Here is a 72,089-nt window from a genome sequence, read left to right on the forward strand (position 1 = left end):
CATTCTTGCAAACTGAGTCTATAAAAAGACGATGGGTTTAAAGGAATGAATCAACATTTTGGAAAATACTCTTAATCACTTTAGAGGAGAAGATTGATACCACTCTCATATCTGTATTCTCAATATGGAGCAACAACCAGCAGCCAGTTAGCGTAGCATTTACTGAGCTTTGGAGGAGAATGCTTTGGTTCCTTAGTGTGCACGGTTATCTCCCTTTGTACTGTTCATTTCTGTTAAACAGACCAAGGTTGGGATTAGTTTCCTTTGTACCAACTTCATACTTTCTGTGGGATAATGTTGTATTTGCATCTTTACTACAAAATGCATTGGGCTTAACTGTTAATAAAGAAGCTGGTTTTCCTTTCATATAGCGGCCCTTAAGAAAAAACATGCAAACAGACAAAACACAAGCAAATTCAGAAAATATCTTCATTCAACTTCAATTCTGACAACACACGTGCTGCAGAAACTCACAACACAACGCACTGGCATGGGTGTATTATTAACCTTCCACGCACATTTGTTGTTTACTGCTTTTATCTTCATAAGTCACAAAGCGCTGAACAACAAGCGCGTGTGTCAGCCGGGTTCGTCATTCTTTAGTGTCCCCTGGAAACTATCGAGAATCTAGCTTTTCTCTGATATGTGCTCATGATGCACCACAACACACACTCACAACTTCCGCTCAGGACGGCAGCTGTGGGTCATGCCCACACGCACGAGAGGTGGTGGGTCTAGCACCCATAGCGTGTTGTCGTATGAAGTAGACACACGAGGGGGGACTGCTCCGGCACATACCTGTCACACCTGAGAGAGGTGCCAGAGCCTCAGTTCGCCTCTAACACATTCACACATTCAGATTCAAAAAGCTGGGACAGCGTGAATGAGACCTGGTTTGGCCGCCCTGTGCCTCACTGACAAACCCCGAGCAGCGTGTCCCAGGTTCGTCTCCGGGCCGGACAGATCATTAACTGCATGTCCTTCCCCTGCACTCTCTCTCTCTCTCTCTCTCTCTCTCTCTCTCTCTCTCTCTGTTTCCTCTGTCTCTACAAAACGCCCCGAAAAACCAACTTAAACTGTCAAGTAGGAGCAGAGTATGTAAACTACTCACTCACCACGACACGCCCGCAGAACCACAGATTCATGAGAGGCCGGACACTGCCAACCCCTTTGTATCCGTATGCATGAACGCACTGTAACACCAAAGCGACTTGGTCGGGGAGAGTTTTCAAATCGACTTAATATGTGACAGCGGATGAAAAAGGACGGCGATGTGAAGTAGTGAAAACATCGTGTTGAGAGAAAACATTGGGAGCGGGAAATGCCTTTTTGTTGTGAAGAAATATGTTTCAGTAAAAGTGAGAAAGTAAACACAGTAAACTCTGAAGTGTTATGGTCCTCTGCTGCTAAAAGACAATGTGGGAAAGTAGAAATTAGCAATATGTTAGATATCTGTGTATCTTATGGGCTAAATGTTCTGTTGAAATCTATTAAAATAAACATCCAGCTGATTGGATGAGGGTGACATCATGACGTGGTGCAGAGTGGCGTGTAATGATTTCTAAAACGGATAGTTCCAGTGCGTTATTACGGCTGGCTGAGCTGCTTTCGAAAGCCATTGTCGCATACTTTAAAAAACACACACCTGTGTCCGTATCACTGCCCCAAACATACAGTTTCAAAATGTCAGATTCTGTTGAGCCCATGCAGGTGAACCTCTTGGCTCCACGTTGCCACATATTTGTAAAGCCGCTGGCACCGAGACAATCTGGCTCCGCTGTAGAGGCCAGAGAACTCGTGTCATGTCATACATGTGAATCATCGCCCGGCCTATGACGAGGGAAGTAAGAGTAAAACACCGCTGTACCACTAAGTCTGTGTGTTGCTTGGCAACGGTCCTGCTAAATGTACATTGTTGACGGAAGAATTATTACTTGTTATTAATAAATTATTGCATTTTTTGATGCCTTGTGTTTATTTTATGAAACATTCTCAGGTATGTTTTGTAATTAGCCACATGAGGCCAGGGTTTAGGTTTTTGGAGCAACTAAGTGGGTTTTAACAACTCTGTCGTGTCGTGCCTAACAACATCTCTTGGGCCTTTTTGCTTTAATAAAGGCCTCATGACTTTCTATCATTACACATCACAGAGACCCCAGAGGAAAAGAATGAAAGTTGGCTGCTTCCTTCAGTATGGTTTAACATCACTGAACAACAAAGTTTCATTTTATTCTACATTATTCTCCACAATTTTTCCACAATTTCATCACTGTTAAACATTTTATATTATCAGTTAATGTGTTTAAACTGCCAGAGATGTTTGGTGTATGACTGAGATTCTCTCCGATGGGCGTTCCAGATCTTTTCAGTGATATTCATGAACCTGCAATGAAAATGAAGGTTTACCAAAAATCTCAAAACATGATTTTATTTTGCTCACAGTTCCTAAAACTGTTTGCAGGCTTGGGACTTGTTGCTCTTTCAACATCTTCATATTTATTTTAAACCAGATTCAAAGAACCAAAAAAAATCCAGACTAATGTCAAATTGTCAACATGCGGCTCAATCCGGACTAAAACATAACAAAGTTACAAACTTAAAGCAACGTAAAGGTGCAGAGATCTGCAGAGTGAACTGTTGATTCACAGTGGGATCTGTAGTACTAACAACCAAGCATTACAGCTGTGATAACATCAATAATATCTATAATAAAATAGATATAATTTAATAATTGAATGCCTGTTCAGTATGTGTCTGCACAGAGATTCTGTTAAGCACTGCTCTAGGAAAACCATCAGGACCATTCGTTAGTAAGATTTATGGATTCAATTTAAAAAAAAATGTTTTTTTAAAAAGATGTGATATTTTCAGATAGTACTGTATGTGCAGGTAGTTTGCCCGTCTTTCTCTGTGGCAGTTAGTGATCCACATTATTCCACTGCTGTGTGGCAGCAGCTGCATGTGGAAGTGGGTCAGTACAGTAATTCCTTATGAGAGGAGAGAGCAGAGAGCTGCCAAACATGTCACTGTCTGTTACACAGCAATGAAGAAAGGAGAATGGAGAGGAGAGAGAGAGAGGAGGAGATGAGGCAAAAACAGAGAGACTCCGACAAGGAGAAGGAGAAAGAAAGATGGAAAGAGAAAGAAAAAGGAAGAAGAAATTGGGAGAAAACAATGATGGAGCAGAAGGGTGGAGATTAGGAGGCAAGAGAGCAGGCGAGAGAGGGAGTGGGAGGAGAAAGAAAGGGATCAGAGTGAAAGACGAAACAGTGGGAGAATGAGACTTTAAGAGGACGGAGAGGAATAAACAGTGCGAAAGACTGATAGATTAAGAAAGCAAGAATAAATGGAGCAGTGGAGGAGAGCACGGGCCAAAACGGTGCAGCACGACATCGGGATTAATGGAGACGTGCCGGGGAAAAGAGGCGGCAGATAGACAGCTGTGCTGACTGGACTGATTCTTTTGTCAGAGCAAGAGGGAGATGAAAGATCCTTTTTCAAACCTTGCCAGCACACACACACACACACACACACACACACACACACACATATACACACACAGTGGGCAAGCCATCTGGAAGAGTGTCATCAGCCAGCCTTCGCAGAGATAGGGAGGGAGACGGGGAGTAGATAAGAAGTGAGACAGAGAGGTGAAGCCTCAATTATACTCCCCAGTGAACACACACACAGACAGACAACTGCGGACACCACGGACATGTAGTTGCTCTTATCACACTACTCTCAAGTCTTTTTGGAGTCCACTTGGAGGCCGCATGCAGTTGGTGCCCCTGCAGAAAGTATTAGGGACGGGAGAGCAGCTTCTGTGTGTGTGTGTGTGTGTGTGTGTGTGTGTGTGTGTGTGTGTGTGTGTGTGTGTGTGTGTGTGCACATGAATGATGCCCAACAACAAGACAAAACATCATATGTTTGTTTCTAATGGATATGGAGATATTATTGCATGAGTTTAACATACATACAACTTGCAGAATTTAGTTTTAAATGACAAGTAATTAAGTAATGGCATTGAAGCATTTCAGGGGCAGAGATGTTTCTTTTGAAGAGGGAGATCTGGTGTTCTGCTCAGAAATATCATATAATGGTGCTACCTGAAAATCATGTGGGGTTAGAGGAGAAGTCAGTGGATTACCAAAGTCATTAGGTTTCATCCTCTGGTGACAATGAATGTCTAAATTTAATGGCAATACATCCAGTATTTTTGTGGACCACCATACACCCAACATGCCGCATGGCCAAAAGCAATTTAAGTACAAACACACATACACACACTGCGGTTTATTTTGAGTCAATCCCACATTCAGCGTTCTGCTGTTGGAAGTAAAGTAATCTGTGCATTTCCTGCAAACAGGAGACTTTTGTTCCCTGACTTCAGCCTCCCCAAAGGCAACATAAGTCCCCTGTTAAATCTGCACCAAGCCCGAGGACAAGCGCTGCCTGAAGGACAAACTCCGGGAAAAGATGACTCACTTGAATTTCATACTACTACTAATCAGGGGTTGAGGGTACGAGGACACGTTCCACACATGCACACTAGAAAATATGAAGTGGACCTCCTGACAACAAGAAGCACTGCTTTGTTTATCTGTACATCTGCCTGAACAAGAGAACAGTGTGTAGACACAGAGTCCTTGCAGACCCTCTTGAACTTGGGCAGATGACAATATGTTACATCACACCTATATGTGGACATGTGGACGGGAAAAACCGAGAGTTTGTCTTAAGGAGCTGGAAGGACAAGCATCTCCAGAACGAAACAATGAGACGGACGTAACATTGGATAGCAATGTAAACACTGATCAGAGCTGGAAGATGCCTTTAGATCCAGGAAGTTGCAGCAACATACAACAACATATAGATATACACCGTTACAAGCAAAAGCTGTGCACTGAAAATGTTAGCACCATGTAAATTTATCAAACATAGAAACAGGCTACTCATAATTCAGACAAGTGCCTCCTGTGACTGTAACACTGCTATATATTATATTATTGAATTATAATTACTGATACATGATTAATCAGCAGCATTTTATCATTATAGTTGGTCAGGTTGGAGCAGAGCTAATTTAAATATCTTATATAGTCGTGTGCATTGTAATCTGTAGCAGTGCATCGTGTTTTATTTGCTCATCATTTCTTTTGCTTATAAAATGTTAATCTGTAAATTATATTGTGAAAGGTATACAGCTGGCCAAATAGAAACACCACCAATAAAGTACCTTTATTTATACTATATATAATAAAGGTGCTAACTGTAAGTTTTGCTATTGCTACATAGCTAATGTTAGCATTAAAAGCTGTTTACAAGTTCAGCATCAAACTTCAATCCTTCACTCACAGGTAGCTGTCTCCAGTGATGAAAAGCAACGCCAATGTTTGACTTTATCAAGTCTTTTCTTCTGTTGAAGTTAGCATGCTAACCAGCTAGCCCACGATAGTGACTCACTGTAGACTCCAATCTGCCCTGTAGATGTAGCGCCGCTCAGAGGGCGTATTATAACCTCTTGTCTTGTAAATGCAACGATGGCCAACGCTCTTGTCAAGCGACAATCATCTGCTCCCGGCAAGAAACAACAGTAAATGTACATCAGTACACACAGTCCACATTACATGACCGTTATTAAATAACTTATGTAGTTAAATCTTTGTTAAGGACTAATGAGCTTGGAGCTAAGTGTCAGATAAGTAAGAAAGATGAGAGAAATATAGAATAACATCAGCTTTATTATTTAATTCGTGGTAAATAACAGAATTTTGGCTCAGCTCAGTGACGTATGGCTTAAAATTCTATCCTTATTTTTGTTTGTTAACCAAGATAGATGTTAAAACGAAGCTAAAACATGTACTTTTGGTTTAATCCATCACTAAATCTCTGGATGGAGCCAAAAGAAAAGAAAGATAGCTGCAAAGCTATAGAAGAGAAAAGACTAAGGGGAAAGAACAGAGGGAGGAGCGACAGAGAGAGGAAGACAAGCAGACAGCGCTGATGATGACTGCCTGATGAATGCCTTCACTTCTCTCCGCACAGCCATCTGAAGCTGTTTACAGCCACTCTACCCACAGCAGATGGCCATTTATTTTGTATGGCAAGCTTCCAGTCGAAGCGTTTGTTAACAATGGCCCGATGCCATTAGATCAAAGCTAATAGTGATCAGATGGCATTTTTATGGAGGGGCCGTCATTAGCGGTGTCTCCCAAAAGCTTGACTGTCAATAAACGGCCGCTGTAAGAGGGATGGATGCACCAAGTGCTTATTGATGACAAGACTTGAGCTAAAGTGGATTCAATGGGCCCATATTATAGGGTCTATAGGAACTCCCAGCACTTCTCTCTTTTTAAAATCAATTCTTATTTGTAAAGAAAGAACATTGACATTTGGCTTCTCTCTTTAAACAGACAACAGCATTACGTCTTTCAACTGCAGCTGCAACTGAAAGCCTTCAAGGTTTCTCAGCCTGCTGTTAAAAGTGTTTCTGTGATGAGGTTTCTATTGGACAGATGTAGACTGTAATGATGCTCATGCAAGTGTGGCCATTCCCAGCACCTATTCCTCCCTGCGCCGGCTTTACCGGCCGAGTCAAATCAACCATTGTCTATTTCAAGGAAGGCTTCGATTGTTCCCTGCAGGCTAATGGCTCATCCCCACGTCAGGCCCCCCGATGCTCTGTCTCCTCCCAGGTTAACCGTGGTAATACTGAGACTGCAGGGGCGCCATGGTAATAGTTTTTCTGCATGGCCATTTTAGCACAACCACTGACAGATGGTATCAGAGAGGGTATTTTGATTACCAACCATGTCTCTTAGAAATTATGTTTGTAAACAACTTAAGGGCAACAGCAAATACATTTCGAAGGAAACGCCAGAGAAAGAAGGTGGTTTTTGTTAAATGTAAATAAACACATTGTGACTGACAGTTAACTTTTTCTGTATTAAACCAGACTACAATCTTTCCCCAACCTTGAAGAAGCTATTTGTAAGTTTTTCTATTGCTAACATTAGCATTAACAGCTGTTTATTTACCAGTCCAGAAGAAAAGTCGTGAGTTCAGCATCAAACTTCATTCCTTTACTTACCAATAGCTGTCCCCAGAAGTGGAAAGAAACCCTCTTGTTTTGCTTTCTTTTCTACCACTGTTTTTCTTCTATTGAAGTTAGCATGCTAACCAGCTTGCCCCGGCCCGGTCGGCCCATCTCGTCACTTTCCGATACCGAGTCACTGTAGCCTCCAGTCTGCCCTGAAGAAGTAGCACTGCTCAGAGGACGTATTATCACTTCTTGTATTATAAACACAATGTTGTCTGAAGCTCTTGGCAAGAAAATGACTTTACGCTAACGTTGGCTATATAGCAATCGCAAAACTTATAAATGGCTCCTTTTAAAACAAGCTTAACTTAATCTGGTTTATCTTTACTTAACGCTTATTCCTAGAAGAGAGGAGGCTCTGAGCCTCTCTTCTGATTGGCTGACTGTTTTCTGAGTGATCAAATAAAAATATAACAGATTTCAGAAACCAAATCCTGTAAGTTTGAATGGTGGGTCCAGGTGGGCGGGGCTTGGGGCATGGCTGAGAGTGGTGACTGCTTTGTTGTGACATCACAAAGTTACAGAAGTCCTGATGGTTCGTTTTAAGGCTCAGTTTCTTTCAAAGTATCAATGTAGAACCTAGATTTGCTTTATAATCGAAAAAGTCACAGAAATCTCACTTTATATATTATACATAAACATTTTCCGCCTATTACTTTTGCAATTCATGCACTTTAAGACACCTTCACAAAGTGATCGCATCACAAGCTCTAAGTGTTGTTTGTGTTTTATTTTCTCTGTGAAAATTAAGTTTTCCAGCAGAGATCAGTACAGATCAAAATATTATTATTACTCCCTGATCTCCATCATAGAGAGTTTCCATGTGTTAGTTTCTTGCTTACACAGCTGTTAGTTCAGATCCCTGCATAAAAAACAGGAACATCAGGTCACATCGAAGGTGCTTCTGCATCTTGTGTAAAGAATGTGTCGATCAAACACCTCATTATTTTACGAATCATTCCTGTGAAATTATTCAGTGCGATCCGCCACACTGACACCTTATATATCCAGCCATCAAAAGGCACAAGTGACGAGCAGGCTGATTGTGCCTGACTGAGTCTGCTGTGTGGGCAAGTGCATGTGAGTGAGGTGAACCTGTGTGTATACTGGTGTGTGTGCAGTTGTACACAGTACACTGTACCTGCTGTCACTGCGTTGCAGTATACACACATCTTTGAGATGAACGCTGAGCTGGCCTCCTTCTGCCTCCTGACTCATCTCACTGCCGAACAAATGGAAAAGATCATCTGTTTTTCATTTTGTGCAGAGACTCTGATGAGATTGTTTCCTTTTTGACTGACAACAGACAAATGTGCAACATGTGCTTTCAATAAGAGAAAGTGAAGAGAAAAATATGTTGAATGTGAAATCAACTGCTAATTAGAGAAAACTGCAGGTATACTTTTGCTGCCGCTGTTTACCTCACTCTTCTCTTGTCTTTACTTCTCAAAATGTTTTTTTTCATTAGTTAGTATAGTGGAGAGAAAGAAGTGAGACAAGCGCACAACATGCATGGAGGTTCCTAGTCATATCTGAGCCCAGGATGCTGCAATTACAAGGTACATATCAGCAGGACATTGAATACACATTCAATTAGTCCTAGATATCTTTTGCAAAGGAAACAACAGGGTTTGTGTTTGAGTTTTTAATTTTATTTATTTCCAGAGGCTAAAATTAATCAAATTATACACAAATAATAATGATAATTAATATGCATTTTTTTGTTCATTGTGCTCTTTAGGACATAAAGGAAGATGTAATTATTTGTTCTTTATTTGATCAAAAACTGACCTCTTGCAAGATGTGTGGGAGGATGAAGGTCAGATGAATGTCTGCTTGAGTAGGAGTGAATCTATGAATGTGAAACAAAGACAAAAAAAGAGGGATTTAATATAATAATGATACAAACAATTTCCTTGATTTATATTTGGCATAAACCAAGATTTACAGATCTGTGGTTCATTATGAATGTTTTGCCAAACTGGATTACAATGTTCACATGTTCAGATTAATATGTATATGACCTGCTGTATCATTAAAGAGTTTATTAGGGTTATTTTCCCATGTAAAACTATTTTTCCAGTCTCCCTCCCTCTCTCTCTCTCTCTCTCTCTGTATATTCACAGACCTAAAACCTGAATGTTTTTGATAAAGCACAAACACAGTCAGAGGAAAACCTCAGCAGCAGCGGCAGCAGCAGTGGTAGCGTAGCGTCTCTTTGATGTCTGACTGAAGTGATTATTGTGCTGCATAATGAGACTTGCGCTGACCTTTGTGGAATAAATTGGCTTTATTAATTCAACAACAAAGTTATCTCAGAGTTTGTGCAGCAAAGACTAGTTTATCAGTCGTTTCCCCTCTGTGTGTGTGTGTGTGTGTGTGTGTGTTCTATGTGATGTGATGTGCACAGATGTGTATTGCCATGGGAACAAATGGACAGTTCACTGAGGGCAGCTCCCTTGTCCTCAGAGGGTAATGGGATATGATTCAATTTTTTTGGCAGAGCCGCCTCAACACGTCCCGTTCACTTGGTCTATCTGGAGCGTGTGTGATGACAGAGGTCGATTTATACTGTACTTTATGTAAACAAAAAAAAAAAAAACACTTGACAGGGTTTGTCCTCTGAATTTTTCCCGCCACTCAGTCATTGTGAGTTCTTGTATGTTTTTAAAGCTGCACTAGTCAATATCTTAATAACAAAGGATGAAATGACGTGTGTAATGTGAAAGGTGTCACTCATAGTGACGAACCCACCGACAATCATCACCAACTCTGCAGCTGAGACACGCTGCAGAGCCTTTTAGCCTCTTTTAGCTCATTGATTTCACTCCCATTACCTTGTTTTCAACTGTCATCCAAACTCCAAACTAAAATGAAATGTTTGTAAGTGCCATAGGAAATGACCCATGCAAGTGTTATCTACGGTGGCCCAGACGGATCAACTCAAGGCAGAAGCCACAACACGAATGCAAAAGCACTGAATGCATATTAAGTCACAATGGAAAGCAGCAGCGGCCCGTCTCTACTATTACTACAACAATAAATATGAAAATGAAAACAGTATGACAAAAGTGCATAAAATTCGACACACTTCAGCCTGATTTTCAGGATGGTATTGATACTTCATTAGTCCGAGTGTTACATCTCAGCTCTCCGTTTGTTCATCCTCCGGTTCGTTTGATCATGTTATTGCATTCGATCCCAAAAGACTGAGGGAGTGCAGCTCCTCGTGTCCGGTAGAGCTTTCTAATTTCTTCACAGGCCCTTGATTATTTTTTCATTTTAAAAGTAAGCATGTTGCATTACATTGTTACATTATATATTTTTTATATAATTATAATAATACATTACCATGGTAGTGATATGAATTATTGAACATACACAAGGGAATCTTGTGACTGAATTTATTGATCTTAAACTTCAAGAAAGAGAAAAGTTAGAGCAACGCTGAAGGAGCCATTGTAGTTACACGTGTGTGTTGTTGCAGCCAAAGACATGAAAGGATATGAGAGTCTCAACATGGTCACACATTGTACAGTACAGCTCACCATCACAACGACAAAGCCAAGACAGTTTGTCAGACTGTCTTGGCTTCTTTAGGTCCTGAGTCTACAACATCTGCTGTCGCTCAAATCCTTGACACAAAATCAGCAGCTGTGACTGAATCCCATTTAAAACATCTCATCTGATGCGAGCGAAGTGAAACAAGAGCCGGATCCATCCCCATCGTTTAGACACGAGGTCCTGCAGCCAGAAGATGGAGCTGTTTTCTGATAAATAACTCAGACCCCTTCTGCCAGGTGAGAGAACTCTACCACCTCCGGTCACCATCACATATACTGTGAGAGCTGCTACATCCTGATTTACCCTGTTTGATTCAGTATGCAATGGTGTTTTCTTATAACATCTGTGGATGAGAATGTCAGAGTGAAGCAGCTTCACTTTAAAGTGATGAACATTAGCCTGTCTGCTCTCGGCGCTCTACAGGCAGCTCCTTCCACCTCATTGGCTTGGTTTTTGCTCTGATGTGCGTTTTCAGCTGTGAGATCTTACAGTCTATAGACGAGGGTGTGTCTTTCCAAATCACGTCCAGTCATGTTGAATTCACCACAGGAGTAGAAACATCTCAAAGACGATCAAGAGAATTAGGAGGAAATTTCAAGTAAGTGAGATTAAGAGTTTTTCCTTTTCAAATGAATTTGCTAAAACTTCTAAGATTCTGTTTTTGTTTTTGTGTCTTTTCTCTGTCATTATGGGATACTGAGTGTGAATTGATGTTGGAAAAAATCTGTGCAAAAGGTTGAAGCATGCATGGTGGATCAGTGGTGAGCATTGTCGCCTCACAGCAAGAAGCTTCTGGGTTTGAACCTGCCGGCCCATATGGAGTTTGCATGTTCCTCTCCGTCCTCCGTCGTCCAAAGACTGTTGTTCGTCTCTATATGTCAGCCCTGTGATAGACTGGCGAGCTGTCCGGAGTGTAGCCCGCCCTCGCCCAACGTGAGCTGGGATTGTATGTGTTGTAGCAGGTTTGTTTTTATGATGACCTAACTCTCCAGTGACATGTGAGAGCGAACAGGTGGATTTCTCTCTGCTGCTCAGAGGGTCTGAGTTATTTGGTGGAGAACGGCTCCACCTTCTGGCAGCAGCAGGACCTCGTGTCTAAGTGATGAGATGTACTCGGCACATGTGGATTCAGTCACAGCTGCTGTGTCATTGATTTGAATTGACATTTGATTCAGCACCTGTATTAAAATAACACCAGTTAAAACTAAGACGAAGGATGCAGAGGGATGAACAGACTCTGATCTCTGATGATGGCGCCGTGCCTCTCAGTGACTTTCTGGACTCTATATATTGTTTCCTGCTTTATTTTGAAACCATTTTTCTCAGGTGTCTGCTGTAATTATCATTACACAACATCATCATATCTGATCTGTTCCTGTAGAACAAACTCTGTGACACTCTGACACTTGATAACTAATCCTGTATCTATATTCAGGAAGACAAACACAGGCAGATGTAACGAACTCACACAGGACTGTATTAACATCTTTACAAGAAGTAGTAATTGCACAAGGAGAGTGGGGGTGGGGAGGGGAGGGGTAGGGATGTTCTTTCTCTTTCTTCCTCTCCTCCTCCACCTTCTCATCGTCTTTGTTCTTGTTCTTTTCTTGTTTTCTCCTCCCTTTTCTTCTGAGCCAGTGTCTCCTCCAGCTCCGCCTCCTCCACTCTCCTGCTCCAGTCCTCCTCTCTCTGAACCAGCTCCTGCAGGTTCACCTCCAGTGCTCCACACCTGGCCTCTCTGCTCTCCAGCTCAGCCTCTTTCTGAGCGAGCGGGGCCAGGATGTCAATGTGGGCTTCGGTGCATTCCTTTGTCCTTCAGAGACTTGTTCTCCTCCTTGAGAGACTTGATCTGGTTGATCGCAGAGAGCAGGGCGTCTCTGAGGCCCTGTACCACTGCATGGTGCTGCTCAAACTGCTGTGGCTCGAAGGACTGAGACATACAAACATACTAACACTGTCTAACACAATCTGTACAATTATTGAAACAGTTGAAATCTACTTTAATCTAAGAACAGGACTCCACAGAGAGCAACATGTGACCACAGATAACAACTCAAATTCATACAAATCCTATGAAAACCAAATACCTTTTGACACCACAGTGTAATAGAAGTGTTGGACTTATATTTTCATAAAACCTTATATTATTAGAAAAGCTTCCTCATATTTTGTTTGTAGTTAAGTTTGTTTTACTGGGGATTATTTTGTTGAAAATGTTTGGGTCAAGGTTTTAAATCAGGTCTTTCACAGGAGTGAAACTGAAACTGAGTGAAATGGACTATGGAAGCCTACAGGGGACTATATTCAAATGCTAAATGAAAATGTAATTCCACATTAATATTATCATTTTCCACATGTGTGCATTTTATTCGAGGAAAATTTCAAATGAAAATGCAATAATTCAATGAGGCTCTATGACGGTATTAAAATGAAAATGGAAAAGCTGTTTTGATGTTTAATTTCCACACTCATACCCTGCTGTACAGTGGACAATATTCAAATGTTTCAAATTCAAATTTGAAAATTAAAATGCAATATAAACAACTGAACCTAATTTTCCATGTGTGCTTGGTTAGTTATTTATCTTTTCTCCATCTTTAATCCATTGATTGGAGACACAGGTGTATCTGTCTGTCTAATGTGTTTTGGCATTTAAGAAGAGAAAAAGTTGCACATTTCTGCCCAAGAAACTGACTGTAATCATCAAATCATCATTTCTATTTGTTTTTCCAATCAAAAAATATTCAAAATACTGTACTTCTTAATGTGGTTTACTGGATATGAGAAATTGTTCAAATTGTGATGCATGGGCTGGACAAGAGAGGCACAGTCCTAGATATAAGTGTTTCTCCAGGTGAAAAGAGAAAATCTTACCTGGTGTCTTTGTCGGTTCATCTTAACTCTAAGAAGAGCCTTAACAGTGACAAAGAGCAGTTTGTATTTCACAGCTGAGGTTGAACAATAGACGTTGCTGTAGAGCCGAAGACACGTCGGATACAATTGTTCACGTTATAATGAGGAGACAAAGATATACAGGAGATATGTTAACATATAATAGCAAATGGTTGGGAAATGAAGAGTTTCTGAAAGTACAGGTTCCAGTGACGTTATGATGTCAGAGGTCAACAGTGATGATGTCACAACTGAACGTTCTCATGGTGAATTCTAGATCATCGAAGTTCTAACAAAAGCTCTTACGTGTTAAGAGCTTGATATTGTTTATAGGGGACAATATTATTTTTATACTTTTTTATGAGTTTGTCGTATACTATTATTTCATTTTGCTAACACGTCAATTTGCAATGCTCATCCTTATTTTATTAAGTATATATTTCTTTATATTCCGAATGTGCCGCTGTAATATGATTTCTAGACTTCCGCCTTCGGCTACCGCCACCAGATGGTGCCATTTAGTCGCCCACGTTGAGCGCCGGTGGCAACCTGAAACCGCCCACAACACGAGGACCCGTGACGTCATATCTCAGCGACGACACGTCTTCAGATTGCACCATGGCGGAGGCTGAGTATGTATTTGTTTATAAACCTTTATCTAAGTCCATCCGTGCTTTCTTCACGTACATCTGTATTGTTTCGACTCTGAACAATAAATATAAGTTTAATTTATTCGGTCTCGACCGCTATTGAGATGATTAGAGGTAGAAACATGAGATTGTACAGAGCCTAATTTCACATGGGACAGAGTGTACCTTCACCGACACACCGCTAGCGTGATATTTTGAAAAATATTTGAAACTATTAATGTGGAAATTAAAATGGCAGTCCTGTAGCAGACGGCTTATGTGCTGTATGTTTTTATGTGTTATGATTAAATGACATTTTCACGCAGTACGAACTCAAATCTGTCAGCGTCAAAGTTAGTAAACTGGATAGCTGAAGCTGAATGCAGCTAATTAGTTCTGGACAGAGATGGCAGCTTTCTTTAACGTGTTTCATGGGAGCAAGAAGTCGTAACGCTTATTTTAGGATAGTAAGTTGAACTTGATGAACAGCAGCCACTTGCTGATTATTTCATGTGTTTGTCAAAAGCTGACCGTGTTCTTGTATGCTCGTGTTACCAGGTCAAAAAAGGTGATCAAGTTAGTTCCTGAGTATCTACTGAAGAAGAGGAAAGCTTACCAGGCCATTAAAGCCACACAAGCCAAGCTTGCACTTCTTGAGAAGAGAAAGGTGAGTGACGATGTTTTCCCTTTGGTTTATTAAAAAAAAAAAAAAAGTCAAGTATAGAAGAATGCATTTGGTCTGGATGTAGACTTGATGCCAAACATAGACAATCCAGCATCTTGGTGAGGCGTTTCAAGCAAAGCTACAACCAGAGTTTGATAGTTTTGCACAGCAAGGAGCTTCTGTAATGGTTCAACCACTCACATGTGAAAATCTAGTGTTGTAGAGCATTTTGTAGCTGCCACATCTGTTGTGTGTGTCAATACTAATGTTATTATAGTAATATGCAGGTAAATGTATGAGGGGAAGTGATCCATTTTCATTTCAGACAAAAATAAAAGAATTGCTAAATCACGCATATCCTCTGAACGGACAAGACTGGACTTGAGTCTACCCATCTGAACAAACTGTGTGTTTATGTTTGTATTTTAATATCATTCCAGGTATCGAAAGGCAAACCATTGAAATTCAAACGTTTGGAAGACTTCTTGAAAGCCAGCCACAAGAAGCATCGTGATGAAACTCGCATCCGCAGAACACAGCACAGGCCGCCTGCCCCTCTGCCTCCTGCTAAGAATAAGCTAGCCTTTGTTGTCCGCATCAGAGAGTGAGTATTTGACACAGGCTTTGAAATAAAAATTCCCCCTCCATATTAATGGTCATGTAAAAAGGTATGCTAGCAATTGCTGGAAGTGGTTGTAAATGATACTTCCATCTGTGCAGAGGAGTTCAGTAACTCTTAAGAACATTAATGGTAAACTTGGTATCTTTTTAGGCAGCGTAGATCATCTACATCTCCCTTTAACTTATCCATAATGTATGTAAAGTCAGTACAGGTGGAATGAGTAAATAGGAAGCAACCTTTGGGCGACACCTTGCTGTTTTTTTGTATGTATGTGCTTAAGGAAACTTGCGCATAGCTTCTTTATTTCAAACTGAATGAAGAAGAACCATCTTTCTGCTTCACGGTCTAAAACTTGTCAGGGTCCAATTCATAAGTCTGAGATGAAATGTTTTTGCTTTATTACACCAATGACATGCTTAAAAACACACAGTCACAGTTGGATAAACATTGCTTATCCTTTCCTGTAAGGATTAAAGGTGTCAGCCCCAAAGTGATGAAGGTGATCCAGATGTTGAGGCTGAGGAAGATCTTCAGCGGGGCCTTCGTCAAAATCAACAAGACCTCCGTAGCGATGATGAAGGTGGTGGAGCCCTATGTGGCCTGGGGGTGAGTGATACTGACTGTTGTGCTTGAGTAAATCAAACTTTAGATTAAATTTGTGTTGTTGCATATTAAAAAGGTTTTGTAATCTTGCCAACAGGTTTCCCAACTTGAAGTCTGTTCGTGAGCTCATTCTGAAGAGAGGACAGACCAGGATAGGCAGGAGGAGAGTCCCACTCACAGACAACGCCTTCATTGAGCAGCACATGGGTAAGTGTCTACAGCAGTGTGATGGAGCAGCGGCACAATGATAGCAGGGAACACCACCAACGTGTGCATGTAAAATTTCTGCAGTTGGTTAATTGCAGAAAGTTTGAGGAACAGCAAAGGCAGTTGTAGCGTTAAAATGCAAAATTTAACTGCACAACAGCTGCTAGCCAAGACTACAAGGAAAGTAATGCTTGTAAATCATTATCCGTGTTGTATTCACCACTGGTTCTCGAGGCTGATAAGAGCCAATCAGGAAGCAAGCGTGTGTCTACAAGTCTAAAGTGTCTGTTTCTGCCGTCCAGACTACAACACAACCCTGTTTTCAAACTAAAAGGGGCACCATGTGTGTTTTAGAACTAAAATGTATTAGTGTGGATGTAGCCAAAATGTGTGCTCACATAGTTGAAGGTATGGGCGTAAAGGTATAAAATACCACAGCATATTATAATGCCGAGATTGAAAAGTTGGAAACAATGTAATGTAATACTGTTAATCTCTCATTAAAGCACCTAAACAAAGAGAGGATTTCAGGGGAGACCACCAGTAAAATCGGCTTCTGTATCATTTCACTCGCTGTGGTTTCTGTGCCATGGTGGAAAGTAGAAAAGGTTGAACCATCATGAACTCGGCGGCAGCAAAGGGCTCGCAGCAGTCGTTTTTACACTGAAAACAACGGAGGAAGCAGCAGAAAGCTCTCATTGTCTGAAGCATCTTTAGGGCCACTTGGATGCTCCACGCATTACTATTAATGTGGTGGATTTATATAACGCTGAGTAAACTGTGAAACCAGCATGCCAAAGTGATAGTCATTTACTGCGGAAATTGAAGAGACTATAGTATATATATATATATATATATATATATAGTAGTAGTATATTTCCGCCTGTTGTGTTGGCACTTGGACACCTGGACATTTCAGAGTGAGCACATTGAAGGCTCAGTTCAACAGTGTTGGATTTTTTTGTCACACAACGATCCAAAAAATCTTTCCACGCCGCCATCCATCCCATCACTTACCTCCCTCCCTCTTGTTCCTCAGGTAAACACGGCATCATCTGTCTGGAGGACCTGATCCACGAGATCTACTCAGTCGGTAAGGGCTTCAGGGCAACCAACAACTTCCTGCTGCCTTTCAAGCTGTCAGTGGCTCGTCACGCCGCCAGGGATAAAGCTGGGCTCCTGAAGGACCTGGGAAACCCTGGATTTCGTGGTACGGACATTAACACTATCATCAGACAGCTGAACTGAGGAGAAACGCTTGCAAGATGGACACCCAGCGGCATCTTACAGGATGCTGTACTTCCTGAGGAGCAAACGCCACTGACAACAAAATATTTAAAATTTGTTTCATTGGCAGAGAAGCTCGTGGGCTTCACCCTGTACACACATTCTCTGGTTACATTCTCTGGACACTGGGAGATATCAGAAAAGTGGAATCTTTTCTTTAACCATGTTGTTTTTGTTTTGTGCTCATGTTTTATAAAAATATATATATAACGTGGTGCCCCTGACAGTGGACAGATGGAAGCAGCTCTATGGTGAAAATGCTGTATGTTTAATTAGTACATGTAATATTCCTCAGGTTGTCAGAGGAACGGATCAATACTTTCTACATATCCAAGGACAGGAAATTGATTAATTAGGATGAGTTGTCCTACGTGCAGGAGCCACCAGCCCATCTACAGCAAATTCATTTGCTGCAGTCAATAGGTTTCAATGTGAAAAGGGGCAAAAAATCTGTTTAACACTGATTCACTGATTGATTGATTGACTGTTGTACACTTTGTTTTTACAATAAACAATAATATTCAGTACTTTTGCAGTGATACCTACAATATTTGATACACAATGAGAGGAAGACCATTCTCCTTTTTAAAAGTGAGTGAGGATACTTAAAAAATAAAAATGCCATGATGAGTTTTTGTTACTTATTTCATACGAAGTGCAGTGAAAAGTAAAAACCTGAATCAAATCAATATTTGGCGACCAGCCTGTTAAAACAGCACCAAGTGGAGTCTGGCCCATATACTTTCACATTTGGGCAGATTCTGGCTGTTATCCTCCTGTATTGTCTGACAGCCAGAACATTTTCTTTATGTGCAACAGAATTGATCCAGATGTGGAGCTATCATGCTGTATATGGGCCAGATTCGGGCCGCGGAACCAGGTGTCTATTATACAGCAGGAAACAAGAATCGTAGATCTTGTAAATATCTCCCTAAATATGTGCCTCAAACTTTTGCACTGCTCTGCATATTCAGTTGAAGCTGATGGGGTTACATTGATGAGTAGATATTGTGGTACACTGTTGTCACTATTCATTCAATGAGACACGAGTCATCAGCTGGAGGAGGGGGAAGAGATGTGGCGACCTATGCGGCTGCGCTCACACGAATGCGCACTGGGAGAAATGGAGGATGGCGTCGGGGATGCTCCATGAAAGTCACCGATGTATTTTCTGAACAGGATGAGAATGTTTGCCGCTGGACAGATGTGCGCGCCGGAGAATATCCCCGTCAGAAAATGCGCTCTCACTTGCTCTGGACGTAGAGGAGAAGAGGTAAGAAACAGACGGTGTTTCTGTGTGACGCGGGGGCGAAGGAGCTACACTGTCACTGTATCTATTAAATCAATCAGCAGCTGTTGTGCTAATTTAGTACACGATGACGATTTCCTCAGTTCCAGCGCAGCCGTGGACAGGCGTCACCGGATGAACCCGGTCCCTGTTTTCACTGCACACACATTACAATGGCACCGCTGACATAATCTCGAGTGACTCAGCTGCAGCGTTTTAATATCACCTTCAATAACTTTAGGATAACTTGCGCTCACAAATCCTTGTTCCAATTAAATATGATTGGGAGTGCCAAAGCACGTGTTGTGCTGCCTTCAGTGACGTAGGAAAGGTCGTAATTATGATGCAAGAGGTCAACTAATGTCAAAACCTACAGTCCTACCTACAGTATTAGGACAGTGACTCGTTTTAATTCTTCAGTATATTACATTTTAAATGAAAATAATAGATGCTACATTAAAGTGCAAAGTCTCAGCTTTCATAGATTTATGTCAGTAGATACATGTGAAATCAAACAAAATCATCATATTTAATATTTTGTGAAAATTCCTTTGCTGTCAATGACTGAGTGAGGTCTTTGACCCATAAACATCACCGGATGCTTTGTTTCTTCTCTGGTGCTGCCCTCCCAGGCCTTCACTGCAGCAACCTTCACTTCATGCATGTTGTGGGGCCTCCCTGCCTTTAATCTGGTCTTCAACATATTCAGTTCAATGTCTGATCACTCAGCCAGTCAATATTTAACCTCCATGAAATCTCATTGACATCTTAGGTTAATGATGAAATGTTGTCTAATGAGTTTTAATGCATTGAATGGCTGAATCTGAGCTCACATAATGCTCCTGTAAATCTCGGCATTGATCCTGTTGTTTCCATCAGCAGTGAAATCATCAATAAATGCCAGTGAGTCAGTTCCATTGGCAGCCATACATACCCAAGCCGTGACAGAACCAGTCATAAAGAGGTTTTTCTTCATCATGCAATTGAGTCAGTCTACCAGGTCTTTTCTAGTTTTCCCCTGCGCACCTTCTTTTTTACCCAGCTGTTGATTTTGGCAAAGCTTGATATTTCTCTAACATAATTTTGCTTTTTTTGAGCCTCATTATTATCGACTACACGTGCATGGTCACTTCTTTACTCCTCATACTGACAGACAGTTCCACCTCAATCTAATGGCAACTCTCACTCTTGTGCATGAACTAACATTGGAAAAACAGTTGCACAAGAGTGGCCAAGTGTCCAGAACATTTACAATTTGGTCACTGTGTGTTGAAACAGTTGGATCCCACACACAGTTCTTTCAATATTGATGTAAACGTACTTAAATGAATGCTAAAACTATCATTTTAATGTAGTATCCATTATTGTAACTCATACTGAATAGCCTAAAGAACAACAAATATGTAACTGTCCAAATACTGGTGTGGACTATGTAATTACAATGACAGGAAAACGTACAGTGACTTGACTGTTCAGTGGGAATCCTCTGTTTTCTGTCTCACATAATGACAGGGTTAAAGCAAAAACCATCGTAAATAAGAAAATCAACCATTATTACATGGCCTAAGTAAGTGCTTTTAATCAAAACAATTCAACTCATAGGTGGGGCGATGCTTTTTACAACTGAACGCACGAAATTTCGTTTATACAGAAGTGAATGCGAACATCTAGTTTACGCGGGGTGCCTGAAGGCAGCATCCAATCTAGCGTCAAGGAGAATGGGCGGTCCGTTTACGCCTGACCACGAGAAAATACAAATGATGGACCATAGCAGTAGTATTTGGACAGCGAAGGGTGATCCAAGGTAAGACACGTTAGCTACTTACTGAATTCAAACGATATTCTCACGATAGGGACTAAAATGTTTGTGTTTCCTTGTCACCACGAGCGCGTAGGTTTACCTGTTATCAGTTTAACGTTGCTCCACGCGGTAGCTGAGAAAGTTCGGGTGGTTGGGCAACAGTGACATGTGGATGAACGGTTAAATATCAAGTAGGTTTTTATGCTTGTGTTCTCTATAGTTACCGTTTATCCATATTGTGAGAGTATGTAACCTTGCTGTGTTAATAACAAAGTAGTTAGGTAATGTCACGTCGTGTTACGTTAACGGTCAAATGTGTAAACGTAAGCCGGTTGGGCTAGCTCAAACGGCGGTTGAAATGAATGACTGGTCGTAGCGTGTGGGGACTAATTAGCCAACTGTGCAGCAGGTCTGTCGATGTTCACATTGCCTGTTAGAAAATGAATAAGTTTCTTAACCTTAAACCAATTTTTTTTTTTTTTTATCATTCACGTAGATTTTGACAGTTTAATTTGTGTTTACGCTAAAGAGACATTCTGTTTGAATTCACTATCAGGCAACATCCTTAACCCTTTCCTGTATAAAGCCAATATTTACCTCTTGGTTTTAACGAACCTGTTAAATCCTAATACCATCAGAGGTGCTGCAGTGAACCTTAGGCCTTTTTAATAAGCCTGTCCCACAAGTACAGTATATGGGCTAATAACTGAATGGTTTAATATAATTATTTCAGTTTGTCTGTGAAACATTAATTATCACTGTGTGAAACATTTACTACACAACTGTATATAAAACATTGCATTTAGAATGGTACAAATAGATGGTTTAAAAATCTTAATATGGTCAGTATCAGCACCAAAACTAACCCATTATATCAGTCTGCTGCATGACCATAAGCACATGTAGTTATGTCCAAAATATCACTCTATGATTGGGTGAGATGTCATGAGACCATAGAAATGTATCACCCGTCAGAGGTTTTACTGTACTGTTAATACAGTTATAATAATTTAGCTTATATTGCATGAAATATTGTACATCAATGATCAACACCTCTCAGACATTATTGACTGCTTTTCCGCAGCTATGAACCAAATTTAGTTGTCTAATATGAAGAATCTACTTCAGGGCACCGATTGCAACCTATAGATGTGAGCATTTCTGGTAAAGATCCACTGAGCAAATTCACTGAGAGTCATATCCACACAACAGTCCACCTCACCCAGAGGTAACCCTGAAGACTTGTGTGAATTTTCTCAGCTCATCTGGAGAAGGCCACGCTAACCTTATCTGCTGTGAGAAACTATCACATCTCCTGCAGGCTAATGATTACACAAGCCTCAAGCAGACACCATTCTCCTTTGGTATTATCTGATGTCTTGTAAACAATTGTCACAAAACACTGACGCACTGTGAAAACACCCGTGCATTACACTGTCTTTAAGAGCAGATAACAGCCCATTAATCAGAAATTATGATTTCATATTCCACTAAACAGCAGCTTTTTATCTTTTGTGCTTGTGAAAACAAATTGTGATGCTTCCAGTTTTTCTACCTCACAGATCACAGTCTGTGATGTAGGTCGTTGTTTCACAGAAGAGGCCATGGTTCAGCTGAAAGTTTAATGATTACTCAAATTATTGGCCTTTTGGGTCACTTAGATACAAGCAAAGCAATCTGCTGTGGGTGCAGAAACTCCAGTAATTGACAACAGTAAACCATTTGTGCCTGTGTTTAAGCATGCAGGTTGCACACACGTGTATTTTAGTTAGTGGATAGTATGGCATTCCCCGCACTGCCTTTTGTGTGTGATGATTGATTGAAACTAATTTTTGTATTGATTAAAATATAAGTCTGGACACATTTCTTTGTATTCCCAAATGTCTTATTGTACTATCCTGTAAATGTAAGTGGCATTCAAATTGATGTTTATAGCCTACTAGCAATAGAAAGTGATTAGGGATGGTGTTCAATAGCATTTTATGAAATCCAAATCCATTTCCAAATCCACTTATCAAATCTGAACTCTTTTGCATCACTCATTGAACCTTTTTAGTTGTTTGTTTGGTTTTCATTTCACTCAGTGTTGTAACAAATCAACTTGAACTGCTTTGTGTAATAAAAGATATAACTTTATATTTAAGAATCTAGCTTCTTCTGATCATGTTAATGGAGTGTGATAACTACTCTGTGCTGTCCATTAATGCCATCCTCATTCAAAATAGTGTTAAAAAAATGCTAGAATAATAAATTCTCCACTTCCAAACCCAGCACAGCCGTGTTTATATTGGCTGACCAAAGGTGAACTCTGACCTGCTTACCTGCTGGTGCAGCTGGAGATCACAGAAAAACAGAAACACACATTTGAATTAGTCATTTAGGCTTCAATGTAAGTGAGTGAGAAAGATCGTACGGCACGTGACCATGACTTAAGTCTTGAACCATGAATTATTTTCTCTTGTAAAGCTGAAAAATACTGTTTTAAAACACCTCTGATGAAGTATACATTTCACCTTTGTGTCACTTGTCCAAGTTTTTTCTTGTGCGACATGGTCTTCACCTCGTTGTCTTGTGCTCAGCTGTAATGGGCTCATTACAGTCCAGTGAGGTTGGAGGGTCAGTGTTATGTGACTGTTGGTAAGAAACCACAGGTGTAGTGGGGTTTTTTTTTCAGCCAACAATGAGCTCATTCCACATTTGAAAACAAACTTCGACAAGTTAGATTTATGTTTTCTGATCACAACCACTTCCCTGAGTTTTTCTATAAAACCGTCCAGGACTGTCTCATCCACAGTGTGGGAAGTAGTCCAGAACAGAACCAGCAGCCTGCTATGTTTATACGAAGAACATCTTTTCAGCCAAGCTGCTTCTATTGATGGCACTGTTAGTCAGTCAGCCACTTTGGTTCAGATTCAAATATCTCAACATCTACCAGATGGATTGTCACAAAATTTTTCACAGACATTAATGTTTCCCAGACAATGTCTCAAAATGTGGTTTCAAGTGAAATGTCTTAGTAATGTAGCATAAATATCCATGTAAATGGTAAATGGACTGCACTTTTACAGTGCTTTTCTAGTCTTATCGCCCTAAGCTCTTTACAATGGAAGCCACATTTCCACACACATTTTCCCCTACACATATGTGCTTTTCTACCATACACGCACATTCAGACACTGATGATACATCAAGGGCAATTTGGGGTTCAGTATCTTGCCTAAGGACACTTTGAAATATGGACTGGATGAGCCAGGAATCGAACCACCGACCTTCCGATAGTGGATTAGGATAAATCGTTATAACTTTGAGGATCAACTGTGTTTTTCCTTTTGTGCCATCATTTTGTTCAGCACTTTGGTTTATGACCAGATAGCGTGCTAACATGCTAAACTAAGATGGAGAACACTGGAAACATTATTACAGCATTGTCATTGTTAGCATTAGCATTTAGCTCTAAACCCAGCTATACCTAATGCAGCCTCAGTAGCTGTTTTATCAAACTGTGATTGTGTGCAACTCTGAAATGAGATTAACCTGCTGCTTTTTAGTACTTCTCTGGTTCGCCCATTTAATACCCGTTAATCCTGTTTGAGGGTGGTTGGTTATCTGAGAATGAACAGATATGGTTTACTTTGAACTACATTGACATGCTTTATACAGCACTAGCCTCATTCAGAAATCATATGTCAGCTGCAAACCTTCCCATGCTCTGCCAGCTCTCACACCATCAAACAGCAGGTTTTTTGTAATTACCACCATTTACACACAAGACGGGGGTGTGGGGATAAACGCACCGACTGCTTCATGTGATGTACAGTCACTGTTCCTGTGTTGCCAGGCAACCATGGCCTCAGTGACCTCCTTGTGTGATGTTTTGTGATGCTTGTGACACAACCATCACCTATTATTCATACAGAGAGCCGGGCCAAATATTAAACACAGGCAGTATCACACCTTGACTTAAATATTTTTGTCTTTCTTTTGTGGGAAACAGTGATGAAGAGCAGGTGGCAGCATGAGTGAAAAGAATCTGCATCTACCTGCTTTAATTGAAGATGCTTAAGCATTGATTAAATGTGGGAGACTGGGTGTTTTGATGTCGCTAGATGAAAGTGATAAATGTGGGTATTGATTGTAGATTTCTTGTGTTGCCCTCTGTGTGGGGTTTAGTGGTGAAATAATCAGTGGCTTAATCAATCAGTCGGCTGACAGAAAATTGACAGCTGATTCTGACAGTTGATTAGTAGCTTAAGTTTTGGGCATTTGCCATGTCTAGCTTCTTAAATGTGATGACTGGTTTCTTTTCTATTTCATCCAGGAAGAGAAAGTGACATGACATGATTTAAACCAGGGATAGTGCTTTTTCTTGATCTATGGTGTCTTAACCACTTGACTGCTGCACACAAGAGTTGTTCCAATACTGATACTGCAGAAGTAGCTGGTTGATTGTTGCCCGTTTTGCACTTGTGTGGTGGCAACAGATCGCACAGATCTAGTGAAATAGGCCTCGGCCCACTGGTGCAGAAGCACATTGCTAGCTGTGAGCCATGTTCCTTTTGTGCTGAACATTCCCAAGTATTGTCTTGTGCAGCATGCCATTAACTGTACACTATCCAGAGAGGAGAAGCCTATGGGGCTGTTGTTAAGTACCCTATTGCAGTAAATGTAAAGCGAGTGCTCAGTGGCCCACGCAGTGTTATACCAGCTAGAGTGAAGCTGGATGCTTTTTTTCACTTTTCTTTCATTCAGTATGCTGGCCTGTATTTTGGGAGTTTTGATTTGTGGTAAATCTTAAACATTAGACTGTCTGTGCTGTTAAGTTCACTCGAGCTGATTGCTCTGAGGTCTGGCTGTGACAAAGGGCAGTGCATGGCGCACTCCTTTTAAACATCCAGACTCCAATGTGACCTTTGCATGCTGCGACTTCTGGTAGTGTTTTAGTTGGGAAAACAATTGAGACCTTGAAGGAAATAAAACATGACAAGACAGACCAAACTGGCCCAGGCAGGTACGATCAGCCAGTCACATGATCTCTATCAAATGAAAAGACCTGAGTCATTGAAGACCAGCCAGAGAAGGAAGTTATCTCTGATTTAACTGTGAAGGATTTTCTGAATAACTACTGTTATTTTATTCTTGGATTTATAGTTATATCTAAATGTCTATCTTACTGTTCACTCATACCTTGTAATGATTTGACATTACCTGTATTCTACATGTTAAATTTAGAGATTCCACACTCAAATTGTCCTATAATGTCATAAGGTGTCCCATACCTTAATTGTGTAAGCACATGTCAGTTTGGCATTTTAAGTAGCTTTACTAGAGTACAATATCCACAGGCCCCCACTCTGTGAAGCTGCTGGGCTCCTTGTTCTAAGCATGGGAAGGATTTTAATCCAAGGGCCCTTTGTAACTTGTCAGGTTTGAATGCATTTTTTCACACTGATGCTGCCCAGTTTAGAAAGGCATCTTAACAGCAGGGTTTTTTTTGCCCAACAGTGTAACAAATCCTGTAACTAACAACAGAAGCAAAGGTTTCTGAGGAACAGCAGACCCCTGCGCACGCTCCTGAAAGGCTGAATTAACAAGTAATGCAGCAAATGTTTAGTTAATTTAAAAGAAGAAATTTAAAGGACTAATGGAGTAGTAATGGATTTTTATAATGAAAAAAAACATCCTGTAAGTGGCTGCATTTGACCTGAACCAGTTGCTTCTGTTCCCAACCAGTCATATTCATGTGGATCAGAGATTATCTATAATGATAATGGGATTTAATGGGGTCCTATGTGTTGGCCAGTGCTTGATCAAACCAGCCCAGAGTATCACACAGACAGGCAGTCAGTGCAGAACACCGCTTCTATTTGACGATCACACATAAAAACATAATCTCACACACTCACAATCACACACATGCAAATCCACGCATAGTTTCATTTTGGTTCCTACAGTTACAAAGTTGCCCAAAATGGCAACAGCCAAACGTTACAACGAGCAAGAGTTGGACTCCGTGGCAGCGCCCCGAGATCTTTGGCCTCCTGTCATTTGAAACAGTTGCCCTTCGCTGCCATTTACAGCTGCCAGCATGTGAACATGGTTAGTGAAGTGCCTTTCTGGAGAGCAGCTCAACAGTTGTCCACGTGCGTGTGAGCAGAGCTATAATCATTCCTGATTTTCATGGGTCGCCCTGACACTCTTAGTAAGTGACCTTGTGCAAAACAAAAATGTCTTCACTAGAAATCTATAAAACATGAATCAGAAGCAGCTTGTACATTTATTGCTTCAGTTTACTGCACTGCAATTTGTCTTTTGCATGTTTGATGAAGACTGTATTGGCTGGTTTGGGAAAATCCAACTCCCATGAAACTGTGAAGCTGGTTTTATGTGTTTATTCTCAGATGAGCAATGGAGGGGAAAAAACGGTCCTCTATGTCGACAACAAAAACAATCCCCTAAAGTGAAATCTGAAAAGGACTAGCATTGTGTGTCTCTTTTAAAAACATAACAAGGGATTGGGTTTTATTTGTTTAAAATGTTACGCCTCAAAAGATATCAAAGTTCTGTTTTTGTAGAGTTTCTTCAGGTATTGAATCATTTGAAACAATATTGTGTTAGGTCTCTTTCCTCATGTATTTTTTTTTTTTTTTTTTTTTTTTCAGGTTGAGGTAGAGGTCTCTCCTGTCTCTCCAGTGATCATGATTGCGGGTTTTGACTGAGATCTCCTCCTCCAGTCTGAGTGTGTGTCCGCCAGCAGCAGCAGCAGCAGCAGCAGCAGCCTGATCTCAGTAGGTGCAGTAAGTCGATATTCTTCTTTGTATCTTTTTGTAAAAGACTTTGTTGGAATTTTGTTTTCTCTGACATGTTGTGTTTTGCAATTTGCAATTTGTCTTTTATACCTCAAAAAATTACAGTTGACATACTGTGACAGTCGGAAGAAGGTTGGGATTGGAAATGTTGTGGTTCGATTTTAATCAAAAAATGTTGCTTTTAAAACAAATAAAGTAAGTTCTTTTCTTATCATTTTTCTGCCTCCACACATTTTATCTTTGAACTTGCGTCAGCTTTGTGCAGTACATGTGACAATAAACAACATGTTTTAAGCATTTTTATCAAAACTTAGCTTGAAGCAGCATCAACATCAGACTTGTTTTAGATAATGGGAACTTTTTGTCACTCATGTTTCCTCATATATTCTTTCAGCCTTTCATTAAATCTTTCTGTGACACAGTTTCTCATCAGGTCTCCTTTATGAAAACAGAATCTCTCTTTTAAATCCAATACTTTTTCTGTCTCAGGGGCTTTTTTCAGACTCAAAATAAAGCAAGGTTGTATCCCAGTTATCTAAATATGTGCAAGGTCCTGAGCAGAAACACCCGTCAGTCTGTTGTGACTATAGGAAGCACCAGCTTTGACTGTGATAATCTTACAATTTGACTGATGCCTGTTTTTGCCAAAAATTGAAATTTTTGATTTAAGCTCTCTGATTACAATAAATATTAGAATTTGATCATATGGAAAATACATTTACAGACAAGTGGATGCTTTTGATACCATCAGCAGTAATTAGCAAGTGTATCACACTGTTGCTCCACGCTGGTGTGATTCTGCTGTTGCAGGTACTATTGGCACCGATACAAAGGAATATGTTTAATTACTAGTTGCAATGACAATAAAATCTGTTAGCATTAAAAATATATTACTCTTGTTCTGCTGTTTCTCCAGTGACTGTTAACGAGGATACTTTAGTCAACTTTTTAACAATCAAGACCTGGCATGCTGCTTCTGTCACTGCACAGTGCAGCCCGTTCCCCGAGTCTTTAGCTAGTGTTAGTCTTTCCACATGCTCGCGTATGTAAGGGTCCACTAGTGTCCGAGTGGCGTATGCACCCTCCAAGTTGTGGTGACGCATGGCCACCACTTTACAAGAGCACTGTTGTCAGTCCAAACAGACAGTTCAATAAGAACAGCAGCTGTCCGTGTGAACGTCCCCAAGCAAGTATAAGAGAGAAGTCAACCTGACCTCATCCTCATGTACTTTCTCTCCTTGTTTTTTCTTCCTCCAGCTCTCAGCGGGTCTCCCTGCTGGTGAGGTGCTCTCTTTAACATTGTGATCAGCCTCCAGAGGCTGTGCTTTCAATGGCTTTCACTGCACTGACGCCCCACATCTAGCGTCATCATGGGGGAGGTAGTCCAGATGCACTTCACCACCGTGGACTACGTCATCTTTGCCCTGCTGCTGGTGGCCTCAGCTGGCATCGGCCTCTTTTATGCCTTCTCTGGCGGGCGCCAGCGCACAACACAGGTTAGATGCTTTTTCCTCACAATACTCACCTAAGTTTTACCCTATCATGGCTGACACCAACATGTTGTTCACCACAGGAGTTCCTGATGGCGGACCGCTCCATGAGCTGCCTGCCTGTGTCTCTGTCCCTGCTGGCCACTTTCCAGTCCGCGGTGGCCATCCTGGGTGCTCCGTCAGAGGTGTACACCTTTGGAACTCAGTACTGGTTCCTGGGATGCTCCTACTTCCTGGGCCTGCTCATCCCAGCTCATGTTTTCATACCAGTCTTCTACAGGCTGCGGCTGTCCAGCGCCTATGAGGTACACACAAGTGGAGAACTAACAGACGACAAGCACACATAGCTTGACATGACTGTGCCACTGTGGTGGATTTATGACCTGTTAATGTGTTTTTAAAGCATTTCTTAATTGTGATGTCCTCTTTCCTCTGTCTGCCTGTTTTTCTGTTTTACACTCTCTCAGCACTTTCTTGCTTCTCCTGTCGTCGTCCTTCTCACGTATGATCTCAGAGCTCAGTTTCCTTATCTGTCCTCTTATCTGCGTTATCCTTGATATGTTGATGTCCAACACAAACGCATGTTCTTGTCTCGAGACTCATTATCTTTAAAGGGTTTTTATCTCCTGCCAGACTGACTGTTTCTCTCGTGAACCTCAAGGACACTTATCAGTCATTTGCAAAGATCCTGAACTGACAGTTCTGATCCTGAGAGTACATGTCCTCAGCACTAACCATACAGACTCTGAGATGATATATAATCGGCCTTTTGATTTTGTTTGTTCTTTTGTTTTTGTTGTTTGTTTTTCTTTTTTTGTTTTTGTTTTTACATTCTCTCCTCTCAACAGTATCTGGAGCTGCGCTTCAACAAGACGGTTCGCATATGTGGGACGGTGACGTTCATCTTTCAGATGGTATTTCAGTCTACTTCATATTTTCTTTGTAAATTTAATTTCTGGGATTTTTTTAGATCCGAATTTTGATAAAATGGCCACCACCATATTCTCACCTACTCAGCCAAGTCATTAATCACTTGACACATAAAATGGTGTAAAATTGTATCATCGGCATTTACAGCTCGTTCCATTTGAACTGGGAAGTCCGAATTTCTGAGTTCCCAGTTGCAAATTTGAACTGGAACGCCCATTGAAGTTGGATTTTTGACTCGGGAGAACCAATCCTGACCTCAAAATACAACTGTCCAACTTCTGTCGCTACAGCGTTTGTATGCACAAAATACCACATAATGCGTCGTTATCAACTGGTATCGCTAACAATAACAACAAGCAAACTAGTTCAGCAAGTCGGCAGCTACAAACTGATATAGTATAGTAAGCGATTAAGTAAGAAAGGCGATCATCTTCTTAATGGCAATAACAGTTTTATACTTGACGATAAAAGAAAGAAATCTCTACCACTTTCAGCTCGGTGCTTATTTTCTAACTTGGACTGTGTAGAGCTGTTATTAGAGTTGAAACCGCAGCAGTTGGCGAGTGACAACACTTCGGTGATGGAAATGTCACATTGCGAAAAATGTTTTATGGTTTGTGTTTCCTTTATGAGGTTCACAGTGTCTATTTCCTCCAGCAGAAGCATTAACAGGGTCAGTGTCATCATGAATTGACAAAACAGATATTTCAGAAATGAACAGTGATCGATGATGAGCTGCTCAGAGGCTGCTATCAAGTTAAACATTTGTCTACTAGAACAAATCACAGTTAGACCTTTCTCTAAACGCTGATCCCTCTGAGGTTAAAGAGGGTATAATCTGACACGTGAGTCATTTAGCTACAAAACACGACCTCTGAGCTCAGTCTGTGAATTTTTTCCTCTCCTCTCTGCAGGTCATTTACATGGGGGTGGTGCTGTACGCTCCAGCCTTGGCACTCAATGCGGGTAAAGAGTAGCACTTTTATTTTTTTGCTGTTATTTTAACCACAGGATCCATCACAGCACGTGTTACACTAATGGTGTTCAATACAGTTGAAAATAGCACATGTTGAGATTATTGAGTAATCTGTTGAGCAGTGTTCAGTAATGTTTTCACTCTGTTCACTTGCAGTGACGGGCTTTGACCTATGGGGGGCAGTGCTTGCCATGGGATTGGTGTGCACTGTGTACACTGCATTGGTGAGTCACTGGATTTATCAGACTAATGTTCACATCAATGACAAAATATATGTGTGTTGGTGTGTATGTATATATGTGTATATATATATACACACACACACACACACACACACACACACACACACACACACACACACACTATATGAGACAAATTTTGGCAACAAATGAAAACTAAAAAGTTGATAGTAGAAGTTGAAGTTTTAGTAGAAGGTGATTTTCAATCATCTACCAGTTCTCGTTTGGAAAACTTATCTATTTCTTTCAGCTATGATTTGTTCATCTGTTTCCTCTGTCATCTATGATTAATTCTACAAACATACACCTTCTGTTGTCAGTGCATTGCTGCTGTGATCCATGTGCACCTCTACAGATAGGTTGTAATATTGCCTGTGTGCTCTTGTCATGCAGGGCGGCCTGAAGGCCGTGATCTGGACCGATGTGTTCCAGACAGTGGTGATGTTTGCGGGCCAGCTGGCGGTCATCGTGGTGGGGGCCAGTCAGGCAGGGGGCATAGGAGAGGTGTGGAGGAAAGCAATCAATGGCAGCCGCATATCTGGACTAGAGTGAGTAGTCAGCATCTTTGCATTACAGGAGGAATAAAGTGTTACTCAGCTAAAATGCACTTTGCTTCAGGAATCTAACTCGTGTGTGCTTCAAATGTTCATGCTGTACTCTGTGTGTGTGTGTGCGTGTGTGTGTAGCCTGAACCCTGACCCTCTGGAGCGTCACACCTTCTGGACTCTGGGTGTGGGGGGAGTCTTCCTGATGCTGGCCCTGTACGGGGTCAACCAGGCCCAGGTGCAGAGATACCTCAGTTCACGCACAGAGAAAGAAGCCGTCATGTCAGTATCACCAGTTTCTCATGCCATACTGTTATTCAATAACATGATGCAGACACTGAAATGCATTTTTGATCATGTACTGTCAACCCATCTTAAGTTAAGACACATGTAAATATGCTGTTAACTTGCAACTATACTCTTCATTTCTTAGTATTTGCTCTACTTTTTGTTTTAAATGTTGCTTTTCTGGTCTGCCCTTAAAACGTTCATCTTGTGTCCATGGTTGGCTGACATTTCTCTGGCCCAGTTTCTAACCATGCCTCTCACCTCTCACCTTCTCAGGTCCTGCTATGTTGTTTTCCCGTGCCAGCAGATCGTCCTGTCTTTAGGTTGTCTGATGGGTCTGGTCATGTTCGCTCGGTATGGAGAGGACAGCCCTCTGGATAAGGGCTACGTCAAAACTAATGACCAGGTGAACACTAATTTTCCTTCATGATTCCCCAAATAGTAGCACAAACAGTGTTTGTGCATCCATCCAGCCATTAGCTATATTTGCTTATCCTTGAGAGTAGCAGTGGGTGAGAGGCAGGATGCACCCTATACAGTCAATCACAGGGCTGTACAATGTTTTTATCATCTGGATTTGTGTATGTCCATCCTAATGTTCAGTTTCTTTGTGTAGATGGTGCTGTACTTTGTGATGGATGTGTTCAGGGACCTTCCTGGGCTCCCAGGGCTGTTTGTAGCCTGTCTCTTCAGTGGCGCTCTCAGGTAAATAACTGAAGACTGTAACTGCAGGTGTTGAACTTCTAACAGCAGTGTTGTTTGCTGCTTTAGTTTAATTTTACAAGCTTTGGCTTCATCCCAGTCGATCTCTAAATAATAAACCCTGGAGATAACACACACGACTGGATTGTTTTATGTCTTGAGTATGAAAACATGAAAGACCTCCTGTCCTTTAAATGTATTTACTCTATCCCTATCATTGTCTTATTTCAGCGCATCATATATGTAATAACTGCCTTGGACTTGGACACGTAGCAAAAAGTGATGAAATATTCAGTCATAAATCATTGCTGTGTCCATTAGTGAGTTATACTTTACATAGCTTCTCCTCTTATTGACGGTTTATTTTCTACCATCAGCTGGATGTGACACGAACTGATGGCATTATTATGATGTTCATGCTCTGTCCTGTCTGCGTTATGCAGAAATGCATATAATGTGTTTAAAAATACCAGTCACTCATTAAATCCTGTTTTTGTCCTGCTAGCACCATCTCTTCAGCCTTCAACTCCCTAGCAACAGTAACTATGGAGGACCTGATTAAACCTTATTTTCCAAACATGACTGAAGCTAAAGCCACACTTCTGTCCAAGGGACTCGGTAAGACTTTTGTCGTTGTTGTTTCCTGAATTCATACTGCTAATTTCCACACCAATCACAGCTCAGTCTCTGTCTTTAATTTTTGTGTCTGGTGATTTTTGTCAGACGACGTCGCAGTTACAAAATCAGGATTTGACCATAGGTGGTCCAGCCACATACTAGGTTTTGACCTAGTCTTGTTAGATTACTGATAACGTATCAACCAACCAGCTTTAAGAACAGTGCAAGTGAATCAGCTCCTCCAACTTAATTTTCTTTCTTGTCATGTGCTCCACAGCTTTGGCCTATGGCCTGGTGTGTCTGGCTATGGCCTACCTCGCCTCCATAATGGGATCTGTGCTGCAGGTAACATGGTCAGACATTGCAGTAATTTTAGCAATTAGTAAAATCAGCCTTTTTTGTCTCAATTAAAATGCTTTAGACAGAATCTAAAAAGTACAATGTGCATTAACTGTGTCCATATTACTGAAATTCATTCTGTTAAGATTAAAATACACAACCTTAGTTTGTGTTATAATGCAGCTGTACAACAAATAGTCATTCATTGCCGTGCTGTATCATCTGTGCCCTCAGGCAGCCTTCAGTATCTTTGGGATGGTGGGTGGCCCCCTGCTGGGCCTCTTCTGTCTAGGAATGTTCTTCCCCTGGGCAAATTCCATCGTGAGTCCACCTGTTATTGTGATCACACATAAAGTGTAATAGGGGAGTAGAGAAAATGGGAATAGCCATAACAGCATCTCTTTATGTCTTTCCCCACCTCTGTCCTCTCCTATGTCACCTCAGGGTGCAGTGGTTGGATTAGCATCGGGCCTTGCCATGGCCTTCTGGATCGGCATTGGCAGTTTTGTGATGCGTATGTCTGTTGCCACCCCAGTCCCTCCACTCAACACCACTGCTCTGCCTCTGTTCGACAACATGACCACCACTGTCATGACTACACTGGCCAGCGCCACCACTGCCAAACCAAGGTAACCAGGAAATGTCAAGAACTAAACGTAGAAATCTGTGTTGGTTCCATTATGTTTAATAATTCTTCACACCATAAGTCAAACATTGATTTTGTAAAATGAGGAACATCCATTTTTAAATGCTACTTTTGTTTCTTCAGGCCGACAGGTGTGGAGGCGCTTTACTCACTGTCCTACATGTGGTACAGCGCTCACAACTCAGCCACTGTGGTGGTGGTGGGACTGATAGTCAGCTTTCTAACAGGTACAAACACCAACTATATCACTGACCAGACTAGCAATCAGTAGAATAACAACTACAATGCATTGAATCAGAAAGTTCCATACACAGTGTGTAGTGGCAGTGTAGGAACCACAGATCATGTGATGCCCACGCTGGTTTATCTCTCCGAGCTTTGATTTATCACATCAGATCCAGTATATTAAAAGCCACCAACAGTCATCTCAGAATATTATTTTCATGTCAGTCCTGTGCGCAGGCAGTTGGCCAGACTGGGTCTGAAAAGAGACACCAGAGCACATGTATCACATTTCAGCATGTGTGCTGGGTGAGCAGCTTTCACTGAAATAAATGGGCTTAATGGAGCGCCCTGTTTGAATACCTCATGAATTAGTTGATACATTATATGCTTGAATATTAGCAGGAACCTCGCAGACTAACTAGCTAGCTGCTAGATACCTAGGCTTAGATTTGTTGAAGAGGCCATTCAAAGTGCAGTGCAGTGTTTAATGGTAAACCGGCAGTAAACGTGCCGTAAGTCTGCACTGGCTGAATGTGTTTTTTAGTAGTTTAGTTTAATTGTCAAGATCAGCTCCTGGTTCATTCTGTGTTTCATTTTGTCCTGGATTTCTCTGTCTTACCTGAAGGGGAAAACAAGATCAAAGGTAAATTTCTGTCCTCTTCCTGTATCTCTCCACATGTAAGGACCTATGAAGGAGAAGGAGCTGACCCCCGGCACAGTGTATCCAGTCCTGGGCACGTTGCTCTTTTTCTTGCCTGAGCGCTACAGAGAGAAGCTGTGCTGCGTCACTCCTCTGTCTCAGAAGGTAGACTCATATTCACTCTCCCACTCTCCGCTTTGTTCTATGTAACCTGAGCGTTCAACAGTCTTCTTTACCCTTTTTGACCAGCCCAAAGAAATCAGCACGCAGCCTTATCAGATGGCCAAGAAGGACAGCAACGGAGCAGCTCACTGCAAAGACGACACGGTCACAGAGGACAAAGAGACGGAGAGCGCCCGAGCACAAACAGAGGAGGAAGACTTGGAAGCGAGGATCGTTCGGCCTTCGTGCCAGCTGACGGCTCACACAGTCCAGGAGACCGCCTTGTGATAACTTACTAACAACACACACAAGACACACACATACACACCATGAATGTCAGTTGCTGTACTGTCGAGTTTCTTTAAGAGTGGTGCAGCAAAAGACACATCATAGACGTGAGGTGCGTCACTTATTAGAAGGTCTGTAGGTGTTTTACACTCACAGAATCAGCTGAATGTTATTATAGAAATGCACTTCAGTATTTGTGGGGAAAGGGTGTTTGTTGGTACCAACTTTTTTTCTCAAAAAAACAAAAACTGGAAATCAAGTTTTGCCAGGCTGAAAGAGTGCATAAGCCCAAAAGGCAGCAATCCATGAAGAAACCAGTCGATTAGTCAGTTGATCTGTATTGGAGACTCTGATACACAGGCTCTTTGGGTCTGTCCAGATGTGTGCAGATGTGCAGTTTGAAGTTGAGAGACTGGGCAGCTCTGATGCACAGTGAGCTGCTCCACTGTGACTGGATCCAGTCATTCTGTTTCAGGTATTTGCAAGATGTAAAATGTGTTATTTTTGTAGAGAAGATGGAAGCATAAAATCCCAGATTATGTATCAGAGAATATAATATAAAAAGAAAATATTGTCTAGAGAGACTGAACGTCAGTCGAAGGCATGACATGTCTGTGCTACTGTGATAGTGTAGTGTCTTTTACATGGCCTTGTTTTAATACGAATAGTCGCCTTCTAGCTGCTACCATAGATGTTCAGTTACAGAGAGTCCACAGAAGCTCAGCCGTGAGCTGAGGCAGCGCAGAGATGGCATTCCATGGGGGCAGCCTAATCAGTTTCTCATTTACTACATCCCATATAATTCACACTCGTTAGTTTAATTTATAGTGAGCAGTAAATCAGGTTTCTCTTAGGTTCCTTTCACTTAGGAGAATCACTATTTTGCAACTTGTGATTTTTGCGTCTATAAAATGCAACATATTACATGGTGGGATCTTTTAAACATTTGTCATTCCATTGTTGAGCCCAGTATTTACATTACATTGCATTTACATTTACTCATTTGGCAGATGCTTTTATTTAAAGCGACTTACAAGATCAATAGCAAAATTTAAAAATGGCTCCTTTTTAAAATGTGTCATGCCTGTGTGTACATCGAGTATCGGTCACTGTAATGCTTCCTCCTGTCCATACTGGTCATTAAGAGATCCTTCCTAACAAGAGTCCAGTGCCAGAATCCACAGTCCTCTCTGAGCTGAAGCTGATCCGAGGCCTCAGGAGTATGAGTTGGATAAAAAGAATAAAAGCATGTGAGTGTCTTTTAAGTTAGTTTTAACTAAATTCCTCAGCACATTTCCTCAGAACGTTTCCTTGCTGAGTCAAGGAAAATGAAGATACCCATTGAATCTGTCTAATTCAGACTGCTGAAGCCTCATGAGGCAAACTTTAATATATATATTTGAGAGACATTTTTCCACAGAACATATGGGAGTCATGTCAGGAAATGATCTCTTCACAGCCAAGAGGAATAATTACACTGAACAAACAGTGTAACAAAGACGTTAAAATGTACGTTCAGGCATGTCAGTAATGTTTTCACACAGATGTCTTAAAAATAGTAATAATGAAATGGACGGATACGTCTGTCAATTAAAGACATGGTGGAAGGAGTAGAAACTGTTGGGCAGGCGAGTTTGACACTCCAGACCAATGTGCTGCTCACTGGATCAATCAGGAAGTCCATGACATCATTTTGTGTGTATTTGAAATACACAGTTTTATGTTTTTTTCATTGTGTTCACAGTCACAGTGAACATATCTTAAACAGTGATAACTAGAATGACACTCAATAGAGCAAATACCTCAATCAATGCCAAACGACAATAATGTAGAAAAATGTCCTGTCTCGCATTTTTTTTTTTAAATGGTTCCTGAAACCTTTTAAACAAACCAAACTTTAATGGGTTCTTCTTTGGCCCATGTTTCATCCCTCCACCAAGCTTGGTGCAAATCAGTTCAAACAAACAAACATTCATCTCACAAAACCCCCGTGAAATTACAAAGTTCTTCACTGACTGAATGTCCTTTTAATGAGCTGGTATGAACGTGAAACCTCTTAGCAACACTCACCATCTGTTAGGTTTATATTTTACAGCACAAGTGGCTCAGTTACCTCTATAATATTAATATAGACCTTTCCCACATTTAACATGAGTTTACTGCTGCTCCCATCTGATATGACTGCCCTGAATAAAGCACAGCACTGCTCACAATCATACAGGCTAGACGCCTCCCTGAGCGTGAGAAGGACCTACTTCATCTCCATTAGTCATTGCCTTGATATATTTGACGGTGCGGACGATTCAGTCATCTCTGGTAATTTTGTATTTGAAAAATCTTGAAGTGCACGTCATTTTCTTTATTTTTAATTGAAGTTGGTGCCATGTGAATTGATTTGTGTTATAGTGTTTTGGCTTTATCATCATCATCATCATGATTGTCACAATTTTTGGAATCACAGAATTCTTGACCTTCACCACTTCATCCATTGTCGTCGCGTGAGAGGAGAGGCTGTTGTGTGTACAGTGTTTTCAGTCAGTGCCGTCTGTGCTCTTGACAACAGACTCCATGGCCATGTTTTGTAATGTGAAGTCATGTGTTTGTTAAACCAGTCCGCCATGTTCCCAGAGACTTTTCCCCAGTTTGTGTAGAGTCCACTTGCCAAACAGTTTCCTCTTTCATTTCTAAGAGTAGCAGATACCAGACAATCGAGGTAACAACACGGTTCAGCAGCAGAAATTAAAATCTGCTTAGTTTGTCTCACATTTATTTAAACGTATTATGGACTCTGGAGACCAGATCCCCCTTTTCAAAACCATGTTTAGCACTGCTCCGTTTGTACCATCATCCTGACACTCAGAAATAACTCACTTTATCCAAAGCATATAGAATATGAATTTCTTTCATGTTTTCTTTTTTTAAATACAAAAGATGTATTTGAGATCTCATTTGTATATTTTTGTAATTTCACATAAAGCCTGCGACACATTTCATAAGATGAAATGTGGAATTCTATATGCAAGAACCATGAAATGTTTGATTTCAGCGAATGTCGGGCAGAATCGGGGATGTAACAGTCCGCTAACTCGAACCGGAAACAGCTGGAGCGACCAAACATTAGAATATGTTTGCACGCTAGTATCCTTTGCCTTATAGACGGCGTCTCACACAGGAAGTGTCCCTCAATCACAGCTGGTTTTAGTGTTACATCCCAAATTCTGACTGTCAACATTTAATGGTTCCAAGAGTTTGTGAAGTACTTTTAAATTCCACGTGACGATGTGTACTTTTATTTCTAATCACATTGTAGTGGAATCCTCCTCCATACCTGAAATTACTTGAAGTGTGAGCCTGTGATGTTAATGATACACTTATAAAACCCTCTTTACAACGTTAGGGAGTGTAATTCAAGCGCTGACATATTAACATTATTGCTGTTAAACGTGTCCTGTGTCACCTCTGGGTGGAGCCGCGTGATACGAACAAACACTAGCACATAATAAAGCACAATGATGTCAGTACTCTGTAGTCCTGCTGCTCAAAGAGTCTGACTGAAACCATCGGTTGGTCTAAAGCAGCTTAGACACTGTCCATGAGTTATATTTATTTTAATAACACAAATGTCAGCTTTAGGTTTAATACCTGCTCACTCTCTGAATATGTGGCCTTTTTACAGTGGAGCAGTCGGGACCGCACCGTGATACAGTTTGCGAAATAAAAGAACGTCACTCAGTAATTTCCAGCAATAATAAATATTGTTTGGATCAATATTTATTATATTTCTTCTCCCACCCACAAGAATTCTTCCTGTTATGCATTCCAAAAAAAAACTAAACACAACCCCATAAGCACTGAAGTCAAGATGACTCCTCTGCTTTGGCTGTGCCTTCATTTTGTGATTTTTTTATTTAATTTAATTTTGGTTTTACTCCTCTGTATCCTAAGGTACGACTATTTTTGGGAAGCCCCTTTAATTCAGTGAACAGCGTAAATGACTGCATTTAAATCTGTTGACGTTTCACTGTGTCTGGATGTATGAATATTAGATTTATAAATTTGCTGTACTTGAACTGAGATGTTATTAAAAATGATGATAATGACAAATTCTTATCAGTTGTTCACTGTTTTTTTGTCTTGAAATATCTCCTAAAGAAAATAAACACAGCATGTGGAACCTGTCACCTGCTTGTTAGCGCCACCTAGTGGTTAGATGTGTTCAGGGTCTGTGTGTCAGCACAGAATCACTGGTGATGATTTAAATCTTTAGAGTTTGTTTGAGTCTTTTAACGTGTCACTGACATGAATTCAAAGTTAAGGAGCTGCATTCAGTCCAATCATGTCAGTGAAAAGTGAGAACGACTAAGTCCACATTTACTTTAGTTCCTATGATCTTATTTTACATTAATACTTTAATGTGATTAATGAATTTTATTAGTTATGTAATAAAAATAAAAAAAGGTATATATAAAATATTACAAATCTCATAATGAGTACTTTGACTTTTGGAACGTATATTTTGTGATGATATTTTTAATAGTACTTTCACTAACCCTTTTACTTGTATTTGAATATTGTCACACTGTGGCGTTGCTACTTTTCTTGAGTAAAAATACCTGAAAACTTTTTCCGCCACTGAATAAGGAAATAATAAAACAAAAGAGTCAGGACAGCGAGTCACAGCACTTTGGTTTCAGTGGATAATTGTGTGGAAAGTTAATTAAACTGTGAAACCAATGGAAGATAAAACAAGGTATAAGTTTAATCAAGTCAATAAACGATCCCTTGCTGTCAGTGTTATTGTTCCATTTGTGGAACTAGTCCATTATTATTGCTGACCTGTGTGATAAGGATGAAGTGTCTTGATACAGGACTGGAGTTTGCTGCTGTGTTAAAGTTGTAATAACCAAGTTTCTCCAGCAGAGTTCAGGCTAACATTAGTGTTGTGACACATTTGTAGGTGCCTGTAAATGTCCTAATAATTCTGTAAAAACAAACTAATATATTACTGTTGTTTGTTTTTACAGTGAAAACATTCTAATCTAAATATGGTTTTTGGTTTTGTTTAAATCAAAAGTCCTTACACAATCTTACGGTATCAGAAATGACAATAATAATATGTGACTGTAAGATAAGAGTATTGTGGTGCGTATGGGCAGCTACCTTAGCCGCTGTTTCCTGGTATTGTTCATGCTGGCTCACTGTCACACTGCCACGGCTTCCTGGGACACTGAGCCATTGTTAATGTTATTACAATTGTGCTTTTCCATGACAAGTCAAAATGTCTGCTGCCGTGAAAAAGGCCTTTTGACAGTTACAATGTCACTGTAGCTTCCTGACATGATTCATTTCGACCGAGGTCAAAACCTTTTTTTTATCCCTAACTCCTGCTGGTTAGTGCTCAAACTTGAAAAGGTTATTCATTACATGAGGAAGCACAAGGTTTCCACGGGGCAGCTGCACATGAAGAGTCTGAACAAGACTCTGCCCAAAGCTAACATTTCAAACATCGAGCTACTGTACCTCTGCGAGGATGGAAACCTGTGCCACCCACTGACTCACTGTACAAACAAGTTCGTCTCCACCTTGGAACGTCTTAATATAGACTTTGATGAAGTTGTGTGATCTTACAGTAAATGAAGTCGGTGAACACAGTGGTGCAGTTGACGCCTTTAGGCCTCCTGTGTTGGACATTTGTGTTTGAGTTTGGATGGTTACCAGGAAACTCCACTTCACAGCTGCTGCTGAAACTTAAACTCTAACGTATTTACCTTTGAGGAGCGTCAGTTTGACCCACTGATGAGAGGTGGGTCATCTGAGAGGGAGTCGAGCATTGAAAACAAGTCATTAAAATGAATGCAGTCCAAACACAAACCTCTACAGGACCCCTCTTCTATTTACATCCTGGGTGGCAGCTTTGTATTCAGCTACAGCAGAAATGAACCTTTGTCTGTACATGCAGTGGACTGAAGTGGAAATACAATACATTACACAAATGTGTCCCACTAAGATACACACCTGAAGTGATGATTAGTTTACATATGGACACGTTTGGATTATTAAACAAGTGGGCTTTTCTGGAGGATGTAGAGAAGTTAAGAGAGTAAGTTATGAACTTAGTCTGTTTGGCTATTTTATTTAAACTGCCAAAGAACTCGCAGCATTAATGAACTTATAACTACAGTGACTGTTAATACAGACCAGTAAATTTAAAGAGGCCGTAAGTAATGTGAGTGTGACTTTTAATGCCACCTACTGGCAGACATCTATTTGTCTCAATATCTGAGAGCTGTAATTACTGCGAACAGTGAAGTTATATTTCCACCACAGAACTGAGTGATTACAGCAGACACCCTGCAGAGACATGCTGTGAAGATTAATATTATATATAATAAGAGAAAAGTGCCGCTCAGCTCAAATGTTACTTGCATTTACATTTAAACATCCACTGCTAATGGAGTTAGCATGTGAGTAGGATGGGGGAATTTATCAAAAACTCCACATCCTGTGTTATAGCACTCAGTCTCAATCCTAATGCTAACACACACATAATGCTCTCACCTGCAGCAGTAAAGACCCTTTAATTAGCATTTTAAAGTATCTGCTGCCAGGAAACCTAACAGACAGATTCTCTTTCTCCCTCTCTTTGTCTATAAACTGATCATCTCATCCCATCTGCAGAATTCACAGAATGAATAGAGAGTTGTACCACGTCACATATAAGGCGATACTGACGGAGACATTCTTTCTCTCTTTCTTTTTTTTCCCCACAAAATAGTTCAGTTATCTGGTTAAGAAATGCAAAACACGTGAATGCTTTTTATTTCAAACGTTTAACTACAGGAGACAAGATGTCTCCTACTTCAAAGTCTGTTCTTTCTCTATGTGAAGGTTTAATGCTTCCATGTTACTCTTGTGTAATTTGCATACTGGACCAAGATTCCTCAAGATCATGAGGTTAAGGTTAAGGTCATTATGTCAAGGTGTGTCCTCACATGCCCTCTTCCTTTCAGTCTGTCACTCACTTGTTCAAAACGCACAGACCAATCCTCTTTCCTCCACTGTAGCTTGTTTTTGTTTTTTTTACACAGGTTCTATATAAGGCAACTTCACCTAGTAACTGCAGTCTGAGGATATGTGTGGCCCTGCAGCGGCTGTTTGGCCCACTGAACATCAGCCCAGCTCTGCAGCAGGAGTGTGCTCCAGTGCTGGGCAGGACGTACTGTATATGCACTGCACCTTCAGCATCCTGCTCTCTGCTTTCTGTGTCTTTCTCTTGGCATTCATTAGTCAAACCTTCCCACTCCGAGGTGTAGTATTTAAAAGAATTGGCTTAATTCTTGAAGTTTTACATGGATTTCTCTTCCTCCCCCATCATCCGACTGAGTCACTGACCCACTTCTACTGAGTTTTCCCCCACCAGCAAAAGCAAAGCGGCACGCTTCATCCCTTTATCTCTCTCTCTCTCTCCCCCCCTCCCTCGCCCACTCCGTGTCCACTCTTTTCCGCTCCACGTGCAGGGCAGATGGTGCTCCACTCTTTTATCAGCTGCTGCTATTTGCAGTAACGTCTGAGGCTACGAGCACGCCAGCTTGTGTGTATGCAAACTGTTTACTAAGGGCCAGCCTGACGGGCCAAGAGCGCTGCTCACGTTGTGTCTGGATATCTCGACAGCATGTTGGTAAGTAGATGGATGACAGGTTGACTGCATGGAACAGATGACTGAGTGGCTGGCTCAAGCCGCCATGTTTGCTCCACTGACACATATGGGAGGGTGGCATTCCCAGAGTTGGTGCTTGATACCACACGATGAAAGACTGGTCCAGTAGAAACCTGAACCAATTACAGGTGGCTGTGCGTCATGGATCTTTGCTGCAAACACCTCAGATGCCATTTGATTTGACCTTTTCCATCAACGACAAAATAGGTCCCTGCAATTGCTCCAAACTCTCCTCATATGACCTATTTTTTTGCGAGCTGCGTGGCTGCATTTGGGTTAAATTTGGGCAAGTAAAACCAATTTGTTAAATGACTAGATGAGTAAGTTTTTTATTTGGTTGCCAACAGTTAACTGAAAGGATCAATACCACTCCCAAATCTGTCCGGTAACTGTGACACTAGAGCCGGAGGAGGATTAGCTTAGCTCAGCATAAAGACTTGAAACAGGGTCTAAACAGATCTATTTCTAAAGCTCACTAATTATTTCATTATGTATTGGTTTCCTGGAGTTTTCACAGGGAGGTCGCCAGGAAAGTGCCAGGGGTATTCAATTAAAATTCAAAGAGGTCCAGTTGGGCAAAATTGCCTCAAGCTAATGTCCGAAGCATCTCCAATAATAATCGTAAATAACTTCTCTAATAATAATTAAATGTTCTTTTCTCATTTCAAAGAAAATAAGGTTGTAGTGTGGCTTCAATTTCCCTTTTTCATCCCGGCTAACTCCATTTCACATCTTAACAGTCTCAACCATTTAAATAATTAAAAATCTCAGCACATTTTTTACCTTTGGACAGTTTTAACAAGTCCTTCCCTCATTCTTTCCCTCTAATATCCCACTTTCACCACTCATTTCTCCAGTGTTGTCTATAGTCTTGTCGCTCCCCTGTGTGTATCTCAATCACTGACTCCAGTCACAATGATTGGCTGAACAGCATCATGTGATCAGTGCCATGAAAGTTGGAAAAACTGTGCTGGGCAAAATTGAATAATTCTCAGTAATTTACAGGGTTTAGGTCCAGGTCTGGATAGGACTGGTCTGGGTTTGGATCCAGACCATGGTCCAACTATCAGTGACCTATGGCATATGCTGTAGTAGAAAGTCAGTATGAGTAAGTATCCCCCATAGTGGCTGCCAAACGAAGAAGGAGTATAATAAGAACATCTGTCACATGGATTTCAAATTTGTAGGTACATGCGGACCCTTGGTGAACCTCCGTGTACCTGCTACATGAATTTTATGATATTTCCTGATGCTTTCACTGCTGGTTGTGCTGCCTCCAAGTGGCCATAAAATCAATTAATGATGTTTTGTGTGTAAAACGAGCATCATAACATTTCAGGCAAAGACAATAGAAGAATATTACATTCACAAACAAACCATTTGGGCTTAACAGGGATTTTTGTTTCTGTAGCCTTTTAGTTTAACACACAAATGCAGCCTAATGGAGGTTCACGCTAAATTGGCTAAATGGTGAAATATTGATTTCTTTGCCACTTCAAATTAAATCCAAAATCCTGTTTTGTTTCTCATGTTCACTATCAAACTGACGTTAGAGCAGGTCAAAGGGCAGCTCACTGCATCAGTGTTTTACATAAAAATCCCTCCCAGAGATATCAATGGCCTCCTTTCAACAAATAAGGTTGCAGGTCATTTGTAAACCAGAAATTTAGAGCACAGGATCAAAAATGCTGTTCATTACTTTCATTACTGAGCTCTTTCTAAACAGACAAACACACAAACAATGCCGTGATGCTTCTTTTGGGGGAAACTGAATGACAGTCTGTCATAATGGAATGACTAAGCCCTGCGTGAGGGCTGTCCTAGAAACCAGGCTGTATCCATCAGGTAGTGTGATGGGGCACAGACGAGCTCAGAAAGCCATTACAGCCCTGTTACCTGGATTTAAAGGGGTAATCCAATGAAGCTGGGAGGTGTATTCATTGCTGCAAAGGGAATGCACTTTCCATGACACTGGATCTACTTTTTTCTTATATCTTCGACCAACGTGAAGAAGATCAGTGTTGGTCCAAAAGGTCACTAATAAAAGTCTAATTGCAGCACTGTATGGAGATACATTTCTATCGTTTTCTCATTGATTTTTTTTTTTTTTTTCACCCAGCACCTATTCCACAGAGCTTTTGTAGATGTGAACATAATTAATCAATGACTAGGACTGTTCCAGCTCACAGATCAGGACACAGGACACTGCAAAATCCTGCAGAGCAGCAGAGTGGTGACAATCACAATACAGAACCCACTATCTTATGTTACTGCCCTAAAAGGTATTACACCACACAGCTTAACGTTATTCTTTGACTTCACCAACAAATACTGGCCACTTGTTATTACTTGTTGGACTACATCTTAATTTTAAGTCAGTCGGAACAAAGCACAATAATGCTGTTAAGTTTTAAGGTAACATCAGGTGGGAATGAACGAACACTTTTGTTAAAATTGTTGTTGCGTCACAGCACTGTCAGACAGTGAGACAATACTGCACAACAGTGCAAATACAAGTTGTCTTACATGATGCAAGGAATATTAGGAATGTGTTATTATAGCCTCTGTGAAAATAAAAAAATGTTTTGGTTCTGTGTAAAGAGCCATTAGTAAGTTTACAAGAGGTTAGAATACGTCCTCTGAGCAGCGCTATGTAAGGCAGCCTGGACCTAAACAGTGACTCGGTATTGGAAAGTGACTGGGCTGGAGCTAGCTGGTTAGCGTGCTAACTTCAGTAGAAGAAAACAAGTGATAGAAATAGAAGTAAATCAAAAGGGGCGGCTTTCCATTGGAGACAGCTCTTTGCGAGTAAAGGAATGAAGTTTGATGATGAACTTGTAACGTTTCCTCTAGACTGGTAAGTAAACAGCTGCTAATGCTAACATTAGCTATGTAGCGATAGCAAAAACTTACAGAAAGCTATATCAAAAATTTCAGAATTGTCTTTTTAGAACTTAGACTTATTATTTCTGAGGATATCCGGCTTATATCTGAGCTTCGACTGTAATCATCAATACAAAGGTCTCAAATATAAAAGGGTTATGATGATTACATGGAAAACAAAAACTGTAACTTGTAGATCTATGTGCCAACATAAAGTTAGATTTTTGTTTAGACGAGTTAAAATGCAACAAATGGAATGAAAATAACTGAGTGCAGAGATTTAAAAAATCCATTATAGTCTACTTATAAGGTTTTAACTCTTATGTTCTGTGCAGATCACTCTGTAAAAGCTCACCTTGATGCCTTATGACCGCTCCTGTTTTTATAATAACTTCTCATAAACATGATTTTGAGCTGATTACATTCAGAGGTCTGCTACACAAAACGACACATTACTACCATTTAGGCTGAGTTTACAGATCCCAGCTGTAAAACGTGGTTAAATACAGCGGATATCCATATGTCCATATGTTCTGTATGAGTGATTGGTGTTGAGAGCACTTTTTTTCCCGCAGCACTACCCTCCCAAATCCCACACAGCTCCATTTGGATGTGTGTGCAGTTCAGTATTAAAGCGCTGTCCTAAAGCCTCCATCAAGGACATGTCATTCGTGGGCCTCAACCTGGGTTCACCTGCAAGACACATGTCCCCCCCTCCCACTACACAGTCGGGGTTCGACACACGTGCGTGGCTCTCTGCGGGCTGCGGTTGGCTGAGCCGCGTCTAGCTCCCGCCTCCCCGCGTCTACGTCACCGCGGCAGTGTCTGTGGTGCTCTGCAGCGCGGACGGAGAGCCGCACTGCACACTGACGAGCCTGGACGGGGCGAGGCGGCGATCCAAGTGTGGCCCTCATCCATTATCGCTATGGGAATTACCACAGCGTTCTTTCTGAACCAAGCCCTCATCCCGTACTATCTGAAACCGGTCCACCTGGAGACACAGACTATAAAACACTGCAGTTGAGACTGACGCTGCATCACAGCCGGGCTCAGCTTCTCTCCTCCGGTAGAGCTGAGGAGGAGGATGATGACGATGAGAAACATCTAGAGATGAGAAGTGTTTCTCCAGCAGACAACTTGGACTAGGACGTCCGCGTGATCCTCTTCACCTGTACTTTCTAAATCAGGACGATGCCTGCCACGTGTGTGTCCGCAGTGGTGAGTGCGTTACATTTGATTGTTTTGTTATTTATTCTAAGGACTCCTCCAGCAGGTTTTTCATTTAAAGGGCCAGTGCCTGTTTTTTTTTTTTTCTTCTTCCCAATTCTGAACTTCAAATCAACTATTTAAAATGTTTAACTGTAAAAATTAAACCTAGAAAGACATTTTTTCTTCTTATGATTTAACATCTGATCAGTGTGTAAGTCATTTATTGTGGATGAACAGCACAAAAGAGTTTAGGTGGAAGGATGAAGAAAGAAATGGGACTCAGCTGTCTATTGTTTACCCCATTACACTCATGTCAGTCATGGAGTCTTATCTGTCACAACAAAGACATACTTTGATTTTACAAGTAAACAAAGAGACATGAAAGGAAAGATAATACAGTTACATGGGTTTATCGAGTCATTAAAAATGAGGCCCTGAGGATATTTTATTATTGTCATCGTACTTTTAAGTGTCATGGTTGGATGGGTGGATGTTTTCATGCCAGTAATCATGATGTCACTCTGGTGCCCCTTTGTTAGGACACTGATATGTTGACTGTAGTTGTGTCAGTAGCTGCTGGAGCTCATGGTCCCACCATGCTCAGTGAGTCAGATGAGGCTCATGGACAAAGACTTTCCCTTTGTCTCCTCACAAAGCAGGAAGGCTGCAGTTGAGCTTAGGTGATTCAGACTCCTGTAAACAGAGGGGGAAGTCTGTCTGCTGTGTCAAATGAGGATTGTCAGTGAGTTTGGTGTTAAGACAGAATAATGGAAGAAAATTGGACGTTCATTATCTTTTTGAGTGAAGGACTGGATGTGAATTCATTGTGAAACTTGCTGTATCAACAAAGCTTTTCTTCAGGATGATAAGGGCTTAGTTGTGTGGGGATTAATATAACTTTTTGTAATCCACACATTCATTTCTACTATTTTCTCAGGACTTTATTTTTTATTTTTTTTTAAAAACCTTCTGAAAATAGCAAATAAGAAATACTTAAGAAATACAACTTAGAAAGCAAATGTATATTGTGTGAACAAGTAGTACAAACAGAACTGGTCCACGTCTGTTTTTGGACCATATTAACTTGTAGAGTTCTGCTACCAGACCTGAACCTGGAGAGTCCCAAAAAAGCACTGGCTTACAGATCGAGTTCCTTGTATAAAGCCTTGAGCTTCGGTCTGAGACATTTATTTTTTCAAATGGAACAAAATAAGAGGGTCTAGGCTTCTTGGGAGGACTTAACTGCAGCATATGATTGGCTGCAACTGTATTCATGGGTCAATGCAGAACACATTTTGTCATACCCATATATCCATTTATAGAGAGGGTCTGTCTGCATGCAGCCCAATATTTATAGCAGCTCCAACTGCATGTACAGACCATATGTATCTACAAAAGCACATCAACATGGCTGCAGCTGCATGCCAGGGTCTGCATGATGTAAACTTTGTGATCTATGTGCATGAGGATTTAAGGTTTTTTTTCTTTTTACATAGAGAATGAATGTTGAATGAATGTTTTTCCCACTGTGCCAAGTCAAAACGTTTGCTGGGGAAACAGATGCACTCAGGCTGCTGTACATTTCAGCGTGTACTTGTAAGCTTGCACTAATCTTGGAAGAATTAACCTCCATCTTCAGTTTTCCAGCTTGTTTCCCAGCTGTCTCGTGGCAAATCTCCAAAAACTACTTAAACAAATTAATGTTAAGCCAAAGTGTATCTGAATCACAGTCATACACTTAGAAGATATGAGTAAGGTTAAAAGGGAACGCTTGTTGTCCAGTAAGAAGAGATCATAAATTTAGTGCACTGCAGCATGAAAACCCAAAGTAACTTCAGTGATATAAATCAAATCGCTGCCAGTGTTCAGTCTGTTTCCTTCTATTTCATCTATCTGCTTTTAAACAACACATCATTTCTTTACAAAAACCCAATAAAAGGCGTGTTTCCGAACCGTGAGCCCAAGCCTACAGAGAACCGGTGTTTGAATGTTTTACTTTCACAAAGAACGAGCTCAGTTCTTCTGCTGCTTCACTCATTAGCAGAAAACTCAAACATCTACACAAACAATCATCTCTGGCTATTGTCAGTGATAAATTCAGCGTGACTGAGTCCAAACAGAGTCTCTCTCTGTGAGATGAAATGAGCTGCGACTGCAGTGCAGGAAGACATGAGGACACACTGCAACAGGTGCTGCCACGCTGCCTGCTGGCGTGTGTGTGTGTGTGTGTGCATGTGTGTATGCATGTGTGTGTGCTGGGGCGAAGTGAATAAGTGTAGGAGTGCATGTGTGTATTTTGTCTGCCAGTGTGTGTTTCAATGCATGTGTGTGTTTGTTGTTTGTGGTGGGCCCTCTTTTAATTGGATAGTAATTACAGCGTAATGACTCGTGCCACACACACACACACACACACACACACACATACACACACACATACACACACACACTGAAACGCAAACATCCCACCCACATTCAATTGTTTGTATGCACACACCTCATTATGTAACACGTGCTCCAACACACACACACACACACACACACACACACACACACACACACACCTAAACAGTAACTCGATTGTTTCCTGTCATGCATACACAGTTAACGAAGTTATTCCTTAAAACCCTCAGAATTTAGATCAAGAATCACAATATTGGTCTGAAACTGCTGTTTGACCACAGTCCACTTCCTGCTCTGTGGTTCACTTTGTTGCTAGGCATTAATCACAAGTCTTGTCACAGGATGAGACTGTGCTCCGTTTGTGGCTGTGCTGCGAAGTCTTCAAGTCATACGTCTTGCAGACAGACAGCTCTGCCCTGACGTTGACAGGCTTTATGTGGCAGCACGCAAGCCTGTGTGTCCACGTGCACACCGACTGCTTATTTTAGGATGTTGTTAAGAAATGTATAAACACTCAAAGATGCTTCCATATCAAGTTTCAGGTGTGTGGGTTCATTTGTCCTTTGTGTGGAGGCTTAGAGACTCTATGCTCCAGGCTGAAGTTTTAGACATTGGTTAAATTTGCTGAAAACAGTTCTAAAACTACTATATTCATTTCGAGCTATGTGTATAAACTTTAAAATAATAATAATAATTAAAAAAAAAATCCTACAGCAGTTTTACAGCAGCATGCACTGAAGCATTTACCAATAAAACACTTCCGGTATCCTCTTTAGAAAAAAAAGGTAAAGAGAAAACTTGGGTTTTTATGGGAAATGTGGTTTTATTTTGCAGAAAAACAACCGCACTGACAGAACCCAAGCAGCAGCCATCCTGGCAAGGTGTTACAGCAAAATACAAAACTACTGAAACTAACTGCTGAAAGACGACTTTTACTCCTGAGTATAGGTCAATCTCCAAAAATTCAGGATCCTACATTTCCCATAGTGCAACTTGATAGCGGATCCCTCTCCCTGTCTGGTAAATGCCCAAAATTTTAATCTTCACACTCCCAGCTTGTAATACTTTCCATTATTTAAATGATAAAGAATACATTTTCTGCTGAGATAATGATGACATCATCAAGGTTATTTTCTCAGACATGACAAATCAAACAAAAGACATTATACAACTGTTTTAGCTGGCTGAGGAGTAGTCTCCATGACAACAGAAATGGTAAAATCAGTGGAGTGACTGTTAAATCTGCAGTTCCCTTAATGGCCACTAGCGTCAAGAAAACGGTGCTTGTATTGAAACCAATGGGAAAACCCTCCCAACTTCTCATCTCAATACAAAGCCATTACACAGCTCAACTGGCTTTTGAGAGTGTATTTCTACTAATGTGTACTAATGTGTATAATTTTACAATTCATTCGATTTATTACGTAATAATTTGAGTCATGTTAGCTTGATTGACAGGCGTATCAGCCTGCTACATTCAGTCGTGGTGGTTGCTGTTTGTTCGTCCAACCTCAACTCTACCCAGGCTTCACTAAAAAATGACTGAAATGTGAATATTGTGGTGTCAGCACTTTGGAAAATATGCTTGTAATAGTTGAAAGTAAATCCAGGATTCATAACGTCCCCCCAGAAACTTTAACAACGCCACAGTCGAGATGCGGCACCAGTAACGCAGTAATGTTTAAACATGCACATAACAGAAAGAGGAGCGAGAGAGCGCAATACAATAACACACTATTGTCACCCCTCCATCAGACTCTCTTTCACAAACACACACACGTGCATGGCCATGTAGTTCCATGTCAGTCAATGCAAACACCACCTGATGAGTTATGTCTGCAGCCGTGGGCCCAATCACATGCCAAGAAATGTGCACATGACTGACGGTTTACGCTCCTAGACAAAAAAAAACCAGGAAGTAAGAAGAGGTTTAGGGTCAACCATCTGTGACCTAAAAAAAGATTTGACCTATCGGTTGTACTTCTGCTCCAGTGCCTGCAGGAGAATGGGGTCTTGGGTGTGTCTGTGAACCGGCCTGCTGGCTGCTGCTGCTGCTGGAGGTAGAATTACAGGGTGTTCTGGTCAGACTCACAAACTTGGGGTGGGGGTGGGGGGTTTAGGTGTTTGTTTCATTGAGTTACTTGTGTGTGAGTGTGTGTGTGTGTGTGTGTGTGTGTGTGTGTGTGTGTGTATATGTGTGTGTGTGTGGGCAAGCTCAGCAACAGGAACCTGCTCTGCAGTGGTGCAGTGGTGCCACTCTGGTGCCTATATGATGTAAACAAGAGCTGCCTGACTGACGACTCCTCCCTCAGATCTCTGCCTTCACCCTCTGTTCTGTCTTTTACTGTCAGTGAGACATCAGCTGAAAGGCCCCTCTGCTATCTCCTCCACGGCTTAAACCTCGACACACAGCAACATGAAACTCCCTAAGATTAGATTGCGGTAGCTTTTCATCAATAGATCCTTACTCATTTCTGTAATGTTGCTAGTTTTAAAGTTGAGATTATGATATTGGGTGGAAGCTTTGACAACATAGTAATGTGTAAGGTAAGTTACTCCACAATATCTGTAGCTGCATCCAGTGAAAAAGCTGCATTCTGCACATTTGACATAGTGGGCAGCAGAGGCAGAGAAATCCTGTCTGTCATGCTGTGTCCAGGCTGCACTGGATGGATGGTAGATATGAACATTAGACAGCTCAAAATGGTCACGTAAGGGTTAAAATACTATACGCCATTAACAATATTCTGACGTGACATGAAGTAGCATTAGTTCCTGCTGTGGGTTAAGCTCCATAAGCTGTGGATTCTTCTTTCCCTATAATGCAGCTTAATAGTGAGTCTTCATAAGAGTCTCTCTGCCCCATTAAACGTCCATGTGTTTGGTTTGTAACACAGGCTGTATGTCTTTATGAATTAGCCGTCCTCAAGCTCAAGATAACCCAAATGACATCATCATGACATCATCAGGGTTATTTTTCTAGGCTTGACAAAACTCCTCCAGAGCCGCAGAATAGATCACACAAACACTTTCACAGGCTGAACAGGAGCTAACTATGACTAGTTGATCTTCATTTGTTAGATGGGTGGAGTGTCCCTTTAACTGTGCAGGTGAACAGGTGAAGTGAGGATTCACGCTGGGAGCTGAACATGTCAGATTGGAAGTGAGCGGGGATGATGACAGCCCTGCTCTTCTCCCATCACCTTGTCTGGCTCTCTGATTGGCTGGTTGGGCCGGGCACCAAGCAGCTGATGTAGTTTATGGACAGTGCGGCAAGATATAGAGACACAGTTGGCATAATAAGAGGAAAGCTGCCAGCACTAAGACTGAAATTGATTCATGCATTGCTGATCTGAAGAGGTGACTGTGTGGAGGCTCCAGACAGTGTGTGTGTGTGTGTGTGTGTGTGTGTGTGTGTGTGTGTGTGTGTGCAAGCAGGAATGTACTGACACTGTGCCAGTGTTGCACTTTGTTTCCTCTTCTGCTTTTTTTTTTTTTTTGTCTTTGAGGGTATTTTATTTTCCTAATTGCAAACAGGAAATGCAGCGGCATAAGGCTGGTGGTTTATATCTGACTGGGAGGGAGGGATGCTTAGAGATATTATTAAGACACACACACACACACACACACACACACACACACTGACAGAGCCAGGTCAGCTGAGGTCAGTTTGATAATGTTCTATGAGCTATCTTACAGTACAGCTCTTTATTACCAGACTGACATTGATAATAATGGAATATGAATGCTGCGCAAAATAACAGTTAATGGATGTGACTGAGACATTTGTGTGTGTGTGTGTGTGTGTGTGTGTGTGTGTGTGTGTGTGTGTGTAGTAATCATGTAGCAATCAGTCGCTATAGCCTTCACAGTCACCAGATCTCAATCCAACACCTGTGGGAGATTTTGGAACCAACATGTTGTCACTTTGTGTTTCTCCTTGAATTTGTCACCCGTCTGTAGCTCAACGTTCAGTCCACACAGATTAAAATGAACTAGTTTTGAATATTGAGCCATAGGTTCATAGTCCCACAAAAAATAGCTAATTTTTTCAGTTTCAGAATCACAGAATCAATTATAAAAGCTGAGGAAAAACCAATGTGAGCATGTGTTTTACCACTTAAACAATGTGTCATAAAGCAGGACAACTCAAAACAGTAAAGTTCTTTAATTAAGTTCCAAACAATTGCCTCCGTCATTAAAGAGCAATTAGTTGCAGTTTAAAGACTTAAATTGTTGTACTTTGGGCAGTGAAGTATGAGGTGCGTGGGACTAGAATCAGCTGATGGTGCAGTGAGGCGGTGTACATATAACTTCCATAACTTTAGTGTTAATCAACCATTAGCAACCATTAGCATTTAACCTGCCAGTACAACAGTCAACATTTGGGAGGGCAAATTCTGATACTAAGTTTGTATTCTAATTGGAAAGTGGACGCTAGTTAGCATTGTTTGCTAACATTAGCACTGATTCCCACATATTCAACACGTCCATGTAGCATCATTCTCCATTAAGATATATCATATTTCATGATGCGTAATCACGTGTTAGCATGTTACGGTGGTTTGCAGCTGCTGTAATACCCTGACACATTGGCAGAACACGCTAATGTATTAGCAAACACTAATGGTGAAATAAGCAGAAGCATGTTTCAGGCTTGATAATGACCCACGGAAGGATGATTTTGTTTACTCAAAAAAAAATAAGTTATGAAGCTTTATTTTTCTTGACTCTTGGCAGATGCCTGGTATTTTTTTAATGAGCCTGCTTTTCGAGACAAAACAAAATCAGCACCGTGGGTACTGGCACGCAAGAGCATGAGCGTCTTACTTTGAACCATCAGAAAGTTCTCGTTTAATACCAGCATACCTTCCCTTCCACAGCCTCAAATTAAATAGTGAGTGATACACCTCAATTATGGTAATGTTCAGGGCATAAAATTCTACAAACAAGCAGAAAGAGCCACGGGGGGACCATCCATTGTCTATAACAAGCAGAATGTTCCCATTTTACTGCTGCATGCGCTTCCTACCAACGTTTTCACTTTGAACATTGATGTGAATGAATGCATTGATGTTACTGACGCAACTCAGTTATGAACAGCACGTCGAGAACATGCTCTGATGTTTATGGATGAGGTTCTGGGAATGAACACAAAGAGCCGAATGGGTGGTGTGGTCAAAGGACAATGGAGTGGTGGAAGAATGGACAGCTTTGTCCTTATTAGCACTAATCATGGATCGAGTTTGTCTTCCTTTAACTGTTTAATTAAGGGGAGTTTGTGGGAAATGTATTTTTTTTTATCCTCCTTCGTTTGAAATAACAGCACATTTTGCGGTCAGTTTATGACCCATCCAATCTCTCCACTTCCTTGGGAAACTTGATGAACTGGTTCTACACTGGTTCGACTGTGAGCGTTTGCTGTTTGTTCAGTGGAAGATTTGGATCATGGATGACAAACATTCACATGCGTCATCAGCAAATTTCTGGTCCCGTCCTTCCCCAGGGCATCACTTCAAACCCACCAGCCCTGTTTATTTTGCACACACACACGAGTCGGTTAATCTCCATTCACAGCCACATTTTGTCCGACCCGGCCCCGCGCTCGTCTGGGTTTCTCTCGTAGCTTATGTCGCTATGTGTCTCAGCCCTCTTCCTGCTGCTTTTCATTTATGTCACGACACAACGGCGGGTGATTTTATATGAAGTTACGGCTGTCCACTCCTCACCAGGCATTCCTGATACCGTCTGTCTGTTCTCTGGTGCTTATTCTGGGATTAGACTCTCAATATTTTTGCTTTTTTCGAGAAGGCTGCTGTATCAGATTTGGCAATCATAAAACTATGAATTCCTTCTGGGACTTGGCTCAGAGTCTGCTATGTCTGCTACAATGGCCCCCAGAAATACACAGGAAATTAGGACAGAGATGCCGGAGTTGGACTTTACTGTTCCACCTGCTGTATGTAAACACATTTTTGTGAAGTGCAGCCCCAAAGCCAGAGGAAGCTCCTTAGATGGTCATCTGACTTCCATGGGGAACCCCCCCCCCCCCCCCCCCCTTTTTTTTTTTCTTCTTCTTGCACTCACTTTTTGGTCATTTTCTTGTGAAACCAACGCGTGGTCGCAGCTCTCGCAGCTCTGCCTGAGTGATTGCTGATTGTGGAAACTCCTCAGGAGCAGCTGTGTCTTACATACGTGGTAAATCAACAAACAGCTGTCAGCGAAAACATACCTTCGCACACTGCTGTGGACAAACTAATTGTTAATCAGTTTAAACTAATTGTTAAACAGGAGGAATAAAGGATTATAAACCAGCGCCCTGTTTGAAAATCTGCCATTGTAATTAGTAAAGTGCTGTCAGCCCTCTGGCATTACTGGAGACAGTCCTCCACCAGGCAGACTGCCTGATACTACTGATCTGACATGACTCACTCAGTGTGTGTGTGTGTGTGTGTGTGTGTGTGTGTGTGTTTTTGTCTGTGTGTGTTTAGACATGTGGGCCTTATTCCCCTAAATCCAGTGAGCTGTGGCTTCCCAGCAGAGGTGAGAGGGGTTATGATGTTGTGATGTTATGTGTCTGTGTTAAGTTCTTAGTTGCGCACCGTGGGGGCACTTAACTTAAGCGGGTCAGGGTGAGTCGGGGGGGGGTGAGTAAATAAAATGATGTTGGGTTTAATGGGTTTTTGAATGAGGAATTTTAACACAAATCTCATGAGAGCAGCTTCACGCATTGGGAGTTTAAATGGCAGCGTGAGGTGCGTTTAAGATTCAGACTTTCCGGAATCTGCGTAACCTGACACACGGCACACTCATGTCTGCCGGCCCGGCTGTGACGGTGGTGACTCTACGTTTGCCTGCGTGTTGTGAGGCTTGCTCACTGCTGGGCAGGAAGCCGTTTGAGATTTGATGATTTCACGCTTACGTTTTGTGAGTCTCAGTTTGTGAGCTGATGAGTTAATAAACCCAACATTAAAATTTAATTTGAGCAAACAGAGTGAAGAGTGAACAGGAGTCCAAGTTAGGTTGTGTTCTTGGTCCTTCTGTCTGTTGCTCTGTCAGCCAGCTCTCCATCTGTCTGTCTCTCCATTCATCCATTAATCTGTCCAGCACCTTTGATTAAGAATCAGATACAGTATCTTTAAAACTACTGCAATCATCTGCTATTATCCTCTCCTAGGATATCTACTGACTTTGGTCTCCTGACTCTTTCTCTGGAAATACCCTACCCCACTAAAATTCCCTTTTCTTTTTTTGTTTGCTTAACGTCTTATACAAGATACCGACAGCCAGTTTACTCCAGATACTCATGTTCCTCAGAGGATGAACCTTCGTGACTTTGGTCGTATTGTGGCCTTTAGGCATATGAACACATGCATTAAGCATTCATCCATCACTTCATCCATCACTTCATCCATCACATCAGCCAGCTGCTGGTCAGGCTTCAGTCTTGTTGGATAAAAATCTTGCCTTGTATATCTTTAAAAAGCATTTGAAATGTTTGGTGTGTCTCCTGACTGTTACATTCTCTTCTCCACTCAGCTCTTATATACAGTGGTGGTCGACATCTCAGCCCGGGTTTTGACCACTATCGGCCCAGCTGACCAGCTCGTGCTGTCTCCCCGCCAATATCAACACACCGACCCCGACTCGGGCACCCAGCTGGCCTGCGACAAGTGCCCGGCAGGCACCTACGTGTCCGTCCACTGCTCCAGCGATACTGTGAGGGAGTGCAGCCCTTGTCCTGAAGGCACCTTCACACGGGGAGAGAACGGGGTCCAGCAATGCCATCGCTGCCGGGCTCCGTGTACTGCAGGGCTTATTGAGAAAGCGCCCTGCACGGCCACCCAGGACCGCATCTGCACTTGTCCACCCAACAGCTTCCTGTCGGTGGATGGCGGCACAGAGTGCAAGCCCCACTCGCTGTGCCCTCCGGGGACCAGGGTGAAGAAGCGGGGCAGTGAGACAGAGGATGTGCTCTGTAAGCCGTGCAACAAGGGGACTTTTTCAGACGTGGAGTCGAGCTCGCTGAAGTGCCGAACCCACACGGCCTGCCAGAGCCAGGGGCTGGTGCTGCTCACATCAGGGACTAAAGAGACAGATAATGTCTGTGGACCGCCTCCTGCAACTCTGTCTTCATCTTCATCTGCCTCCACAACCACCACGCTGGTACCTGCACAGGTTTTGCTTTCACACAAAGCCCTGACCTCTTCATCTTCTCTATTATCCTCACTGACCGGACCTGCACAGAAAGGTGAGAGCAGGGACCTGTTAAAATAATTTGCATTTACATTAACTACTGTGAATATGTGTTTCATATGGATTTTCAGATAGTGGCGCTGCTACTCCTGATGCCGTGTTGAAATGGACTAGCCCCGTCTCTGCGCTCCAGCTCCATGTTTGATTTATACCGATGCATAACAAACTTAACACATAAAAAGCTGAAATCCCGTATTCACAAAAGCATCGCTGCCAAAGGAGCTTCTACAAATTACTTTATTAAGGGTCCGAATACTTATGCGTACATTACATTATGGGTTATTGAGTGTAGATTGGTGGGCTATTATATAAATGGCTATTTGTGTGCAAAAAGTGAATTAGTCTGAATACTTTCTGAAGCTACTTTATTTATACCACGCTCAGGTGGAGTGGATGTCTTCACATCTCATGGCATATTATTGTTCAAGTTGTTCAGCATCATTACATCAATTACTCACACAGTTTTCTTGTGGGAATTCCCAAAGTGAAGGACATCCGTAGGCATGGAAACAAAGTGGTGGCAGCTCCCTGTCTCAGGAATGCTACTATTTGTGGTCAGGAGGAGTTACGGGTTTTTTCTGTCTTGCTCTTTGACTCATCTGCTGTCGCTTTTGTCTTCCTGTCTGCCGTCCTCCTCCTCCCGTCCTCGTCAGCTCTCGTACCGTTTTTACGTCAGTCACGTCTCAGTCAGTCTGACGGCCATTTCTCAGAATCAACCACCCAGAGCCAGCCCCCCCCCCCACAGACGCCTATAATACTGTCACTGCTGTTTGTGCTGGCGCGGGATCGATGGCTTCTCAGCCAGTGAGTTTGACCCCGTCTGTGGGGTCTCGAATGGGGGTGTTACATACTCATGGCTGTTATTTTTTTTTTTATCTGTCATTTATTAGTGGAAGGGGGGGGGGGGGGGGGGGCGGACCACCATGTGTGGGTACAAAAGTGTCTTCACACAACAGTTACAGCCGTGATAAAAACCAAACTGTATTCGCCATATTTCACCTTATGTAATTCACTACATATAAAGGCCCTTTGAAATTACAACAGCGATCTCCCGGCAACCACAGACGTCCAGCAGAGAATTTGCTTTGATGGGTTACAGGAAAGAGAGATACCGGTACCTGGAACTACAGCGGCGTGTCAGTAAAAACACATTCATCATGGTAGAAGGTGAAGGAGAAAGTAATGTGTCTAGGTGTTGTGAGTTTTTTTCCCGGCAGAGACAGAAAACAAGAAGTTAGCATGCTAACCAGCTAGCCTTGGCCTTGTCTCGACACTTTCTGATAGCGAGTCACTGTAGTACTCCAGTCCGCCCTGAAGACGTAGCGCTGTATTATAACGTCTCGTCTTGTAAACGCAACGACGAACTTCATCCTCCATCGACGGTGATTTACTCTAAACCGCACTGATGGTTTAAAACTCAAAATGTAAATGTTAGAGCTGAGAGGTACGACTTGAAATCACGATTATTTCAAACTTTTACCTCGATTATGTTTAATGAATGATACTTTGGGGCTTATTGATCGAGGGCAACACGCAAAGTTGGAATACAATGTGCTTTAAAACACCTACATCAATTCTGCGTAACTCCCCCAACACGGGTCACACCATTGTCCTATTTTCCCAATCAATGTATGTTGATACAGGTTGATACGTGGAGTCTTGAAGCAGCTACATTCACAATGGAGGAAGAGAAATGCAGATTTCATATTGAGTTGAAAATATTCCCATGAAAATTCACTGAGTCTTAAAAGAGATTCATTCATCTACAAACCTGCATAACCTGGACAAAAAAAACAAAACAAAAACAAAAACTATCTGGATGGAGAGAAACCACACGAGGTTAAAGAGAAATGATATCAGCCCCAACATCTAGCATTAACTCCTAGTAAGCAAATACGATGATAAAATGTCAAAGTAAATGGAGTGTTGCTAGAATTAGTAACTGTAATCACTGAATTTCAGATTATAATCCCTTACACTCCTTGTTACTGAAAAAAGTAATCACATTACCAGCGCTGGCCATGTGCCTGTCCATGTCCCGACAAATTGGGAAACTGAAATTCATGTTCTCCAGCTTCTGCTCGCTGTCATTTTGACTTCACACTCATTCACAGCCGCGTTGCTGCCAGACGAAACACGAGCCTTAATTTGGGGATTAGACCCGCACCTGTGTACTTGTCTGTTGATAAGAGGATGAGAGGGATTAACACACATCCAGGTGACAATCCTAAAAAACATTTAGCCGACCATTTATGATCTAATGTCATTATACAACAGCCATTAGCAGCAGGACACAGGCGCGCAGCCACAACAGTAATCAATAGAGGTTAATGACGTACTAATATCGACCATTACAGGCCATTACAGGTTATTTCCATCTGGAAAAATTCTATCCGCTGGTGTTAATGTCAGAGATTACAACAGATTTATTTGGTGGTAATTTGTTAGCCGATTTGACGAATCTTCTCCCCCTCGTTTAAGTTTTTCTTTCCTTTAATATTCCTTCAGTTGAAGCCAGAGTCTGTTTAGATTGGCCCTTTGCTTAAGCTGAACAGAGGCTGCGACTGTGGGGTGAGCAGTTCAGAGCTGATTTGCTGTGAGATTACGAGGAGGAGCACAGCTGGGGCAGAGCGTGGCAGGAGGAGGAGGAGAGGCAGATGGGGCAGTTCAGGGAATAAACACCAAGTTTTCACAGAGGGATATAAACGTACTGTAGTCACCCAGATCAATTTGTCACTTTCTTTTTACCACAATTTGACACCGTATCGACTGATGTTCATTACGTGTGGTCATGCAACTCTTTTTACTTTGAGTATCTGCATGTGTGGCGTGGACGTCAATGTATTTGGCAGCAGTTCTGCAACACATCAGCTGATTTTAGTTTATCTCAAATATCTACATGTGTGTTGGCTGATATGGAAATCAATACTACTTTAGTTTTTTTTATAAAGTTTATATTTAGAAAGATGTGAAATATAAACTTAATATCTCAACTTACTTTCACTGAGCAAGTTGCTTCCTCTGCAGGGTTGCACGGCTTGCACAGTAAAACCTGAGCGAATGATCCGAAACGAGTCAGTGACGCCACCGTGCTCCCCGCTGCTGTTCGTCACTAATGCTCATCTGCAGAGTGGCGCTCACCTGAACTCCTTGTTCGGGGTTCGTGAACTTTCTCATTCACTAGCGTCAGTAAAAGCCTTCTACCATTTTACGGTGCTCCGGTTGTAGAACCAGCTGCCGAACTTAATGGGTCAGCAGAATCACTTTCTGTCTTACAAAAGCTGCTTGAAGACCCACGTCTTCCAAGATCACCTCACATCTTATCTACCTATCTTATCTCTATCTTCTCTTATCTAACTTAGTGATAACACCTTGACGGCACTTGTGTCAGGTGGAATCTGAGACTGAGTGTTGATGCACTTATTCTCAGTGGTCTCATCTCGATCTACTCTGAGTTGGACTTGAACATCACGGCTCTTAATGTTTGTGAAGCTGATCTCTGCAGCCTTCAAGTAGCCAATCGATATGATCGACCTCGTCCCGCTCACTGGCCACAACAAACAGACTGATGGTAAATTTAACGTGAGCGTAAACCTTCCTGCTCACTACATATTTTTCTCGCAATAAAAACATTTCTGATAGAAAATCGGCCGTTAGATTGTTGTCTAACGACGACTAACAATATCGAAGGACTCAAAAATCCAATATTTGACCGTCACCCGAGGACGGAGGACGTCAGCAGGGGAAGCAGATGAGTGAGAGCAGAAGGGGAGGTTGTTCCTTCTTCTGATTGTGTGCCAGATTGCTCACATGGATTAAAGTGTTAGAATTCCCTCCCTTGATGCCTTCTGTTTTCATTGTCTGGGTTAAGCAAATCTCTCGAGTGAGTGAATTTAATTCCTTCTCTCTCTCTGTCTCTCTGTTGTCTCTCATCTCTTACTTCTGCACTGTGACATCCCTTTGTTCTCTCTAATCTCCCTTCTATCTTTGTCCCCATCGATCACTCTGGCTCTCTCGTCGCAGGCGCCTACAGCCAGTCGGCAGCCATCCAACTGAAGGGAAGCCCGGGTGGGGAGGACCACCGTGCAGAGGGGCCGCTCTTCAGCCAACCTGACACTCCCACCCCGCCCAAACGTGATCCTCCAAGGACTCCACCGCCCCCGGCTCGCAAGCAACCGATGGATCGCGAGCAACAGCGGGGGCAACCCAATTCGGACCCTGTGCTTGTGCCCAACAGGCGGGCAACTGAGGGTCTGGAGGGTGCAGAGGGAGTCAGAGGTGGGACGGGTATCAGCAAGGTAGCTGAGCAAGGGAGCGAAGTTGGCAGAGGTGGGGTTTCCAGTTTCTACAGGCCCACTCGCAGGGGGTCCCCGAGGCCGAGCACCCATAATCACTTTGACATCAACGAGCACCTGCCCTGGATGATCGTGCTGCTGCTGCTGCTGGTTCTGGTGGTGATCGTGGTGTGCAGCGTGAAGCGGAGCTCCCGGGTGCTGAAGAAGGGCCCGATGCAGGATCCCAGCAGCATCATGGAGAAGGCCATCCAGAAGAAACCGTCAGCGCCTCCAACGCAGGTCAAGGAGAAGTGGATCTACTACTCCAACGGACAGGGTGAGTCTTCTTCCTCTTTGATTTCACAATGAAACGTTGTAGTGAGAGAGTTCGCTTTGTTGTGACATCACAAAGTTACAGAAGTACTGACGGCTCACTTTCTGAATACAGGCTGTGTGCACACTGTGGACTGAGGCTTTGATACTTTATAATAAAAACAGACATGGACATCTACCTTTATTCAATATGGGACCTTTAACAGTCAAACAGTTAAATCTGCAAGTCGGCTTACAGCTGGTGCAGCTGTGTCCATCTTATCTCCACTATTTTTCATGAAGGCAGCTCACTAGCAAACTATGCAGGAAAATGACATTGACATTCTTCATCCCGCCTACTCAGCTCTCAGCGGCTGATAATGGAACAAAACAAGATGTAGTCAGCAATATAAACATCTGGAACCAGAATAACATTTCAGCTATTTATACACATTTCATTTGTTGATGCTCTTTTTCCATGAAAACTTGCTTTTTTTAAAGATAGCAGGCAGCAGTGGACCTAACCCCGGGACAATGAGATGAATGGGCTAAAAGCAACAATAACAAGGATTTTCAAGGATTGTCTCATTTATGTACAAACAAATACTTGAACCTTCACAATAATTTCAGATGCAGAAATAACATTTAAAAAAAATCCATTTGATTTGGGGACTTTGGAAATTAAACAACAAAACCACATCCTTATGACTGACTTGATCTTTACCTTTAAATACTGCTAAAGACTCAATGTGAGGTTTTGAATGAGTGAAATATCCATTACCAAACCCCTACAATGCTCCACTGAAGATTGCATCCGGTATATGACATAATGTTTACGACAATGTCAGTTGCATTGTTACATCTTCAGCAATATACAACCCTGTGATTCGCCCTCAGGGGAGGCGTCTTATCACAGCTTTGCCACTGTGTTTTTTGAATCTCGGGATGGACTGGTCACTCTGTATGCTTCTGCAACATGGGGGGTGGGGGAGGGGTCATGGACTCTTTGTGACGCACCGGATGTCCCATTCTGGTGTAATGACATGCGTTAGTTCAGCTCCTGAGCAGTAGCAGAACCATCTGTTGATGTGATCGCACCACTGAGGGAATCTGATCCAATCAATCCTGCCTCCACAGCACATGGTGCGGAGGGCAAGGACATGACCCTGTTGTAGTACCACCCTGCTGTCACTGTCCTCCCCCAACACACACTCACGTTGCCTCACAGCTCTCTGTTCTCCAATTTCATCTTGGTGTCTCCTTCCTTTCCTCTTCTCCTTTGTTTGCCTCCTTTGTCACTTCCTTCTACCTTTTTATTTTTACTCATTTCCTCTTCCTCCTTTGTTCTTCACTCTTGCTTTTTGTCCCTTGTCCCATTTGTTCGCTTTGAATATCTTTGAGTTCGTCGTATCTCTACGTCTTTATACCCTCCGTCTGTTTTCTTTTTCTCTGATGTTTCAACTTTGTTTTATCTGTCCTCTTTCTTCATTTCCATTCTTAACTTTTTCTCCTCTTTGTGCTTTTTGTCTTTTATCTCACACTCACCTCTCTCTCTCTCTCTCTCTCTCCATTACCACTGTTGCCCCCTGCAACTTCTCTCTGCTCCTGTCTCTTGACACTTCAGCTATCAACAAGTAGAGAACATTTTGCCCCCACAGCTGAGCTCTCCATTTCACAGTGAAAGAGAGAGAGACCCAAACTCAGGGGACACCTCCTGCCTGAGTCTCCACTTTGTAACTGTGTGTGTGTGTGTTTGTGTGTGTGTGTGTGTGTGTGTCATGATGAAGCTGAGCCACCCGCCACCCTCTCTCTCTGCTCCCTCAGTGACTGACCACAGAGAACTGGAATAATCTGGTTTTAGCTGCATCAGGGTTGTTGTTTGGTTGGCAAGGCACATTAGTGGGTCAATCGGGTGTCTTGCAGGGCGACAGAAAGATATACAGAGGGAAGGAAATGAAAAGAGAGAGAGAGTGAGAAGGTGCAGAAGCAACTGGCTGGTGAATAAATGGCTCATTTAGAAGAAGCAAAGCAAAGGCACTGGTGGAGACCAAAGCAGAGCTGAAAGAACAAACTTCAGTCGAATGCTAATAGTGATCTGTGTCTGCCGGGTGTAAATAAGCAACTGATTGTTGAAAGTTTGTCGTAACAACTTTATAAGGTGATAGCATGTCAGTGTTGTGTTTTCTGCCTGTTCTGCTGCCCTCAAGTGGCCAAAGGAAAAACAGGAAAAAGAAAAATGAAACAAACGGCGCTTTCATGTAATTTTTGGTGTAATTAAAATGGGTTCTCCAGTCATCTTTGATTTTCCCCCAAAAAAATGGCTTTAACTTAAAGCAATGCAAATAACCAAACTAATCAAACCATGAAGTGGGAAACTTGGCGGCATCTAGCAGCCTGTGCCCTGCAGATTAGATTTCAGCGAACACCTGGATTTTCTGGGTTCTAAGCAAATCTACTCTTACTTCCTCACTGAGAAATCTGGATCAGGACTGCCCCGCCCACGACTGCTGCTTGCTGCAGGTCGACAGGTGAGAGAGAGCAGAGAGTGTCAAGACGGATCAAACATCAGAGAGACGGATCAGAACGGTTAGCGTAGTTAGCATCTTTCATTTGTTTATGTTGTTTGTTAGCTTGTAACTGGCAGTGGCTGACACAGTGTTAGTGGTTGTGCTAATGCTAACTGTCTCTCTCTGCACTAACGAGGTTTCAGGTTTATTTAAGTCTTGTTTAAGTTCACAGATGGTATTTACATTAGACCACTATCACTGAACGAAGGATTAAAGCTGCAGCGCTGATGATTTGCTGCTTTTGTTATAAGCAACTGGGGTAAACAGTGTGTAACAGTTTTTACAGCATGAGTGCCTCAGCGCACAGTGTTTCCCCTGACAACCACAACTGTGCATTATATGAAAGAACTTCTATAATGATGCTTGTGTTTATGAAATTACTTTTTTTTTTCTTTATGCGTCAGAGATCATTTGTTCGGGAATAACTGCTGCCATTACAGATAAATATTTTTGGAAACGTGTGTAGAGATGTGTGGTTGTGTGTGTGTGTGTGTGTTCTCCTGATTGGGTGAGTAATCCTGCGCCCATGTGTATGTATTTACGTGGAGATTGTACGTATGCACATGCAACCCGAACAGGCATTTTACACTGCTATTTACTCTCTGGAACATAAAACAAAACAGCTTCTTAATCCTTCCAAGGTGCACGTCTGGCTCCCCTTGAAGGTTGTAATGCCCCTTTACTAGAGCAGTTAAAACACTCGGGCAATAAAGGAGAAAAGAAAGGGAAATGTCAAAGCACAGATCACACACATACAGTACTTGGCATTTGCTCAGAGCCGGTCAGGAAGTAGTGAAAAGTGCTACTTCTTCACAGCAGGACTAAATAGGGCTTTCCAGGGCCAAGGGTCAGAGTTTCATTGCACATGATCTGGAAGATTCATTTGTTTATCTTAAATAATAATAATAATAATAATGATGATGATAATAATGATACTGAACTTTATTTGTATAGCACCTTTCATACATAATTGCAGCTCAAAGTGATTTACAGAAGAGAAAGAAAGCAGCAGAGGACATAAGGGGCAATATAAGCTAATAAATAAAAGCGCAATAAAACAATATAAAACACATGAATGCAGCAGTCAAGTTAAATAAAAGGGAATCAGAAAAATGTTGTACAAAGGTTAGTTTGAGGATGCAATAAGCTGACTTTACTGTTATACCACCTTTGGCCTCATTTTTTGCACTCAGCACAAACAACAACAGCATCTGTGGCATTGGTATATCCAAGTGTGACACCACAAAGGCCCTCAGGGAGAGACTGTCCTCAAGGCTGCGCTCTTACAGCCATTTATTCATCTCATCAAGACACCGAAAAAAACTAGAGAATTGTTGAAGAGCGTTTAAAGAGGACGCAGCCTGAAAGGAGCGTAAATGACCGCAAGCTTTTTGTGCCGGTTTTGAGTGCGGCCACTTTCAGGACAGATATTACCACATTTGCCTTTTTAGACGTGTAACGACACCGAGGCAGCGCTAAGGCTGAGTGTCAAACGACATACACCAGACTCAGAGAAAAAAAATTCAAATTCACAGTAAGTGATTTGGACTTGCCCCAAAATGTAATGGGTTTGTCACTGGCGCATGGTCCATCCCTCCACCGAGTTCACAGCAAATCGGTTCATTAAAATCACAGATTCACGGGTTTAAAGTCTTATCAGATTCCAAAACACCACACACGTAAAGGTCAACGCACCGTGGCAACGTTGTACAGCACGCAAAAATAACACCCAGCCTATTGCAGATGCATTATGATATAGCCCTGTCCTATTTCCCATCATTCATGCATGTTCAAGCTTATACTTGTTCATGGTGTATTGTGTGGCCAGTGTTTGCCCAAAGGTGTGTAATGATGTGCGTCAGCAGGAATCTGTATCTGTAGGAGAAAATAGGGCAACAGAATGAGGATGGACTTTCTTAGTGCAAGTATTAAAATGTCTCCAAGTTGATTTTCACACTTCAGTGAAATGAATAAAAACCACTGGCAGCCTCGAAGGTCGTAAATCACTCCAGAACCTTGTTGTTCAGTACGCTGTTTACAGTTAATGGTCATAAACATGGAAAAACACCTATCACCATCACATAGAGGCTCGGCTGCGCTTCGTGTGGCCGCAGCCATATTATTTACAACATATATTTCCAAAGTAGGATGCAGATTGTAGAGGAAAACATGAAGGAAAACAACACTCTACCTGCCCACCATCATCTCTCGTTAAACATCCACACTGTTAATAATGCCAGGCTCCACATCCAAGCCCAGCAGGGAGCCACGTGTTAGAATATACTGCGCTGTGCAGTACCAGGGTGGGCCGGGGTAGCCTGCTCTCACTTCAGCCTGGGATTGATTGTGAAGAGCAGAGGTTGTGGAGGGGGGGGGGCGTTGTTGCCTGGTTGGAGGTATACAGCGCCTGTTGTGCTCCCGCACACATTTCACCAATTTAACATTGTGTTCCCAAATTGGACTGAACTTGAGAGAATACTATGTGATGTGATTAACAGAATGGTTTTTGTAAAGATGCTGACACACACAGCACCCTGCTTCACATCATGTTACACACAATAACTGGGTGCAGAGGTGAGACCACTTGTTGGATCCAGAGGGGTTTTTTGCTTTTTTTCTTCTTCACTTAACCATTTCTCATTTCAGAGTTTAATTAGAGCAGAACCTTGTTGTTGCTGTAGAATCAAGAGTGTGGAAATACTAAAGGCCATCATTAATTAGTTCTGTTCCTGAATAACCACATTTTTCTATTTCTTTGATGAGTTGGACACTTACATTTACTCGTTCGACACAGGCTTTTATCCAAAGCGACTTACAAGTGAGGCAACTCAGGTTCAGTGTCTTGTCCCGAGGACCGCCCTCCCTGCGATCAGTGGTCAACCTGCTCTTCCACCAGTGTGTCGAACACCTCAAAAGGCTAAAAAGACTCAAATTCAATCTGATACCGTTTGATTCCACGGCTCGACTTCGCCTCCCCCGACCTGCAAATATCTGCGACGCTAAACAGCTTTGTGTTTAGTTCCGATAACTGAATGTTAGCATGATGACACGCTAAGCTGCGGTGGCAACTACAGTAAACGTAACATAACAACACCTGCTTAACATTGGAATACTAATACACCTAGCATTGTTAGCTTAGCTGAGCTTCTAGCATGGTTGTAGACTTGTAGTCTTGTTGCTGGGTAACTGACTTCACATCCCGACACTCAGATTCTAAACTCTGGTTAAAAAATAAATAAATAAGTGATACGCGATATCAGATATTTATAATTCATTATGTCAAACAACAAAACAAAACATTTGAGGTTCTGAATAACTAAGATCATTTCTTACATTGTTGCTTTCAATAGGAAGAAGTTGCTCATTAAAGTCTTTAGCACTCAGAGCATCAGTGGCAACATGAGTGGCTAAGACGAGAAGCCCACGGGAGCTCTCTCTCTCTCTCTCTCTCTCTCTCGTTTCACAGGGCTGATGGAAAAGACAAAGTAATTAGTGTCACAACAGACGTCATTATCACCCGCACTGCCAAAAAAGATGAGACATTTTCAACACATAATGAGTCTCAGATGAGAAGCGACACTTTAGTGTTATTTTCCAAAACCACAAATGTCAACAAAAACTCATTATGTGCTGTAATACATGCCGAAATGACACTCGCCTCTAGTGACACACCTTCAGGATGGCTTAGTTTGTCCCTCCCAGGCTGTTATAGTTCCTATGACAGTGTGATATGTCAGTTTTCTATTAATACCAGCAACTAACAGCAAGTAGCTGATGTTTGACATTTCAAACTATTGCTGTTTGACATTTTAAGCGCTTACAAGGGACGAGTGAATACACGCAAACAAACACTCTACGCGGCTACTACCCTCGCAAATATAAACACATCTGCAGGCTGACACACCGAATCATCACGAGACTTATATAGGTCATTTAAACGTGGCCGGCTACCAGTGGCAGTGAGGCATGCAGAGCAGGGGGATTTCTTTTCTATCTGTGTGTGTGTGTGTGTGTGTGTGTGTGTGTGTGTGTGTTATGGCCGGAGAGGTGGATGAGAGTCGACAGGCCCTCGGCCCAGAAGGCTGGCACGCAAGTCCAGCTTCCCCTTCAGGATTCACGCAAGTTTATTAATCTTAAGCAGAAGTAGAGGACAGAGTGTGTGTGTGTGTGTGTGTGTGTTATTCTTACCTTTGAGTATTTAGTCAATTTGAAGAAAAAGGAAAATGAGGTCTAACAAAGCTGGTTCTCACTTCTGCAAAGCATTAGGGTTCATGTGAGGGTGCTGGGGTGGAGGAAGAGTGTATGGAGGATTGCACGCATGTAGTGTATTTTGCCTGTCAGGGTGTCTGTGTAAGCATGTGTGCAGGCTTCACGTGCATATTTATGCTCGGCCCTTCGGCCCGTGTGTGTTTGCATTTCTGTGTGTATACATTTGTGTGCACGCGAGAGTGCGTGTATGTGTGTGTGAAGCCTGGCTAACATCCATTTAATCTCTCTCGTCCAGTCTCTCTCAATCCTCCGGGATTTATGCACTTAGCATGTTTGCTACAGTAGACATTAATCAGGGATCAGCCTGATTATGGAATTAATCTGTGTTGATGCTCAGGAAGTTTAACAGCCGTGTAGTGCAAGACGGTAAAATATGGTTTGGTGAGTTCTACAAATCGTCCTCCCACCCCGCGGTAGTAGAAGACAGAAGCATGAGCGCATTATCGGGTTTAAAGAGAAAGATCGTCAAAGTGGGAAATGCACTTATTTGGTTTCTTTGCTGATTGAAACGATTGATGCCACTTTCTTATCTATACACAGAATAAGAAGCAACTGCCAGCAGCCAGCTGACTTAGCTTAGCACAAGTCACTTAGCAATTCTTTTTCAGATCATATCAAATCCATCTTAACAAAAAAGAAAATTACAATATACAGTACGTTACAAATATAAGTTCTACTTTTAAGTTTTATTTTTAAGACAAAATCCACCTCCTAGAAATTTGTATGGTAGGTTTTGTTTCCTTTAGACAGAACTAGACGAGCTGTTTCCACCACTTTCCAGCCTCTGTGCTAAGTTAGGCTAAGCTAACATGCTGCTGATGGTGGCTTCATAATTACCACACCAGACACGAGAGCGGTACCGTTCTTCTCATATAACTCTAAATTAAAAAATGAGCATATTTTACCAAAATGTTTAACTTTCCCTTAAGGCGCGACCGCCACATAATTTAGTTCCGCAAAAACCTCTAAGAAAAGAGAAGACACGTGTAGCATCATGCTAACTCCCGAAGACAGTTCAGCGTAAGGAATAACTGGAGGTCCTGCTCATAATTCAAACAAGTTATGGTGGATATGTGAAATCAACATCATGAAAATATCTATATATACAGGAACAGGTGACATGCCGTAGTTGATGCAATGATTTGGTCCTTCATCAAACACATATTTCATAGATACATAGAGTTCATCTAGATACTGTAGATACAATCAGAGGACCAGGAAAAAAGGAGGTAAGGTGGTGAATGAAAAATGTTGACGAAACACACAAAATAAAAACCTTCAGGTATTAGGTTAACAGATGCCTCTTGACCTAGTTGTTCATGTACATCACCATGATTTTACTTCCTAAATACTCCAGAGACACGGACATCTTTTCCTGTCATGTCAAACCCTGCTGCATGCATATCAAACATGTCGTCATCATCATCATCATCATCATCATTCAACCATTTCTGATGAAAACCTGTGCATGTTAATAATAAAAGCACAGGGTGATGCACACACATGAAGACATGTGCCCATCAGCACTGCATTTTCTATGTTAAACAAAACAAGGGGGGGGGCTCTATATTTTCGAATGGCAAACAGATGAGTCAGCATTTATATTTCTATCCGAGTCACTGTCAAGTCACATTACAGTCTGAAGGGAAGTGGAGCGGAGAGAGTCTGAACGGGCAGTAGGATGTTTGAGGGGGAGAGGCTGCTTGTGAAAAATCAATATTCATGGCTAAAGACGTTTCACAAGAGAAATCAAGGACAATGTGAAGTGTGACGCTGTCTGAGATGCATTTATTTACCGTGACACACAGTTTAAATGCCAATAGAGAAATTAAGTCTCGAAGCCAATTCGAGAAAACGCTCTGTAATTTCTATGACAACTTGCTCTGGTAATTAGCTACTTCTCTGACAGCCGCCCGCACGGCTGTGACTGATATTAGCTGACGAGCAATAACAATCCAGGCCATGTGTGCATCTCTAGAAACTCCAGCTCAAGATGCACAGTTTCGACTGTTGTTCCGTGGAGATTCGTCAGGGTAACTAGCACATGACTATAGCGTGAACCCTTAAAAAATGATTCATGAGCGAAATGCGATGCTGCCCATGTTGTGGTATTTCCCCAGTTAGACTCAGCCGGTATGAGCATCAGATAAATAACAACAACAAGCGTTGACAGGTCCATCAGTCCATCAGGCTTAGAAAAGACTTGTAAAGTATTTGTTTTGACTGCTCCCCATAAAATCTTTGACCTCTTGTACTGGTTACTCAACGTAACACCCGTGAGTCCATGTGACTTCTGTTTTTTTAAGGTCTGCTTTTTCTTGAGAGCCGAACACGAAATGTCAAAAAGAGCGAAAAACGTGCTAATTAAGCATTGCTAATAAACGTACGCTGTAGCGCTGGGATCGTTGAGCTCTCCTCCATGTGAGTCTGTTTATAAGATAGACCGCTGCTCGAGAGATTCGGAGATGATAAATCTCCACGCAGCTTATTCTTTCCTCTATTCGATGAGAACGAGATCAAGCCCGACGTGTTTGGTGTTTGGTATCCGAACCTTCTCTTACCGGAGCGGTAACGGCTCAACAGCTGTCTGTACTCAAGATGAATGGCCGTGCGTTTCACCGCTGCCAACTGCACAGCAGGTGTGTGTCTACA

At 41.8% G+C, this 72,089-nt stretch overlaps 3 protein-coding genes across 6 annotated transcripts in view; all 3 read left to right on the forward strand.

Moving 5' to 3' along the window:
• The first annotated feature begins 14,102 nt into the window (after window positions 1-14,102).
• rpl7l1 (ribosomal protein L7-like 1) lies at window positions 14,103-18,094 on the forward strand. Its single transcript, XM_023414878.2, has 6 exons — window positions 14,103-14,187; window positions 14,743-14,851; window positions 15,289-15,452; window positions 15,939-16,076; window positions 16,171-16,280; window positions 17,320-18,094. Exons 1-6 carry the CDS (start codon window positions 14,174-14,176, stop codon window positions 17,526-17,528), a joined length of 744 nt encoding a protein of 247 aa, XP_023270646.1. The 5' UTR covers window positions 14,103-14,173; the 3' UTR covers window positions 17,529-18,094.
• Window positions 18,095-18,705: 611 nt separating this feature from the next.
• slc5a6a (solute carrier family 5 member 6a) lies at window positions 18,706-39,660 on the forward strand. Of its 4 annotated transcripts, none has more exons than XM_023415050.2 (18): window positions 18,706-18,840; window positions 27,316-27,450; window positions 28,720-28,958; window positions 29,036-29,257; window positions 29,801-29,866; window positions 30,797-30,848; window positions 31,015-31,082; window positions 31,491-31,645; window positions 31,784-31,924; window positions 32,207-32,336; window positions 32,547-32,635; window positions 33,138-33,250; window positions 33,528-33,595; window positions 33,824-33,910; window positions 34,034-34,218; window positions 34,359-34,462; window positions 35,144-35,265; window positions 35,350-39,660. In XM_023415050.2, exons 3-18 carry the CDS (start codon window positions 28,833-28,835, stop codon window positions 35,548-35,550), a joined length of 1,929 nt encoding a protein of 642 aa, XP_023270818.1. In that variant the 5' UTR covers window positions 18,706-18,840; window positions 27,316-27,450; window positions 28,720-28,832; the 3' UTR covers window positions 35,551-39,660. The 4 variants fall into 4 exon arrangements, with proteins under 4 accessions (XP_023270818.1, XP_087032347.1, XP_023270820.1 ...); XM_087176221.1 differs by lacking the exon at window positions 18,706-18,840 and adding an exon at window positions 20,533-20,659; XM_023415052.2 differs by lacking the exon at window positions 18,706-18,840 and adding an exon at window positions 20,533-20,659 and having other exon boundaries at window positions 27,316-27,445.
• Window positions 39,661-46,996: 7,336 nt separating this feature from the next.
• tnfrsf21 (tumor necrosis factor receptor superfamily, member 21) overlaps window positions 46,997-72,089 on the forward strand; it is a 41,852-nt gene continuing 16,759 nt past the window's right edge. The window contains exons 1-3 of the mRNA XM_023415035.2: window positions 46,997-47,368; window positions 57,299-58,010; window positions 62,039-62,626. Of these exons, the coding sequence (XP_023270803.1) occupies window positions 47,342-47,368; window positions 57,299-58,010; window positions 62,039-62,626 (1,327 nt within the window). The 5' untranslated portion in view covers window positions 46,997-47,341. The remainder of the gene's footprint in view (window positions 47,369-57,298; window positions 58,011-62,038; window positions 62,627-72,089) is intronic.

Source organism: Seriola lalandi, unplaced genomic scaffold (assembly GCF_002814215.2).
Source record: "Seriola lalandi dorsalis isolate HSWRI2012SDOR001 ecotype SW California unplaced genomic scaffold, Sedor1 jcf7180002054544, whole genome shotgun sequence".
NCBI classification, from domain to species: domain Eukaryota; kingdom Metazoa; phylum Chordata; class Actinopteri; order Carangiformes; family Carangidae; genus Seriola; species Seriola lalandi.

Coding starts and splice junctions, on each gene's coding strand:
- rpl7l1 (XM_023414878.2), top strand. Junction 14,852..15,288: donor CACTTCTTGAGAAGAGAAAG/GTGAGTGACGAT, acceptor ATATCATTCCAG/GTATCGAAAGGCAAACCATT. Junction 16,281..17,319: donor CTTCATTGAGCAGCACATGG/GTAAGTGTCTAC, acceptor CTTGTTCCTCAG/GTAAACACGGCATCATCTGT.
- slc5a6a (XM_023415050.2), top strand. CDS start 28,833: ATGGGGGAGGTAGTCCAGATGCACTTCACCACCGTGGACTACGTCATC. Junction 33,911..34,033: donor TCCCCTGGGCAAATTCCATC/GTGAGTCCACCT, acceptor ATGTCACCTCAG/GGTGCAGTGGTTGGATTAGC. Junction 34,463..35,143: donor GATAGTCAGCTTTCTAACAG/GTACAAACACCA, acceptor TCCACATGTAAG/GACCTATGAAGGAGAAGGAG.